The sequence below is a fragment of the Microcebus murinus genome, chromosome 6, assembly GCF_040939455.1.
Source record: "Microcebus murinus isolate Inina chromosome 6, M.murinus_Inina_mat1.0, whole genome shotgun sequence".
Lineage (NCBI taxonomy): Eukaryota > Metazoa > Chordata > Mammalia > Primates > Cheirogaleidae > Microcebus > Microcebus murinus.
Window position 1 is genome coordinate 72,425,464 of NC_134109.1, and position 72,089 is coordinate 72,497,552.

The 72,089-nt window shown below is 35.4% G+C and overlaps 5 protein-coding genes across 5 annotated transcripts; all 5 read left to right on the forward strand.

Moving 5' to 3' along the window:
* The first annotated feature begins 8,647 nt into the window (after nucleotides 1–8,647).
* On the forward strand, nucleotides 8,648–9,598 carry LOC105864755 (olfactory receptor 4K2). Its single transcript, XM_012752848.1, has one exon. The coding sequence runs from the start codon at nucleotides 8,648–8,650 to the stop codon at nucleotides 9,596–9,598; it is 951 nt and encodes a 316-aa protein (XP_012608302.1).
* A 10,676-nt stretch (nucleotides 9,599–20,274) lies between these two features.
* LOC105864593 (olfactory receptor 4K15-like) lies at nucleotides 20,275–21,246 on the forward strand. The gene has a single exon (XM_012752568.2). The coding sequence runs from the start codon at nucleotides 20,275–20,277 to the stop codon at nucleotides 21,244–21,246; it is 972 nt and encodes a 323-aa protein (XP_012608022.1).
* A 10,439-nt stretch (nucleotides 21,247–31,685) lies between these two features.
* Nucleotides 31,686–32,650, forward strand: LOC105864774 (olfactory receptor 4K5). The gene has a single exon (XM_012752881.2). It carries the CDS (start codon nucleotides 31,686–31,688, stop codon nucleotides 32,631–32,633), a length of 948 nt encoding a protein of 315 aa, XP_012608335.1. The 3' UTR covers nucleotides 32,634–32,650.
* Nucleotides 32,651–37,630: 4,980 nt separating this feature from the next.
* OR4K1 (olfactory receptor family 4 subfamily K member 1) lies at nucleotides 37,631–38,566 on the forward strand. The gene has a single exon (XM_012752882.2). It carries the CDS (start codon nucleotides 37,631–37,633, stop codon nucleotides 38,564–38,566), a length of 936 nt encoding a protein of 311 aa, XP_012608336.1.
* A 19,952-nt stretch (nucleotides 38,567–58,518) lies between these two features.
* OR4K15 (olfactory receptor family 4 subfamily K member 15) lies at nucleotides 58,519–59,565 on the forward strand. The gene has a single exon (XM_012752591.2). The coding sequence runs from the start codon at nucleotides 58,519–58,521 to the stop codon at nucleotides 59,563–59,565; it is 1,047 nt and encodes a 348-aa protein (XP_012608045.2).
* The last annotated feature ends 12,524 nt before the right edge of the window (nucleotides 59,566–72,089 follow it).

Below are 72,089 nucleotides of genomic sequence, written 5' to 3' on the forward strand. Positions count from 1 at the left end.
TTCTTAGTTTTTCCGTATGGTCATGCGGATATTATGAATGGCCTTTGTTTTGTGTCACCATATGCCATACAGTTTTCAAAGGCTGATGAACATGTCCTGGTTAGAGCCTGTAGGACCCGTATATTGCCAAGTGAATTTTAAATAGAAAGACATAAATACCATGCTGCCAGAAGCCAGGTATTTTGTAACTGTTGAAATTTATCAGTTTTCAACAAACCTGTTTGAAACAGAAAACTCTTCCTGTTTCCAGAATTCACAGGGAACATAAGCAAGACAGGTTTATGTAAAAAAGGAAGACGCTAATGAACTTAAAAGAAGTTACATAACATAATGTGCTTCAAAAGTTGGAACTAAACTGATTAGGGAATTCCCTCTCACTGAGATCTGAGAAGATTTTACAAAGCGCACTGAAAGCCAATTGAAAGGATGTGTACCTAAAATTCATAATAAAAACCTTTTCATCTTGCCACTAAACCAACTGTTTTTTTTCTCTTTTCTTTCTCAAAACTCTGTTGTAACTATACATTCTACACAGATTGTTCTAAGACTAACCCAATTTACTCATGCAACTAACTACTGCCCTTGGCTTTCTGTTCTGAAGTTTGGTGCCCTTTTTTCTATCTCCATATTGTTCTTCTGGTTTTACCCATTCCAGAAACTTTTAGATTTCTTTTGCTCCCCCCTACCTGACATTAAAATAACTATCTAGGCCAGGTGTGGTGGCTCACGCCTGTAATCCTAGCACTCTTCGAGGCTGAGGCAGGAGGATTGCTTGAGCTCAGGAGTTCGAGACCAGCCTGAACAAGAACAAGACCCCATCTCTACTAAAATTATTAATAAAAAAATATTAGCTGGGCATGGTGGAAGATGCCATGTAGTCCCAGCTACTCGAGACTCTGTTTCGACACAACAACAAAAATCACTGTCTCCAGCACAGCTGTCACTTAAATTGGTGTACCAGAAATAGCAGTGATCTGGGACCTCAGAAATTGTGGATTCAAATCTTGTCCTAGGAGTGTGCAATTGGGTAATTTACTAAGTCAATTAGTGCCTCCAATTCTTCATATGTAAAATAAGTGGATTGATCTAGATGATTTTAAGGTCCTTTCCACAAACATAATAATACTCTAATACTCAACTAGCTCCTGAAAGCAGTGACAATTGCTCCAGAGTGAATTTAGATGAATCCCATACCTAATTTCTGGGGAAAGGAGACTCGCAATCTTTGAGACCTTTATATTTATAATGCCTGAATTGATATGAATTGATTTTATGAATCATATGGCAAGAAAAAGACCAGCTGCTTCTTGGGGAAGAAGCAAATGTTCAAGTTGCAGTGGGAGTTATTAAAACATTCAAGTTGGTTTGGCCATAGTTAAAGACAGATTACAGAATGTGTGATTGCTCATCAGTGCTTTATATACAGGGCATGGGTATGATGGGATGGGGAAGAGTCAAGAAATTACCTTTATCTTGGACTACAGCAAAGATAAGATAAATAAGATTTATTGGTTGACTTTTGGGGCTGCAAGTGTTATCTTTCTTTAAGTTACTCTATAAATAAATGAGGATAAGGCCTGTGCCTCCCTATTTGTATAAAAATCAATGCAGTAAATAATAAAATGAATATTTGAGACTTTACATTTTATAGCGTTCACTTGAATTATTATGGACTAATGGAAGAAAAGAGAAATAAAAAGTGAAAAAAAATCTGGTTTATAAATTCTAACTCTATAATGGATATTAAGTGATGATCAAATTTTTAATAACACTTCAAAATCAGAATATCAACCAATACAATTTAGATAGCAGCCCTATTTAAATATTTCTCTATTAACAAAAGTTTTGTACACTTATATTGTGCTCAGTTTGTATTCATAAGGTAAAAAGAAATAATTTGCTAAACCTACATCATGTGCCTCTGGTGTAATATAAAGAACACTTGATCTCAGATTTGGAAGCCTGAGTTTACCTCACTGTGCAAGACTTTATTATATTACACTGAGTGCATTACCACACTATCATTTTGAGTCTCAATTTCCTCATTTGCAATGAGAGATACAAAACAAAGCTTTGGTATGTTAATACATAAAGAGCTGCTAAATTAGAGAAAAAATAGACCAACCATCTTGAAAAAATAGAAAAAGATGTGCACATGGCTATTAACTATATAAAATATGCTCAAACTCTTTCTGATAAGAAAATATGTTAACATTTCATTGAGATCCCACTTATCACCTATAATGTCATAAAATCATTTCTATCAGACAGAAAAATTGTAACAGTTTGAAAACCTACTGGAGAAGATGCTATATGTAGGTAATGCCAGAAGAAATGTAAAATGATCTAACTCTCATGGAGGGGCATTTAAATGTGTGTGTGTGTATTCATAATTTATATCTAAGGAAAGGGAAATAAGAAGGGATAATATAATTAAATGCTGAAGTGTCAGGTATAAAATCAAAACTTCTTTGAATATATCTTCATTGTTAGTTTTTTTTTTTTTTTAATTTCAGCAATATGTATACCATGGAGTTCTACCCAGCCACAAGAAACAATGGTGATCTAGCACTTCTCGTATTACCCTGGATAGAGCATTGCTAGTTTTGACTTAGGTTTGGAAATAGAGTTCAACTTGGGAAGGAAGAGCTACTATGCACTATGGGATAAGGCATTTACCATAGATATTAGGCCTTGAACAATTGTGCAGGGATTTGGCAAAGCGAAGATATGAAAAAGAGAGCCATAGGATCAGAGACAGCACTAACCAGTTAATCTGAGAAACCAAACCCATCTAGCCAACAAAGTAGAGGTCATGAAAGGGGAGCTGTTAGAAAAATTTATGTGAAGCTGTTACTTTTATGTATCTGCAGCCTGAGGCTACTGTTGATCCTCAAATTCAGCAGCGAGGAAAAAGTTGGATACAGAATGGAGCGGCAGAGAGCAAAACAAAGCTGGAAGCTGTTGGTAGCTCTGCATCCGTGTAACAATGATCAGAGAGTAATGGCTGCTGCTTTCTGCTGCCTCTCGAATTCCAAACAAATTTATTTTTAGACAACTCCAATACAAAATCATGCAGGGTAGGACATTCTGAAAACTGAAATTCTGAGTTTAACCACTTTGACAATAGAAAGATGCAGCTTACTCCACTCCAGAGTCTACAGGAGAGAATCATGAAGCTGCATATTTTGGGAGCTTGGCTGGTGCTGAAACTTCCAGGATGGTTTCCCTAACATATCTGGTACTTCACCTGGAGTGGATAAAATGGCTGGGGACTGGCCTGTACTCCCTATTTGGACCTGGTATCTCATCATTCAGTAGTTTAGCCTGAGTTCTTTGATTAAGGGCCGTGTCTCAAGAGTGTGGAAGTAAAAGCTACAGGTCTCTTAAGGGCTCAGCTCTGTAACTCTCCCAGTATTTTAGCCATATTCTATTGGTCAAAACAATAAAAAGTGTTATAAGGCAACAAAGATTCAAAGATTTGAAGGAGATGCAAAATATTCTGGTTATTATTTCCAATCCATCATAATCTGTGCTTGGACTCAATTACTAATATTTATATTCTACCCACATAGACAGCCCCTGCCTGTTCTTCTCAACTAGAAGTGACATAGCCTCCGAGGGAACATTTGGCAATTTCTGGAAATATTTTTGATTGTCATGACTTAGACAGGGTAAGAGGTGTTACAGGCATCTATTGGGTAGATGCCAAGGATGCTGCATAACATTTTACAATGCACAGGACCATCCTCTACAACAAGCAATTGTCTGCTCCAAAATGGCAATAGTGCTGAGAATAAGAAACCTTCATTAGTATAAAGTTGAGATTCATTCATATTTTTGTAGTGTCAGTAAGTTTTTCTTTTTAATAGATGAGTAGTATTTCATTATATGAGTATACAACAATTTATCCACCAGCCGATACATATGTGTTTTTGTTTTTTTCTACTTTTAGACTATTATGAACAAAGTTGCTATGAACATTCACATTTAGGTTTTCGTGGACCTAAGCTTGCATTTCCTTTGCATAAATATCTAAGAGAATTTTTACTTGGTTGTATGGTAATTGTATATTTTACTTTATGTAAATTGTCAAGCTGTTTTCCAAAATGGTTGTACCATGTTGTGTTTCTGACAAAAATATGAGAGCTTTCATTGCATTCTTGATACAAATATTTTCTTCTAGTCAGTAACATTGTTTTTCATTTACTGAACAGTATCATTTAAAGAGCAGAAGTTTTAAATTTTGATTTAGCCCAAGTTATCAAATTTTTAATTGTTTTCTTTTCTTTTTGTCTCTTAGAAATTTTTACCTAACTTTAGGCCACAAAGACTTTCCTCTATAGTTTATTCTAGGACTTTTATAGTTTATGTCTTAAATTTAGGTCCATATTCATTTGAAATTAATTTTTATATAAGGTATAGGATAAGAATTGTCCTTATTTATATAAGTATTGAGATTACATATATATTTATGTTTGCATATAAATATCTAATAATTCTAACACCATTTGTTGAAAAGGCAATTCTTTCCCGCTGAGTTATTTTGACAACATATATATATTTTTTGGACCCTTCATTCTATTCCATTCATCTACTTGTATACACTTAGGCAAATATAACACTATGTTGATTACTACTGCTTTATGTTAAGGGCTGAAAACAGCATAAGTCTAACAAATTTTTTCTTCTAACAAATTTCTTTGGTGATTTTATTCTCTTTGCAATTCCTTATAAATTTTGGATTTAAAAAATTTGTTTATTTCTACAAAAATCTTGCTGAGATATTGATTAGCATGATGTTTAATGCATAGAACAACTAGGAGGTAATTGCCATTGTAACAATATTGTATCTTTCTATCCATGAACATAGTCTCTCTTTCTCTCTCTCTTTCTGTATCACTGTCTCTGTCTCTTAATGTCTTTTTGTATTTATTCTATTTATTCTGGGACCCAGGAGATGGAAAATAACAATGCTGGAGCATATGATACTTCTGTTTATATTACAATGAACAAAGTAAGTCATGCATCCAAGTCTCTGGCAAATGAAGTGAGAGTTATACTCCTCCACAGCACAGGAAGGTCCCTGAAGGGGTGGACCATTTAAAAAAAGTAGCCAATTTTGATTTTTAAAAATGCAGTGCACAACACAGATTTCTACCAGATAATAGTCATATTGATAGTATTCAATAAATAAAAATATTCATAATGGGCCGGGCGCGGTGGCTCAAGCCTGTAATCCTAGCACTCTGGGAGGCCGAGGCGGGCGGATTGCTCGAGGTCAGGAGTTCGAAACCAGCCTGAGCAAGAGCAAGACCCCGTCTCTACTATAAATAGAAAGAAATTAATTGGCCAACTAATATATATATATATATATAAAATTAGCCGGACATGGTGGCGCATGCCTGTAGTCCCAGCTACTCGGGAGGCTGAGGCAGAAGGATTGCTTGAGCCCAGGAGTTTGAGGTTGCTGTGAGCTAGGCTGACGCCACGGCACTCACTCTAGCCTGTGCAACAAAGTGAGACTCTGTCTCAAAAAAAAAAAAATATTCATAATGAAAGTTACTTAGAAATATCATTTTATTAATCATAATCACATTCACATTGCTGGTATCTTAGTCAAAGTTATCACCTTATGTCTATTAGATTTAATAATACCCTGCCTTAAATTTCCCTCTTCTCTGAACTGGCTAAATAAATCCTTATGTTACTGAAAGTTTAGTACTTGTCCCCAAGGCTGAATGAAGAATGAGGACAAGGTGTGAAAAAAGAAAAGAAAAGTTTATTAATTTGCCATCAAATGAGGAGGATGGCAGACTCTCATCTTAAAGAACCATCATCTCCCCTTTAAGCAGAAATACAGGTCTCAGGGGGGTTTTTGGCTTTAGGCTATTGCTGTTTAACTATAGTTGGTGGTTTTCGTCCACCTTGTTGCCAGTAAAGATGATCTTATGATCTTTGTCCAGATAATGCTATTGAGCTATCTCCTGTGGTTTAAGATACTAGAAAACAAAGAACAAAGAACATTTTTCTGCTTCTTTGATTATTGGCCTTGGGCAAGAATGCAGGTTTTAATTCCCAAAAATGGTGAGGAGTTTTAAAGAGACAATTTGTAAAACATTTTGCTCTTTTTCATACCTTTGCCTCTATTACACTTAAAAAGTACTATTGTCAAATCATCACAACTCTGACTACAATCTTACAATGGCCGCTTGTCATCTTTTATATTAAGTTAACTGTTCTAGAGTGGCATTCTTTTCTTCCAAACTGCTAAGTATCTTGCTCCACTGCAAATAAGTTGCACTGTTTGTGTCCCACAAGCATTCTTTTTCTTCTGTCAATCAAAATTTTAATTTTCATTATAGGCTAATTTCATGATGTATCTCTTGCAAGAACATGTTCTTGATTGGTTCAGCACATGATAATTTGTCTTTTAACTAAAGTCCAGTTCACCCATGATCTCTGAAAATCAGTCAAACTCTAGATTTATTTGTTTGCATTTTCACCAATTGCTTTATTTATAGGTGTTCAATATCTCCAAAGAACTTGCAACTTTGAAGCAGAGGTTGTCATTGAACCAAACTGGATTCCACTCACCCAGTGACATAAGGCCAGGCACTGGAGGCTACAGCTGCAGCAGCAGAAAGAAGCATTTTTATTTTCAGGGTGCCATGCAAGGAGAACAAGCAGCAAATACTTAAAACTTGAACTCCCCCATGTCTTACAAGTTTGGTTTCTTTAAAGGCAGGGATGCACTTCAGGCAGGCCCCTCCCCAAAAGGCAGGATATCCTGAAGTAGGTGTGGCACAGGTGAATTCAGAGCAGAAAGGAATGTTAAGATGGATGTGACAGGCCCCACATGGGGACATTTAGAACAAAGAATGTCAATAAGAGTTCAAGTTCTCAATTTCCCCTTAGCTGCATTTTCCATCCATGGGGGTTTCTAAAAAACAACCCAGGAACATGTTAAGATGCCATCTATCAGCTTCCATAGGGAAGAAAAACACCTCCTATGTCTGGCTTGGAGTGCCATTGTTCTCATTAGTTTGCCCATTCACTTTTAAAGGCAAGACAGGTGTCCTGAAACTCCCCCTGAAGGAACTCATAATTTTCCTTTATTTTCATGCTTGGGGGTCTGGGAGGCCCCTCAGAGGGGGTCTCTGCTTGGTCTACAGTTGAGTGTTTTGGATTTTGTTCTCTACTGCCTCTAGTACAGGGTTAGAGAACCAAGGGTGCTTATTAAAATTAGTTGACAAGACTATTTCCTGTTGCCTTTTGAAATGATTACTTTCTCAACTTCTATTCCCTGAATCTCTCAGGTCCATGTGAAAACAATCATTGTGGGTTCTCATAAGATTTTTGAAATATCTTTCCTTTGTGAACTCAATAATACCATCTTTGTTGTTTAATAAATCCCATTGCAAGATGATTTCTTGGTCAATTCCCAAGTGCCTACAACCATGTTATCTACAGCTGCTAAACAACTAATGATTTAACTAGATCATTTATTTATATTTAAATTGACCTATACTTTCTGTCAGAAAACTACTTAGCACTCTTAATAATCCAAAGCTCAAATTCTTCCATAGATCTGGTAAGTAAAGATGTTTTACAAATGATTCCTACAGAAAGATTTGAAATGTTTTCCCTCCCTACTCCCACTCCCATTTCCTAACCCCTATTCCATGGATCCAAGAGCAGTACAATAGTTTGCCTATGTTAACAATGAAAAAGATGTTAGGATGAAAGAGATTGATGTTTGAGTGCCTTCCCATAAAAGTGATGTGATTTGTTATTTAGGATATAGGGTAAAATTTTAAATTGTAGAATTACAAATAGTTGTAGGAGAAACCGACTCATATTTTAATGAAACAAATTATGACCAAAAAAAGTTAAATGGCTTTCCTTTGGCTATATGACTATATTGTAGTAAATTTAATAATAAACCAGCCTTCTTCACTGTATGAATATATGCAAAACTAATTTCCTATGTGTTTCTTCTGGGTCTCAGATAGAAAACTTTTATCTGTGAATATGCTAACAGTTCTCTGGAAATTTACAAGAGTTCTACAACTCTTCATTTTAACATCACTATAATGTTGTTTAAGAGCCTTAAATGTGATATAAGAGCTTTATATATAATATAATTTATATATGTTTTTTCAGTAAGGATATATTTATGGGTGAATTATAAATAACTAAACAGGTGTGTGTGTGTGTGTGTGTGTGTGTGTGTACGTGTGTGTATATATGTGTGTTTAACACATTGTCAACATAAAGTGCTTACTAAATATTAACTATTATCTTTATGATTATATAGATGAATGGATGGACAAATAGGTAGGTAGGGAGGTCTCTTCAGAATAATATTATCTCAGTTAGATTCCCATATAAAACCAGCAAAGAAAGTGTTATTTTTCAATACCTGTGATTTAAGAGGTATTTTGTCATAATCTCTAATATTCTATAATTTCCTTTATATACCAAATGAGAAGAATGAAAAGAATAGTTAATTTTCATAGAGAAAAAAGTCTATGAAAGTAGATTCTTGGAAATAAAGCCCTTGCTTCAACTGAATCATACTTTCCCCCCTTAATGATTCTTCTTATCATTTTTTGATACAGGCTTCTACCTTGGAATCAAGACAATGGATGTGGCCAATAAGTCTACTGTATCTGAATTTGTTTTGCTGGGGCTTTCTAATTCCTGGGAACTACAGATATTTTTCTTTATGGTGTTTTCATTGTTTTATGTGGCAACAATGGTGGGTAATAGCCTCATAGTAATCACAGTTATAGTTGACTCTCACCTACATTCTCCTATGTATTTTCTGCTCACCAACCTTTCCATCATTGATATGTCTCTTGCTTCCTTTGCCACCCCCAAGATGATTACAGACTACCTAACTGGTCACAAAACCATCTCTTTCAATGGCTGCATTACCCAGATATTCTTTCTGCACCTTTTCACTGGCACTGAGATTATCTTACTCATGGCTATGTCTTTTGATAGGTATATTGCAATATGCAAGCCCCTACGCTATGCTTCAATCATTAGTCCACGGGTGTGTGTTGCACTTGTGGTGGCTTCCTGGATTGTGGGAATTATGCATTCAATGAGCCAGGTCATATTTGCCCTCACGTTGCCATTCTGTGGTCCCAATAAAGTGGACAGCTTTTTCTGTGACCTTCCTGTGGTGTTCCAGCTGGCTTGTGTGGACACTTACGTTCTGGGCCTCTTTATGATCTCAACAAGTGGCATAATTGCTTTGTCCTGCTTTATTCTTTTATTCAATTCTTATGTTATTGTCCTGGTGACTATCAAGCATCATTCCAGAGGATCATCAAAGGCCCTTTCTACATGTACAGCTCACTTCATTGTTGTCTTCCTGTTCTTTGGACCATGCATCTTCATCTACATGTGGCCACTAAGCAGCTTTCTAGTCGACAAGATACTGTCTGTGTTTTATACCATCTTCACTCCCATTCTGAACCCAGCAATCTATACCTTGAGGAATCAAGAAGTAAAGACAGCCATGAAGAAACTGAAGAATAGGTTTCTAAATGTTAACAAGGCAACCCCTTCTCATCATTTTTAGTTTTAACTTCTAGTTCTAGTTAGCTTCTAGTTTTAACTTCCTAGGCATTAAGTATCACAGTTTTTGTGATGCAGCATTGATCACAGTGCTGTGCTAAGCTCTGATTTGTGGAGTTCTTATCAAATTGTGATTTCCAAAAATTGGTGAGAACATGGGTAGGTGCATTTTAATATTATTCTCATGAATGTGCTCAAAATATATTAATATTTGAAATTTCAGAAAAGCAATTTAATGGAAATGATTTTTTCCAGAAACAAAGACTATCTATACAAATATAAGGAGTGATTGTTAAGACATTTAATAATAGCAATCAATTCATTGGAAAATAGGAACAAAGAATAATAGAAAATATAGATTAAAGGAGAACTAGGAGATGATGACAATTAGTTAGCAACTGAGTTACTCAGTGAGTTGCGTCTAAAATACGACAAATTAGTAAGATCTCCATAATACTTAGGAATTTTTATACTGCTGTAGGAGTTTAGCCTCTGACAGAAAAGCAATGATTTTCTATTAATACATACTTCCCAGAGCCACTCCTACTTAACATTTAAACCAATTCATGGTCTCTTCTAGTAAAGAAAATCCTGGATATATTTTATTAAAAATTTGAACGAGGTCCAAGAAAATCCTATAAGTGTCAGAATCTCCACAAATCAGTTTTAGCTCATTAGTAGAGCAATACAGCCATGATACTGCTTTTGATAAAGCAGAATAAGTACAGAGGCTGGAGAATTTTGCACATCAGAAAATATTATGAAATGAGTTGCAAAACAGTATACTTTGTTTCATGCAGACACCACGGTAGCTTAATTCCTGGGAGGTTAAGACTAGAATTAAGAGATACATCTTATGATAAATGAATTTATGGAGTTGATTAAATTTACTTTTTTCTTTAAATATTTAGGTGAAAAATAAGAAATTTGTGCTTAGCAATACACTCTCAATGAAGTAAGCATGTTTTTGTACACAAATAGGTTTTGTTACTGTTATAAATAAGAATTCTAAGTTCAGTATTAGCTTTAATGTCCTTAAAGTATCACTACCACCTGCTGATAGACACTGGAATTGTAAGTATTAAAAGTCATGAGAAATAATTCTTTTGGGTACCTTGTTTGCAAATCATCTTGTTTAAATATTGGCATACATTAATGAATTAACTGTTATTTAGAATTTACTAAATGATATTGATGAAATATCTTCTCTCCCAAAGGAAAAGATATGTTGTAATGACAGTATTTAATAAATATCAAACTGTTATCTTCTGGCATGATTGGGTAAATGGAGAAAACAAAGAATTATATATGTATTAATTATCATTCATGAGAGATAATTAAGAAAAGAAAATTCCTAACTTTTTATTTTAAGTCAGACTATAAGAGGAATGTATTTTTTCTTCATCAGTGTGTTTTTTCTTCATTAATGTATTAAAAAATAAGAAAACAAAATTTACAAGTATAAAGGTATGTAATATTGTCTTTAAAACTTGTGTTGTTTTAAAATTATTGAATAAAAATATCTATAGTATTAATGTGAAAATAATACATGTTTATATCAACAAAATGATAGCATAATTCTATTTTAAATAGTTATACAAATTGGGCCAATTTAGATTGCGTGTGTGAACTTTCTCTTGATTGCAGTTATATGTGCAAATATGTTTGGATTCAAGGACCTTATTTATATAAAACATTTTAGTTAGTATTTTAGAAATATCCCAAATAATTCTTTTACTTAACGTATTTATTTGTCTGGGGAATATTTTCAAAATTAAGCCTGTTTTGCAGTATAATACTGTGAAGTATTCTGGAAGGGATGCTGTCCATCTTCAGTGCTATTGTGGAGAATTCTAGAATTCAATAACATTTGCCAAAAAACCCTCAATGATGTAACTCATTTGCAGACAACTCTTTAAGGCTAGTCAACAATGAGATTGAATAGTTGGATTGATAGGAAATCTCTGTAGCTGAGAATGAAAGGGACTACAGAATGCCTTTAGAGTACTTCCATGTATAAAGGGAATAACCTACCAATTCCTCTTGTAGCTCATCATGAGGAGTCAACATTCAAGATATCTCTGCGTGTCATAGAAACACTTAAAAATCTCAGGACTTACGATGAATGGTTTTATCACCATATTTCCTCCACAGCTGCTGACACTCTTTGACCAAGGGTGAGTGTGTGACATGGCCACAGACTCATTCATAAGCAGCAGTCAGGATGGTACCATTTGCCACCACGGTAGGCAGAGTCAGAAATGACATTTTGCAAAGCATGCTACATTAGCAGAAACCAGTTAATATAACCATAACAGGTCGAGGGTAGTTTTAAATGTTCTGCACTATTCTAATAACAGAATTGAAGGAGTGTGGAGATAGGGAAGATTTATAAGAAGAGCACGTTGATAAGCAACTTCATCTTTCTTTGGGTGTTTGGGGAACCATGAAGCTTGGCAATACCAAACCTATGAGTTTTTCAAATTATAAAAAGCCAATTGTAGAAAGTCATGTAAAATTAAGCAGAATAATTGAATGCGGGCAAAGAAAAGCTATTTAAAAATCAGGTATATATAAAATGTAAATTTTAATATGCGAAGGAATTGGATATATGTAATGGCCATAAAAACTGTAAATTATGTTTGCTTCTAAAAATGTTTAAGGAAAATTTCAGAATACTATAATATATAGTTTAACGGTGGATTTATCACAAAGCTAGGAAAGCTTTAGGCTTAGAACTCCTCCCTTGCATGGGTTTCCTCCAAGATCTTGTAATGGGCCTAAACAAACTTTTATTAATAATTTGTGTTTTGTTTTTGTTCTTAAAGAGGTCCCATCAGATTGAGTCTTAGGCTCCACAGAACCTAGGCCCACCTTGAGTGTAGGGATAAAAGTCTTAGATTGTGGTATCTTTTTATCTGTGTTTGATGTCAGTTCTACTGTTAGTGGTGTAAACTTGGGCAAGATACTTAACATCTGTTAGCCTTAGTTTCTACATCTGAGATTATAATGCTACATACATCATGGAGTTGTTTGAGGGATAGAGGATGTAAATCATATAAAGCATATAGTTGTCATCAATAAATATTAATCATTATATCATTCTAGGTGATCAACTCTGAATATCTTTGTTTAAGAGCTTGATATGCTCTTGAGCTAAGAGTTGCATTGTTTAATTTGAAGGTACATTTTTATTTTATATGTTTTAAATATCCATGTCTAGATATGTGTGTATAAAATTAATGTGTATCAGGATTAATTTGGAAAATTAACAGTGGCTTCTGCTAGAAAAATTACATGGGTTTTTACATTAATTCAAACTTCTAGAAACATGTTTTCCTCTCTGCTTGCAACTTTTATTAATGAAGAGAAAATTTAAATTTTGTTTAATCATTATGCTATTGCTTTATTACAAGGAATAAGTATTAAATTCATTAATTGATTTTAGGATGGATTTTCAGTACAGTTTGTGTCAGAATAAGCATGGTCATGTTGGACCCTCATATCAATAAGGTGAAGAGATAGATAGATGGGACAGATTAGTAGATGGACAGACAAAGTTTTGTATGATATGAACTCTTATGTGAAGTATTTTTCTACATTAAGAAGGGCTAAGGATGATGTGATCCCTGGAATCTGTTGCCAAATGGAAGAAGTTCTTGATAAGATGCTACTATTTGATCATATTCAGACTCTTTTTTTCCCCAAATTTCTTCTTCATTTATTCTATCAAAGTATAGTTTTCTTTTTTTGTTTCTAATACTCAACTAATTTGGATTTGTGAGATATACCTACCTTGGCAATAGGTATCTCTCTTTTTTTTTTCATTTAAAAAAATTTAGGAGGTAAAAGTGTTTTTGGTTACGTGGGTGAATTGTATCATGTTGAAGTCATGGCTTTCAGTGTATCCATTACCAGAATAGTGTACATTGTACATGATAGGTAGATCTTTATCCCTCACCTCTTTCCCACTCTCTCTCCTTCTTAGTTTCAAGTGTCCATTAGAAGTCTTTATGGCTATATATATCCTTCATTTAGATACCATTTATGAGTGAGAGCATGTGGTATCTGTTTTTCCATTTCTGAGATACTTCACTTAGGATAATGGCCTCCAGTTCCACTCAAGTTGCTGCTCAAGACATTATTTCACTGCTTTTTATGGCTTAGTAATACTCCATGGTGTATTACTATATCTGTATTTATGTCTAAACACCACATTTTCTTTATGCATTTATCAGTCAACTTAGGTTGCTTTTATATCTTTGCAATTGTCAATTGTGCTGTGATAAACATTCGGGTGTTTCTTGTTTTCTTTTGTTTTGTTTTTTTAATAAAATAGCTTCTTTTCCTTTGGGTGGATACCCAGTAGTGGGATTGCTTGGTAGAATGGTAAGTCTACTTGCAGTTCTTTGAGAACTCCATACTCCATACTGCAGAACTCCATACTGCTTTCCATAGTGGTTGTACAAGTTCACATTTCCACCAACAGTGTGTAAACATTCCCTTTTCATTGCAGCCATGCCAACATTTATTGCTTTTGCCTTTTAAATCATGATGATTCTGACAATGGTATTTCATTGTGGTTTTAATTTGCATTTCCCTGAGATTAGTGATGTTGAACATTTTTTCATATGTTTATTGGCCATTTGTCTATCTTATACAAGTTTTTCAAACTCTAAAAAAAAAAAAAAATACTAGTGACTCCCTTTCAGTTAAAGCAAAGTTGATGAGAGAGACAGCTGGAGTAACCCTTTTCTCTCCCTATTTCTTCCCTGACACTATGTTGCATGATGATTTTTGGATGTATGTACTCAGATTGAAAAACAGAGAGATGAAAACAGCTATGGAAATCTGATTCATGTGAACAGCTTACATGTATTCTCAGGCTTCAGTGAAACCCATGATGCAATATGATGGTCCTTCAGTTTATACACTTCTTTTATGAAGATTACTTTTCTAATGAACATAGTAGTTTTTGGTTGTGAACTATTTTTAATGTTCTTGATTACAACTGTGAGTTAAATATGCACAAGTTACACCAGAGTTAGTAGGACCAACACCCAAACAAGACTGGAAATGTGACTTGGATCATGGGTTAATGTATTCTATCTGTATTGTTGCCAGTATAACTCAATTAAAATTTTATTTTTTCTCTCTGATTTCTGTAAAATAAATAAATAAATTCCAACATGTAGTATGTACTACAATATGTGTATTTTTGTTTTTTTCTCTGGTAATTTATAATGCTAATATTGGGAGAAGATATATACTCATTCACATTTGTAACTATCTCTTAAGAATGAATTTTTTCATAAAAGAAATTGTTTTAGAATTGGAAGCTTCAGATTTTTTCACCACCTATTAGTCTTTTTATAGCTACTAATTGCAAGCCTGTTGTTAATTGGCCTATCTTCACTCTTTACCTTGTAACTCTACTAGGAATGGAAAGCCATAAATGAAAGCTAGATTTTCTCCATTTTCTCACTCACCACCCATCAAAGGAAATTTAAAGGAGGGAAAATGCTTTTTAGATTGAGACTGGAAATAGTACTTCAATTAGAAACTTGTTTTCACATAATTATATATCTATATCTATTTTTTTCTTTATGTCAAAGTATAAGTATATTGGTTGGCCTTCAGTGAAGAAAATAGAAATCACTGGGTATATGAAGCAGACTTAATACAGTGCGTGAAATGCATACAAATTATTAGAAGACTTACAGGAACAGGTGTTGGGGGAAACTATTGGAGCCTTTGTGTTCCAGACTAGATCCCAGTAATGTGCTCCAGTGGACAAAAGCCTCGCTGCCACGGCCACTGTCTCATTGCCCTTAGCACTTTTGAAGCTGGTGATCTCATGGGACTCAGGTCTGGCTGCCACAGTTACTTTCCCTCACATCACATCATCTTGCTCACCATCAGGGTTACTTAAGTAGATGCCCTCTGCCTCACCTGTGCCTTTTAAAACTCATGTTGGTTGAAAACATAGGGAAAAGGATCCATGACATTAGTCTGGGAAAATTATTTTTTTGACATAATCCCCAAAACACAGGCAAAAATAGATAAATGGGATTATACCAAACTAAGAAGCTTCTGTACAGCCAATAACATAATCAAAAAATGAAAAACCAACCTACAGAATAGAAGAAAACATTTGCAAACTATACATCTGATAAGGGACTAATATACAAACAACTAAAAAACAAGAAAACAACTGACCAGTTAAAAAAAAAAATAGGCAAAGGACCTGAATAGACATTTCTCAAAAGAAGATATACAAATGGCTAAAAGATATTCAAAAAAATGCTCAACATTATGAATCATCCGGTAAATGCAAAATAACCACAATGAGATAGCAACTAACACCTGTTAGAATGGCTACTATGCCCAAAGGCAATCACAGTAACAACGAAAATAAACAAATGGGACCTGATCAAATTAAAAAGCCAAGGAAACTATCATGAGAGCAAACAGATAACCTACGGAATGGGAGAAAATATTCACATGTTACACATCCAATAAAGGGCTGATAACTAGAATCTATATAGATCTCAGGAAAATCAGCAAGAAAAAAAATCAAACAACCCTTTCAAAAAGTGGGCAAAGTATATGAACAGAAACTTTTCAAAAAGTAGACTAATGGCCAAGAAACGTGAAAAAATGCTCAACAACTCTAATCATCAGGGAAATGCAAATCAAAACCACAGTGAGATATCACTTACCTCCAGTGAGAATGACCTTTATCAAAATGTCCCAAAACAATAAATGTTGGCAGAGCCAGAAACACTCACACACTGCTGGTGGGACTTCAAACTAGTACAACCTCTATGGAAAGTAATATGGAGATACCTCAAAGAGCTTAAAGTAGAACTATCATTTGATCCAGCAATCCCATTACTGGGCATCTACCCAAAAGAACAAAAGACATTCTATAGAAAACACATCTGCTCCCGAATGTTTATAGCGCACGATTTACAATTGCAAAGATGTAGAAACAACCCAAGTGCCCATCACTACATAGGTGGATTAATGAAATGTGGTATATGTATACCATGGAGTTCTACTCAGCAACAAAAAACAATCATAATATAGCACCTCTTGTATTATCCTGAATAAAGCCTGAGCCCATTCTACTAAGTGAAGTATCACAAGAATGGAAAAACCAGCACCACATGAACTCACCATCAAATTGGTATTAACTGATCAACACTTAAGTGCATGTATAGTAATAACATTCTTTGGATGTGGGGCAGATGGGAGCGGGGAGGTGGGGATGGGTATATTCACACCTGAGGGGTGTGGTGCACACTGTCTGAGGGATGGACACGCTTGAAGCTCTGACTCGGGTGGGGCAAGGGCAATTTATGTAACCTAAACATTTGTACCCTCGTAATATGCTGAAATAAAAAAAATAATAAACATAGGAAAATACAGTAAAAAAAAAATACTACAGGTCAATTTCACTGGTAAACCTACATGCAAAGTTCTAAATGAAAAATTAGCACATCAACCCAAATTATGATATCCTCATATAACACATTATAATTAAGTAGAGTTTATGCTAAGAATTCATATATGTTTGCATTGGATGTTCTATCAATAATACTTAATATTTAAGATTAAAGAAGGAATTCATTAAACATTCCAATTGTTGGGGATCAGATGTTCTTTGCTGAGTTTTTTCATTTTTCCCACCAATGTGGAGAATATCACCAAAGATTCAATTCAAGTCTTCATGTAGGATTTCAAAAATCTTTACATGTAAAAATTTCCCTAAATCTATTGGAACATAGCACATATAATTGGTGTGGGTAAGACAAGGGGAAGAGCTTTGGGAGTTGAAAGGAAGATGAAAGTTTGGCTGTTTGGACTTGAGCCATTTTCCTTATTCAACAAACCAGCAAATGTGTAATAACAAAGAATCTCCCTGGGACACATCTATCTTCCCATGGTCCCCGTTCAATCCTTAGTTCTAAATAAAATGGAGAAATGGGAAAAGGGGAAAAGGGTGGAAAAGAGTGCTGAAAAGAGGAGGTTTTCTTAAGTCAATATTTATTATGTTGTGATAGCTCAGCTCAAAAGCATGTATACATCTGATGCAATGCTCTTATAAGAGTATTTGATCTGAAAGAAGTGAAAACTTGTTTCAACTTTCTCAAAATCTGTACATAACTGAATTAGGTATGTTTTCTATATTTTATGTCAACCACTTGCATGATCTGTTTGCTTGGGTTCTCTCTTTGGAAAATGATAATAAGACCTTTAACTAGAGAATGAAGCTTAGAGCAATGGCTTATGATATTTGGACTTTTGTTCAAATTCCTTTGCTTTGACCACATAATATTTATATCCATTTTGGTGTGGAGCATAAAATTGGATGTTTGGTGTGATAGGAAAATGTTTTAAGGATCAATTTCTGTAAAATTTGAGGTGTTTTCTTCTGATTCTAAGGGTTTTCTTCTGAAGTAGTGAATAGGAGAGACTCTGCAAAAACATCCTGACATCATTTTACATTTATCTTAGTTCACCCCAGCCCAGTCCATCACCTAGACAAAATGACATTCAGTAGAGGGATACAGTGTCACTCTCTATGATGATTGCTAGCATTCTTCTTTCTCTCCTGACCACATCTCATTAATTTTTCATTCATTTTCAGCAAAAGACAGTTGCCATTTCATAGGTGATTGACCAAATTAAAAGATGTGGTCAAGAACAATTTCATTCCCAATTTTTAAAATAATACATGCTACTTTTGGACAAAAATTTCCTTCCCCACAAGAGAATGCCCTAGGAGGGATGCCTCCACTCACCCAACTGATAACTATTGATCTAAAAATCCTTTGTAGCAGTTTCATTTTAGGTATTTTGTGACAGTATACACTGTCACTCATTTGATTATTATTATTATTTTTTATGCTCAGGTGTTCGGAAGAAACTTTGTAAAAGGTAATATAGCAACAAACCATGTAGCAAATATTATCAGGCAATAAAGCTTTCCAGACTAATATATTATAAAACAAAATTTATCATTTTAAACAAAAAACATTAACCATTTTGGAAAACAAATTATATGTCACCTCCCACCTTTTTGTCTAGAAAGGGCTACTATTATTAAGTTCATTTATAATACAACTAGTAATATTCAATGATATTGAATAAACCAAACCTCTCATTTTCTAATCTGGATGATTCCATTCATTGTATACTCTTAAGCCATGTCTTTTGAATTGCATTAGAGAATCTACGGTCAAGGGTTGTGGAAAGAGCTCTGAGGACTTGGGATGAAGTGTTGGATTTGTTGTTTGCTTTTTAGATAATATTGAACATATCAGTTAAATTTTTTGAGTTTCAATTTTCTTATGTAGAAAAATGAGGACAACTATCTCTTTCTTACCTCAGTTTAAGGCTCACATATTGCATGTAAAAATGCTTTCAAACTAAATAGTTTTGCAAACTGATACCACTCCCTTTTTAAATAATATTTTATAGAGTCTGACACTTAATCACTTCTAATTATAACACAGAAAATAAAAAGGCAGAAACTTCTTTCTTAAAAAACAAAAACAAAAATAGACAAAAAACTCTCCTTGTCAGCTAAAAGATTTGCATTTCTAAGCACAATTCTAAAAAATAAATTATCAGATAATTTTCTACCTTCTTGGAAGCTTTTTCTGCATCCTTCCAAAGAAGCTGAAGTGAAAACAGGCAAAATGGATTATTTTACAACCTATTTGCAAATTATTTATTATCTCTAGTGTTTATTATCATAATTTTTTGTTCATAATACCATTTTTCCTGAATGAGACAGCATTATTTTTTGTTAGATATTTTTCAAACAATTTACCTTATGAGGTTAGAGAAGTTCTAATGAAAGCCTACAAATTCTATATCCTGAATACAATTACTTCTTTTGGAAGGCTGCTGCACTGGTGAGTGAAATACCACAGTTGATCTTCACATAATCGACTTTTTAATGACCTAAACTAAATCAGATCTTCGTATTTCATGGGTATTATCACCTTATCTATTGATATTTTGTACTGGCCTATGGGCCATCTCAGTTTGCTTATTCTCATATGGTGCAATATTAGCTGCAAGGGACTTTAGTTCAAACCAAAACAGTTATCATAATCTCAGAGACAATATGGATTAAACAGTTTTAATGATGTGGTTGCAGGTGTTATGTAATAGAGAAAAGACAAAGGCAAGAGTAGAAAGAACCATAGTAAAAATATAGGGAAAAATATAGTTACTTTCCTTGTAAATGTTGCCTCTTAAAAATCTCTAAGAAATGCTGTACAAGCATCAAGATATCTTAGCATCTCAGGAGTTAGCATTAGCATTAATAGGAGTTATCTTAGCATTAACAGGAGTTAATTGGTCTTTGCAATGTATTAATACATGTTATTTGTTTAGAATCAGATTTAACCTATACATTTATAAAATGGAATTGTTGACATACATGGTTGAGCCGCATAGCTATCCTTCATTAATAAGGAAAGTTGAGAGAAGAATATATATGTCAAAATTACAGGTAAGACATTTCCTAATAAGATAACTCTAGAGCATTTAAAATTAATGTTGAAAACAACACTTTAGGATTGTGGTCTACTTTTCTTGCTCTTGATAATAATCCATTAGTGTTTATCTTTGTAGGTACTTCTTTTGTAGCTTGAGACCATGGACCAGGGAAATTATTCTAGAGTGGATGAATTCGTATTGCTGGGACTCTGCAGTTCCTGGGAGCTCCGGTATTTCTTCTTTGTGTTTTTTAGCTTCTTATACATTGCCATTGTGTTGGGCAACCTGCTCATTGTCTTTACAGTGATTTCTGAACCTGCCCTGCATACACCCATGTATATTATGCTCAGTAATCTTTCTGTTCTTGATGTTTTTCTGGCCACTTATGCAACCCCTAAGATGATCCATGATTTTCTTCATGAGCCCAAGACCATCTCCTTTGAGGGCTGCATGGCCCAGATATTCTTGCTCCATGTGTTTGCTGGTGGTGAGATGGTGCTTCTTGTAGCCATGGCATATGATAGGTATGTAGCCATCTGTAAACCTCTCCATTATGCAACCATTATGAACTCGTGCAAGTGTACAGGTTTGGTGGTGAGCTCTTGGGTCATTGGGGTTATGCACTCCTTGAGCCAGTTAGCTTTCACTGTAAATTTGCCCTTCTGTGGCCCAAACATAGTAGACAGTTATTATTGTGACCTTACTTTGGTCATCAAACTTGCCTGTACAGATACTTATGTTCCTGAAGTGTTGATGCTTTTGGACAGTGGCCTCATGGGGATGACTTCATTTTTGCTCTTGCTGATCTCCTATACGGTCATCCTGATTACTGTGCGGCGTCATTCCTCAGCAGGCATGGCCAAGGCCCGCAGCACTCTGACTGCTCACATCACTGTGGTGACACTCTTTTTTGGGCCCTGTATCTTCATCTACGCCTGGCCTTTCAGTAACTTACCAGTGGACAAAGTCTTTTCTGTGTTTTCTACAGTTTTCACACCTATATTAAACCCCCTTATCTATACATTGAGAAACAAAGAGGTGAAATCAGCAATTCATAAACTGAAGACCCAGTATGTAAGTTCCAGACTGTCTTCCCAGTTTTCCCTCATACGACTAGATTTGTTGAATTGAGTAGACAAGTGGAAACTTGTGGATACACAGATTTTACTGTTTTCTTGTGACCATCATTGTCTTTAAAAATTATTTGTTTAAAATAATAAATGCAATGCATGCTTTTTGTTAAATATTTATAAAGAAGCTTATATATAATTATGCTTTTTCTAATCATATTTGATATAATTTTATAGTTCATAGTTAATTGCTTATATTTGCTACATAAAATCTATGACAGGATTTTTCATAAAACATTGTACAATTTAATATATGAAATTAATTTTATAAAAATTTGGGTGCATATTCTTATATGCTAAACTAAAATGATATGTTTCTTTTATGGTCTAAAATACTCCAAGTAATTTGTAAGATTTGGCTTTAGCACTAAAAACCAAACCCATTAATATTCTTTTTTCATAGATTTTACATCAAAGAAGTTTGTTTGATTATTCATAGATTAATTCAGCATGTAAAATAATTTTACAGAAGTTTAAGGTAATACTTTTTAAATCCACCTTTATTGTTTTCCTTCTCACAATACTTGAGGGACTTCACACATTACATTTTTGAAGCTTTATAAAATCACTTGATGTTCGATAACATTTATTCTCTTATTGTTTTGTCTCCACAATGGTGTTGATATCAAAACATGACAGCCAGTTTAAAGTCCATAAAATAATTATGTAACACTGCACATAAAGGTTTGGACACTTGCCAATAAACCTACATAAAAATAGAACAAGACAAAAAGGCAGTTACTTCAGAACAATGAACATTATCATCTGGAAGCAAATTACGATGGCACCCCGACCCCAGTACTATGGACTGAATGTTTATGTCCTCTTCCCCCTCTCAGTGCTATGGTCCGAATATTTCATGTCCCATTCATATATTGAAACCCTTACTACTAAGTTGATGATATCAGAAGGTAGAACCTTTAGGAGGTGATTAGTTCATGAAGATGAAGCTTTCATAAATGTGGTTAGTGCGCTTATAAAAGCAACCCTAGAGTGTTCCTTCTCTTTTGCCATGTGAGGTTGCAGCAGAAAGACTGCTGTCTATAAACCAGGAAGTGGATAGTTATTGGCCACCAAATCTACTGGCCCCTTGATTTTGGACTTCCCAGGCTCCAAAACTGTGAGAAGTGAATTCCTATTGTTTATAAGCCACCCAGTTTATGGCATTTTGTTATAGCGGCAAGAATGGACTAAGATCCTGAGTGTTATATACCACCCTGACTTCCTCCAAGGTGATCTCACCCTAGAATGAGTGATATATAGGTGATATATAGGCCCAGCTGATATAAAATAAAGATAGGCAACACATTATTCTGTGGAGGTATCTTACTCACATTATGCGTTCACTGTGCTTTTAAACATAACTCATCTGGCAAACTTATCATCATCATCCTGGTTTTTGGGTTGGGTGATTCATCAATCCTGCATTGTACTGTTGCTTCTTTCCTGGTATCAGCATTGTGATCAACAATTAACTGGACAGCAACAACAGCTATAGATACCCCATGTGTAGTTTTTTTCTATAATATGTTAAATATTTTAAGTCTACGACCCATTGTAAGAAGTTAGATTTGTCTGGTCTTCTTCCTTTAAAACTCTCTATCCTTGATTTTTCTTGAACATTCAACCTAATTACTTTGCCAATTTTCACAGGAATACAGAGTTTTTGGTTTTGGAAAACAAAAATCAGGATCATCCATACCACTACATATTTCAAATAAGGTAGAAGAAATACATTATTAACTAGGCCCTTCTGTTCAAAAAGTACTCCATTAGGATGGACTGTGAAATTCTTGTGTTCATCAAATATGACTTTGGAAAATAACTAATGTCTGCAATGTACCTATTTATAGGAACTTTAACCAGACATACTAAATGTATATTTTAATGTAGTTACTGCTTTTGGAAAAACCTTATGCCAGGGGTGGAAAAACGTTTCATGTTGGAAGGCCAGATTAATTTAGCTATAATCAAATAAGGCTGCATTCAAAAATTTTCAATTAAATATACTTAAAAATGTACATTATTTTGTAAAAATCTAACTACTATGTACTTAATCTCAAAAATAAAAACTATTTGTTAATTTTCAAGTTAACTAACATTTTAATGACTTTGTGGTGTCTGCTGTTGGTTGCAAAACATTTGAATATTTGGTTGCAGCATGGAGGTCCACAGTCTCAGTTGATCCTCTAGATGGGTATCAGTCATTTGTGACCTTAAGGGCATCTTGGTTTCGGTTAGGTAGGAGAACATATATTCACAGCAATAAGTGGTTGAAAAGCAAGAAAGCATTTTTCAGGCATGTTGCCAAAGGCATGGGTTTTCTACTGCATTTTTCCATATTTCGATTGGATTTTTCTTAGCATCAAACAATGACTTTAAAATGTCAACAAGCACTACATGTATTTACCATCAAATTGATACTAATTGACCAACACATATGTGTACATATGGTGGTAACATTCATTGAGTATTTGGCAGGTGGGAGGGAGTAGAGGGGATGGGTATATTCACACCTAATGGGTGCAGTGTGCACTGTCTGGGGAATGGACACACTTGTAGCTCTGACTCAGGCAGGACAAAGGCAATATATGTAACCTAAACCTTTGTACCCTCATAATATTCTGAAATAAAAATTTAAAAAATGTCATCTATTGAGAGCTCAATCAATTCTATCTGTAGTTCTTTAGGTGCCTTGGTGATATCAACTAGGTGAGGCTAAAATGCTAATTTGAGTATGATGTCATGATTCTCAAAGTCAGAGAGCCTTTCATTGTATTCTCCAATTAATAATTCTATAACAGCTGCATATTCTTCAGGTGGTTTGCATGTGTCATCCTGCTCATCAATGACCTTTGCTAACTGGGAAAATTGGAAACAACCCAGATGTTTACTTATCGAAAAAAAAATGGACAAATATGCAATGTGCTATATTCATACAACGGGAAAACCTATAACATTAAAATGAATGAACTAAAACTATGTGTATCACTATTGATAACTGTTAAAAACAAATTATTAGGTGAAAAAATAGTAAATTATAAAATAATACATAGAAGATGCTACTACTTGTATAAAATTAGATAAGTATGCAAATTAGGCTGTCTATTTCATTGTGGATACATCCCTATGTAATACAACTATAAAAAATCAGAGGAATATTAAATACCAAACTCACATTATAGGTTAACTTTGAAAAATTGATTTAGGGTGTTATATGATATGCTTCCACTAACAATGTTTTATTCCTAATAAAAATAAAGGGAATATGGTAAAATGTTAAGATTTGGCAAAGTTTAACATTGTATAAAAAGATAGTCATTTAATAGTTGCCTATTTTCAGGGTCCTTGAAATATTAAAAATCATTTTTACAAGGGTAAAGTGAGGTTCAGAGAGTTAAAGTGATTTGTCTAATAGCTTATTCCCCGTTATTGGTAGAATTGAGAATAAGAACCCATGTCCTCTAAGTTCTAATTAATTATCCTTTCTTCCATATCAGCACATGCTCAGGTTGCAAGGACACAGTATGTCCTTCCATTTCCATGTGAAAATATTTCTCATTTAGGGAAAAGAAAGTACTTTTCTACACCTTTTCCCTGGAGTAGCAGGTCCAGTTGTACAGAATTCACAGAAGATATTTTACTCCATATACTTCCCAAGGGCTGGATGGCTCTCACTTTTTCTCCTATAGCACTATGGTCCTCACCGTAGTTGTCAACAATGTAGGATGTTATTTGCTTTGTTCCAATGGGAATATCTAGTGAAAGGTATTAATAATTCCCATGGGAATGTGGACGTTGGCTATTTATTGTTAAAAGCTTCAACTGGTCACTTAGATAAATCTATGGTACTCTTCCAATTTGACAAAAGAAAAAGGCACCTATAAATATTGCTACTCAGAAGAGATCGATTCCATAACAGAAAAACTGAAGAATTCAATTTACATCTCTGATATGCATTATAAAAGGTAGTATATGCCTAAAAAATATATGTATTAAAATAGATTATATACAGTTACATATTCTATTCATCCTTTTGCTGTGACTTAGAGAAGATCCATAAATGGGAGAAACATGTATTAGAAGTACAAGAAAGTGAATCAAGATGAGGATGTTTATGTGTGTGTGTCTAAGCATGCTTGGGAGAATTTGTGAGAAATTATGCAAGAAGGTAAAGTAGCAGAAAAACTGGGAATCCATTCTACTAGATGGGTATTTTGGAGGAGATTATGAAAAATCAGATTATACTCTTAACTATCACCTAAGAAATTAAATAAAGATGCAAATTAAGGCTATATATTTCTTTGTAGAGTAAGACTATTAAAAAATTATGGAAATGTTAAATACCAAACTCAGGTTTGTAGTTATGGTGTAGTCAGTAATTTATTTTACTTTGTGCTTAAAGTAAATAAAGTTAAGATTTATTTAACCCTATAGAAATAGAGTGAAAATTTCTTCTTTTTAAAGCATTTCTAACACTTTTTAAAAATGTGGTAATTAAAATATGGTTTACTTTCAATACAACAAATAAACTATTTTCTCTATGTTGCAATTCAAATGGATTATTTTATCCCCTTTGCATTTGTTAGGTGATTATGGGTGCTGGTTTTAATGAATTAAGTATGACTTTGTATTACCAATGAGATGAAATATTTTTGTTCTATGTAAAGACGGAGATTATTGTAGGTGGTTAATGGTTTGCTGAGTTCAAGGCCATTCATAGAGAAGGACTGTGCACAGGAAGATAAGAAGGTAGAAATATAGAGTGAATGTAGAGTGAATGACAAATATGAGATTAAATATATCTCAATTAACACTAAAAAGCACATTTATGAAGAATTTACTCCATGCACATCTCTATACAAATCCTGTGAGCGATACATAAGAAGCATGAGAATTCAAGAAGCTTCAATATGGCAGGAAAATGATATGTACACAAAGAATCTTACTTTGTGTTTTGAAAGCCCCCAGCTAAATTTCGGTTCCAGTACCAGAATGGCTAGCAGGTCTGCCCTAATGGGAAATGAAGGGGAGCTGGACTTGGGTTTTTCCAATGTGCCCTTCAGGGGATACTACTTTTATCGGAAAGGCCTAATGCCTTACACGGGAAATTTTATACTGGCAGGTGCCCTTGTGGCTCTTGTCTGACCTGTGCCTAGTTTATGCCTGCCTGATCATCGCTCTGGCCCTGAGAGCCCGACCTTGGGTTCTCCCCAGCATTCCAGGGAAAAACCCAACCAGGAGAAGCCCGTGGCTCTTCAGATGGAAGGGCACAAACTTAATGCAGCACTGCAATAGGAAACATGCTCAAAAATTGTTACTTACATATCCTGGGCAGGAGAGTACGATGAGTTGAAAAGGCAGTCCTTCGTCCCTCGGTCACGTGGGGCCGGAATGAAGAGTCAGGCAGAGAGAGCGCAAGAAAACATGGCAACCAGCAGTATAAGTAAGGGAGCAGCGTGTGGGTCTCTTAAGTTTGCTGCCAAATGCCCGAACGATCCATTTACAGAAAGTGTCAGGAAAGCTGGGAGCCCAGCCTGCTAGGTGGGAGAGGGGCCTCTGAGGCCTTACCTCTGGCCACCAGCTTGAACGGTTTGGGTGTAGTATAGAAATGGAAACTGTTTTAAGGGAGACTGAGTCTTGCTTCTGGTATGAGAAAGTTGAATTTATATTCAAAGTGTATGCCAAGCCAATGTAAAATTATAGGAATTCACTTCACCTTGGGAGAGTATAGAGCACACATGCAAGAAAAGTGCTACAGCAACATTAGGAAATAGAAATTTCAACAGAAGCTTCTGGGAAGGATTTTGGAGGAGATGACATTTGCATTGAAATAAATAAATTATCTCTGAAGGACATGAAAAAATAAATAGGAAGTGTTTACCAGCTTAATAAATGTTGAATAATCTAGTTTTTGCCACAGAGTAGTGTATGATATAGTAAAAACAGATCATATATTCTTAGCTGTCATGCCGAGGACTTTAAATTTTATTTAATTTTGCTAAGAAATGATGAGATTCTACAAGTAGGAGGGTGAGATCCAGGAAAAAGAAAGGTTTTCCTTACAATTGCATGACACATAAAAGTTTAAAGAAAAAAGAGCTGAGTTGAGGAGAGAAATTGTGAGCTGAGGTTTGAGACGGCTATGTAATATTCACATCTGCAAAACTGTCAGGAGCAGTTTAGGATGCTGGAGTGTAGTGAGAAGCTATGCTGCAGAATTAGAGTCTATCACACAGAGGTGCCAGTTGATGCCATAGAGGCAAATGGAATGTCCGAGGGAAAGGAGGAGAGAGAGAAAGAGAGAGAGATTAACAATGATACAAAGTAAGAGATAAAGAAGAGTACAAGAAGTGCAGAAGGTGAAAGGAAAAGAATTGGGAACCTATAGGCCAGAACCTCAGTGGGAATCTGCTTCTAAGGAGCTGTAGCATGGATGAAGGAAGCTAATGCTAAAAATTCTGAGAGGAAAACCAGGAGGTGTTTCACTTAAGAGTATATCAAAATTAGCTATTATTACCAGGTCTTTGAGGACATTTGATAAAGTAGTTTTCCTGACTGTGGCAGCAAAATGCATGGTTAAGCATGTTAAAAGTCCAAGTAGCAGAAGAGAATTGGAAGGGAAATATGTAGACACTCCTACAAGAAATGTAGGAGTCTTTTTATTTTCCTTTTATTTTATCATATTATGGGGGTACAAATATTGTTAGGGTTACATATATTGCCCCTGCCATTCCTCCCCCTGTCCCCCACCTTACCAAAACATCAAGCGTGTCCTATACCCAGGTGGTGTGCATCGCACCTATTTTGTAAGTATATATCCTTTCCCTCCTTCCCCCTCCCATCTGCCCACCACCCAATAAAAGTTTTTTTTTTTTCCTTTTTTTTTGACCTTTGGGTTACATTGTATATGAACAGGAAAAATTAAGTGGAAAAAAACCCAACTAAGACAACTAAAGATGGTAGAAGAGTTTAGGAGAGTTCTTTTTTCTTATTTCTCTGATATGTCAATCTGAGAAGTTGTTAGTAGATGAAAAGTTTAAATGAAGGTGGAGAGATTAAAAATGCAAGCTAAAGACGGCTTAACTCTATGGTCTCAGCTGGGAATGATTTTGCATCCTCTTCAACTAGAAATTTAGTAATGTCTGCAGACAATTTTGGTTGTCATGATGTGACAGGGGGAAAGTGTAACTTGCATCTAGTGGATAATGTCAAGGATGTTCCAAACACCTTACAGGCACAGGACAGTCCTCCTTACCAAAGAATTATTCAACCTCAAATATCAGTAGTTTCTGCAACTGTAAAACCCTGGCTTAACTGAAGAACCAATGCCTCATAGCAGGTGGAAAGATTAAAACCAAGAGCATATATTGAGGGACTTTCCAATTATAGCATAGTGTAAATGGTATGGGTTTCATATAATTCAGATCTAAATCAATATAGTGTTAGTGAAAGCTAGCCCTGGATTGAAGACCAGGGATCAAATTCTATTAATAACTCAATGACATCCCAGCTGGGTAAATTTAGGCAAGTTACTTATCATCTCTGTAACTCTGATGTCTTATTTTAAGATAGAATTAATAACTATATTTACCATGCAGTGTTATGAGAAGATTCAATTAATATATGTGACACACTTAGAAGAGTGCTTGGCACTTTGTTGGTACTTCATAAACATTAAATATTATTTTTATTATCTGATTTCAAATCCCCACTAAGATTTTGCAACTCTTACTAAATGTATGACTAGAAATGACTAAACCTGTTTAATCCTTGATTTTCTTCTCTGCAGTTTAGGAATAATAATGCCTTCTGCACAGATTTTCAGAAAGACTACTTGATATAACATATCCATAGTAGATGATGCTACCTAGCAGGATTTTACCAAATCCTAGCTTTCTTTCCCTTCTTTTGCAGATTTTAAAATTATTATTTATTATTCACTAGAAATCTACCTCATTTTTAGTTTATATACATTACATTCATGCAATAAACATTTTCATTAGATAGAATTTATTAGTTCACATAATAAGTCCATGAACTTGAGCAAGAACCCCTTTGTTATAAGAATGAAAAAACAAAATGAATCACACATGAGATAAGGTGATAAAAATAATTTATATTCTATTTTATAATCCTTTAAATTATTGTTCTCTTATATATTATAAATACTGATTCATTGTTGCCAATGTTTCATACAATTATTATGGGTCATCTTAATTTTTTGTTTTAGTTCTAGAGTTCATAATAACATTTATAATGTATACTCAAAATGTGGACCAGTGAAATGCTTCTCTAAACATTCTTCCAAGAAGGGTGTGTAAAATGATTCTTTACTGGAGAACTTTCCAGTGTAGATTGCATCCATCTAAATGAGAGGCTATGTCTGTATGCTAGAAACAGGAAAGACTTTGACTTCTTGTATAAAATAAACGAGCAGTGAAAGATGCTTGTGCTCTTACGTGGGGCTAGAATCATATCACTCTCGTGGGTCACTTACTATGGTCAATAATTAATTGTCAGAACTAATGCAGTTTCCTAAAATAGGGCTTATTGAATTTTTTTTCAGCTCAACTGGATTAGATTTATATAGCAGAGGTGTATCTTTTCAGGGAAAAAAAACATGAGATGCAAATTTAAACTAATTATTTAGAATTATTCTGATTCCAAACAAAAGCTATTTTTAAGAGCATGAGAAGTTTATAATCTAATCATTTACCTCTCTATGCCAAAAAAAAAAAAAGTCCTAAAACAACTTCTCTATTCCTCCATTAATTATAAAGATGTTTTAAGAAGGTCATGGAGAACATTAAGCAGGGGGAATATAAGTGGGCCAAATCTAATTTTGATAGGTAAAGAAAATGGAAAATTTAGATACTGCTCTTGGATAATCAAGTAAAAATAATAATTCAGGTAAGCTATAATATATGTTTCAAGAAATTATTTGTATTAATAATTGACAAGCTGGGTTGGAACTGTAGACCTGTATAATATGTATCTAACAGTAGTATTTCCTTGATAGAAATTGTCTAATTTGTATATGATTCCGCAGTAGGTTAAATTTTTGTCAATATGAGAGTATTTGTTAAGAACATCCATTGTAATACAATAACTTTGATAGTAGAATGTCATGAGTTATCCTGCTTAAACTTTAAAACCTTCTGTAAAATAGGTATTTTTATACTTCCCAACATTTTTAAGATGTGGAAATAAAACGCAGAAAAAAATATTTAGCCTAAAGTCGAACAATCAGTGTGATTCTACATCACACAATAAATAACAAGCCATGAATATCTCTTAGAGTTAAGGAGGATGTTGTACTTAATATTTAATGTAATTATTGATAGAAAATGACCATGAGACCAACCAACGTAAATTGGTTTGGGCAACCTATGAAGCCTGTGGATCTGGGCTTTCCATCACTCCTCTAGTCTTGTTATCATGAGTCATTTCATGGGTGAGCTCGTATACTACTGTGTAACAGATAGAGACTACCCCCAAACTCAAGGGATTCTAATAGTATTGATGAAATTATTAAGCAATATTTTAGACATTCTCATAAGCTGCTTCCTACTATCTACCTATCCAGATATATTATCATGGTCTCTTAAAATTTTTTGTATTCAGCAAACACACTTTATTTTTTTATTTTTTTTTAATTTTTAATTTTTTATTTTTTCATATTACAGGGGTACAAATATTGTTAGGGTTACATATATTGCCCCTGTCATTTCTCCCCATGCTACCCCCCCAGCCTTATCAAAACATCAAGCATGTCATACTCTCAGGTGGTACGCATGCACCCGAATGTTTATGGCAGCACAATTCACTATTGCAAGATCATGGAAACAACCCAAGTGTCCGTCAATTCACAAGTGGATAACTAAAATTTGGTATGTGCTTACAATGGAATACTATTTAATTCTAAGAAATGACAGTGAATTAGCACCATTTATGCTATTCTGCATTAAGCTTAAACCCATTATCCAAAGTGGGGTGACACAAGATCAAGAAAACGGGCTCCACATCTACTTGCCATCAAATTGGTACTGACTGATTAAAACTATGATGCTCAAATGGGGATAGTGCCCATTAGGGTTTGGGGGAGGGGAAGATACACATTTTAGGGTTGTGGTGAGCATAGTGGGGGGGGGAGGGAATACATCTAAACCTTCCAAGGGAAAGGCTAAGATATACAATGTAACCCAAAGGTCAAAAAAAGGGAAAAAACAAACAAACAAACTAACTAACTAACAAACATTTATCAGGTGGTGGGTAAATGGGAGGGGGGAGGAGGGGAAGAATTTACACTAGCAAACACACTTTATATCTGAGATTTCAGAATCATTCATGTTAAGAGGCTTCTTAGTTCATAATTCTGATCCCTTCCTAATTCTTCTCCTTTAGGGTTGTTTCAGAACAAGTCTGCAGCCTGGACCCATGGATAAGGTCAATTCTTCAGTGGTGTCGGAGTTTATACTGCTGGGACTCTCTAGTTCTCAGAAACTCCAGATTTTCTTTTTTGTTTTCTTCTCTGTGTTGTATGTGGTCATTATCCTGGGAAATCTTCTCATTATCATCACGGTGATTTCTGATACCAGCCTGCACTCCTCCATGTACTTTCTCCTGGGAAACCTTTCCTTTGTTGACATCTGTCAGGCTTCTTTTGCTACCCCTAAGATGATTGCAGATTTTCTGAGTGAACCCAAGACCATATCCTTCAGTGGCTGCATAGCCCAAATTTTCTTTATTCACCTTTTCACTGGAGGAGAGATGGTGCTACTTGTCTCCATGGCCTATGACAGATATGTGGCCATATGCAAGCCCTTGCACTATATGAGGATCATGAGCCAAAGGACCTGCACTATCTTGGTCATAATCTCCTGGGTTGTGGGCTTGGTACACACATTAAGCCAGTTATCATTTACTGTGAACCTGCCTTTTTGTGGACCTAATGTAGTAGACAGCTTTTTTTGTGACCTTCCTCGAGTGACCAAACTTGCCTGCCTGGACTCCTATATCATTGAAATACTAATTGTTGTCAATAGCGGAATTCTTTCTCTAAGCACTTTTTCTGTCTTGGTCAGCTCTTACATCATTATTCTTGCCACAGTCTGGTTCAAATCTTCAGCTGCGATGTCCAAGGCATTTTCTACACTGGCTGCTCATATCATGGTAGTAATATTATTCTTTGGACCTTGCATCTTCATCTATGTATGGCCTTTTACCACCTACCCTGTGGATAAAGTTCTTGCCATATTTTACACCATTTTCACCCCCATCCTAAATCCCATTATTTACACACTAAGGAACAGGGATATGAAGGCAGCCATGAAGAAAATTGTGACCTATTATCTGAGGCCAAAGAAAATTTCTGACATTCACTAGTGGCAAGGAATTCCTTTTATTAAGATGAAATTCCTTCAAATTTCTCAAATTAATATTTTCAATGTACTGTGTTGGTGTATCTCAACTGTGGGGAAAGTAATGAAGATGATATAGAGAGTATTTAATGAATAGTAGCAAGTCTTTTCCCAGATATCACTTAAGCAAAACTTAAATATCAAAATATATCTTAAAATCATGTATATGATTACTGGTTCTAGAAATAAAATATGGGTACTACATGGATAGTATATATGCATTCACTGCTTTGGTTACAAGAGAACATGAATACAATGAAAGAAAGCAATGAACTCAATTCTTTGGTGGGCATCAATTTAGATGTTTTTCTGGTCTTAGTTTCCCTATTAGCATGCCTAAAAGATCAATATAGATGACTAGTATTTAAGAATTTGAAACTAAATTTTCTCAACTTCAGGGGATAGCCAATCTACTGATTTAAGATAAGTACATAAGCTTATGTGGAGATTCTTGGGTTATTAGCTCTCTCTCCCAACATCAATTATGCCTATCCCACGTGGTTTCCCAATAGTTAACAGTGCTTTAAAATATAGTATGACACCTAATCATGAACTTCCATTCCAAATCTTTCATTTAATGACTTTCTGATTGGTTGGATTAATTATGATTTCTTTTAAAATTATGAGTTGTAGAAAAGAGAGGAGAATCTAGAAAGCTGAACCATTTCAACACCGAAGACTCTAGTCCGTGCTATGAGTGGCTTTGAAACACTCTTTGCATTTGGACCAAATATGAAATGCTTAGGGAAAAAGAATCAATGTTAAACATACATTCACTTGGTGACCTGGCCCCCACAGCTGGATCTCTAGCCTTGTTTTTGAAACTATTAGGGGATTTATTAAAGTTGATTATAGTTTTTAATGTTTACTCTCCCTAATCCCTCAATTTGATAAGAGTCAAATAGACTAGTGTAAACATTAGTCTCTCCTTTATGCCAAAAATGAAAACACTACTTTTACATTTTGATTTTTCCCCTCTAATCTTCCCAACTCCAGCTAACCTAGGACTCTACCCCTGACAGGACCATCATTCAATACAATATTGAAGAAACCTTGGGTGTTTCCTCTTCTCCCATCCCACCTACTTTTTGCTCCCTCCATAGCAACCTAGTTCTTCTAAAGTCTGACACTTTTTGCCCTTTTCTGTTCTCAACATGTAGTTTTGAGTAAGGGTAGCATAACAGTAATTTACACCTTAGTGTAAACTTAAATTCCTAGATTAACTCTCCCAGGAATATATGTGTGTTCATTTATTTCTAATTTTGGAATTCTATCAAAAGAGAGGAGAGTTGGGAGGCTGAGGAGGGAGGAACAACCGAGGCCAGGAGTTTTAGACCAGCTTGGGCAACATGGGATGACCTCATTTCTACAAATAATAATAATAATAATAATAAATTGGCCAGGGCTGGTGACATGCATCTATAGTCCTAGCTATTTGGGGGGCCAAGATAGGAGGATTGCTTGATCCTGGATGTTCAAAGCTGCCATAGACTATGATCATGCCACTGCACTCCAGCCTGACAGAGCAAGACTCTGTCTCTTAAAACAAAAAAAAAAAAAAAGAAAAAAATATATGGTCACTTGAAATTTCTATCAGAACTTTTGGAGATATAGAAAACTTATGTAAAATATATGTGAAGAGACTGTTGATATATTTTGGGAGAGAAATTAAAGATTTGTCTTATGGAATAAATGAGAGCACCTTCAAATATTTGAAGAAATAACATCTTGAAGAGGAAATAGATTTATTCTTTAAACTAACAATGGTAGAACCAGCTGAGCACTCTAACAGCAGAATTAAACTGTTTTGTGAAGTAGGGGGCTCCTCGTGACTGGAGGAATCCACCCTGAGATTAGGTGATCACTTGTAAGATTGTGTGATTGTTTCATTAGCAGAATGTTAGGGGTCAAAAAATTATTTTGACTGAAAGTCAGTTAAAATCAAGTTATCTTTTGCTTTCCTATGTACTCAATAGTTTATAAAACAAAACAAAAAGCTTTTCCATTACTGGAAAAATTATTTTATGAAACATAATTGTTCCCAATGCAGCGTGACCTCAGATCTCTAAAGGATGATGCTTTGCTCCACCAATGAAATCAGTTTCTTGGAATGAGGACAAAGGCTTTATATTGCATTACCTTATGGCGTTATAATTGTGTGGTTGAGAGCCAGAGGAACAGAGCCCTCTACCTCAGGGCAGGACCTGAGAGGCTTGTTTCTGCACAGCACAGTGTAGTGCAGGAAACCAGGTTAAAATGCACCAAGTCAAGATCACATTAAAAATATCTTCAGGGTGAAGACTCATAGCAGAAAGTGCAGAGCTTAGAAACAAAGTGGGAGACACCAGATTTGGAGAAAATAAGGAAGAAGTGAAAGAGAGAAAATTTTTAAAGTGTAAGTATTAAACATGAATTGTGAACATATTGTTGGACTAGAGAAATAATTGGTAAATCCTCTTGTAGATGCAAAATAGTAAGTAGAAGATAGCAAAGGGGAATTTCTTATTATCTTGGCCAAATTGAAAATTCCATCTAGGAATGGCAAATTCCTGTTCTCCACTTCTCTGTCTATATGATTCTCCCACTGCACTGGTTTTAGGCAATCTTATAGGAATAGGAGCAGAATCTGATAAACAGAGGGAAATAAGTTACAACCATTATCTTTCTATGCCCTTTTTCTGCTTTCAAAGAGAATATTTATAATATTTAGCCATTAGTTTAACAAATATTTACTGACTATCAAAATTTGCTTTTAATGAAGAGGGGATTAGCTGTACAAAGTAAAGTAATGGTCAATAGGGTGTCCTTTATTTCTTTTTGCTTCTAGACTTATAGGGAATCAAATATTATATGTTAAAATAAGGACTAGAAAAATTATGCATGTTTATGGGTTCAGAGTTTTAGAGATGGATATTATACATTTTAGAGATGGATATTAATGTAACATCAACTCTTATGTACACAACTTGATCTTATACCAAGAACTGAGAAATTCTCTTATGGTGTATTTTGGGATCTGAAAACACTTCTATCTCTGAGGTACAGTGGCAATAACAAAGTTAAGGATTCTTTAATGGAGAAGCTTCTGGTTTCTATGTTGGTTTTCCAAGGAATTCTAAGTGATTTTTATAAACTCCACATATTGCCATAACATAAATGACTTTGCACTTAGAAGTTTAGAAGCTTTAGAGATAATCCAGTTCCATTTTCTAAACTCAGTCACATCTGGGCTTAATAGCAAAATAAATGATTCTCAGCCTATGAAATTATAATATCATCTTATTAAATTACCATAATGTTTGATAAGCTTTCCACAGTGGATTGAATGCTATAAGCTGTCCCTCATGGTGTCAAATTTTCTCTTTTTAAATTTATAACTGTAGCTCTTTTGGAATTTTTTTAGTCTTAGAAATGAGCATTTTTCCTTTCCAATGTTTGTTTGCCTCCTCCTCTCCTCTTCCCATGTAAAATCATGATTAGATGCACCAGCAATTGCCCTGAATCTTCCACATGGTGATGATACTGCCATGATGAAAGCTTGTACTTAGGTCAGTTCATGCCTCATTGATCTGTTTATATTCTTGAGTAACTTAAGTTTTTGATTCATTCTTAAAACTATAAATCAAAACCAAATGCAAACATGGAAGCACCTGAAAGGACAAGATTTAGTGCTTCAACATCCAGGTTAAAATTACATAGGGAAAGCTTGTAAACAGTGGAAATACTTTTAAAATTGGTTTAGGGTCACCTATATAGTTTTTACTCTTAAAATATTAAATGTTTATTATTTTAGTCATGTCTGCATAACCAGGACCTAACAAACCACTGAAGAATATAGGGTGCAGAGCTTTAATCAGTATAAGGATAAATATCTATTGTGTACTGTTGGATACACAGAGCTAAAGTTAAAAATATTTCCTGAATCACTTCAGGAAGGTCATATAGGGTTTTCTTCTGGGACCAAGTAGCCACATATATTAAGCAAAATGTCAAAAAAAATGTTTAAGAGGCGATTTACACAGTACTTAACTTTTTTCTCTTGAGAATTCATTATGTGTTTGATTATATGTACATGATACATGTAATTACATGAACTATTTTCAAAAGGAACATTTCTGAAAGGTTTTAGAGATTTTGACAAATTAATGTGTGTCAAGCATGTATAATAGAATAAAAGGCAGAGTCTGAAGAAAGAGAGTGAAAACACATCAGTAGTTACTGGCTTATTCATAAGTTATTGGCCTTTGTGTGACAGAAGGTGAACTTTGATTAACTGCTTTTAAGAGGATGAAAAAAGTGTTCTTGACTTCAGAGAAACTTTCAGTGTCAACAATGCCCCTTCATTCCATAATATGGTAAATTAATTCTATTACACTTGAAACACTGCCAAGCACATTATGATGCTCAATTTCAAGAACATCAATCTAGTTCATTTAGCCTTGAATTTAAGTCTAATTGCATCTTCTGTTTGCTGTTGATCTACCATTCCCAACTGAACTTTTATTTCTCCTTTGCATGCCCTCTCCTCTAGCCAGGCCACTCAACTCACAGGTCCCTGAATACAGAATGTCTTTAATATTTTTACCTTTCTATCTTTGTCTCTGTTATTCCTTCTGCCTGAAATAGCCTTTTCCTTCATTTTTGGCTAACAAATTTCAAACCTTTAAAAAGTCATACCAGTTTGGCATAATCTTTCATTTTATTAATATTTATAGTGTTAATGTATCATTCACTTGTAATTATGATAAGATTCATATCTCATCCTCTTTTTAACACTTTTCCAACTTTCATAGGAATTGTGAGTGTTAAATATTAGTTGATTATATATGTATATATTTCATTAAATTAAATTGACTCAATTTAAAGTATATCATATTTTATGTATAAACTAGATATATTGTAATACCAATCATTGTGATATTGTCCTGATTTTTTCAATGTAGGTAACTGCAGATTGGATACATGGCTCACACAAATGAATCAGTGGTGTCTGAGTTCGTACTTTTGGGACTGTCTAATTCTTGGGAACTTCAGCTTTTCTTTTTTGCCATCTTCTCTATAGTCTATGTGACATCAGTGCTAGGCAATGTCATAATTATTGTCATCATTTCTTCTGACTCTCATTTGAACTCTCCTATGTACTTCTTGCTCAGTAACCTTTCTTTCATTGACATCTGCCAGTCTAACTTTGCCACTCCCAAGATGCTTGTTGATTTTTTTTTTGAGCACAAGACTATCTCCTTTGAGGGTTGCATGGCTCAGATATTCCTTCTTCATAGTTTTGTTGGAAGTGAGATGATGTTGCTTGTAGCTATGGCATATGACAGATTTATAGCTATATGTAAGCCCCTGCATTACAGTACAATTATGAACCGGAGGCTATGTATAATTTTTGTGTGTATTTCCTGGGCTGTGGGTATTCTTCATTCTGTGAGCCACTTGGCTTTTACAGTGGATCTGCCATTCTGTGGTCCCAATGAAGTAGATAGCTTCTTCTGTGACCTTCCCCTGGTGATAGAGCTTGCTTGTGTAGATACATATGAAATGGAAATCATGATCCTAACCAACAGTGGCCTGATATCACTGAGCTGTTTTCTGGCTTTGATTATTTCTTACACCATCATTTTGATCACTGTCCGGCGCAGGTCCTCTAGTGGGTCATCCAAGGCACTTTCTACATTAACTGCCCACATCACAGTGGTGATTCTTTTCTTCGGACCTTGCATTTATTTCTACATATGGCCTTTCAGCAGACTGCCTGTGGATAAGTTTCTTTCCGTCTTTTACACTGTTTGTACACCCCTATTGAACCCCATCATCTACTCCCTGAGGAATGAAGATGTTAAATCAGCCATGTGGAAGTTAAGAAGCCGTCATGTGAACTCCTGGAAAAACTAGGAGTCACCACGAGGGAGCCATAATCTTCTTTTTATTTCAGCATATTACGGGGGTACAAATGTTTAGGTTACATAAATTGCCTTTGCCCCACCTGAGTCAGAGCTACAAGCGTGTCCATTCCCAGATGGTGCACGCCACACCCATTAGGTGTGTATATATCCATCCCCTCTTCCCCCCCATCTGCTCGACACCCGATGAATGTTATTACTATATGTGCACTTAAGTGTTGACCAGTTAGTACCAATTTGTTGGTGAGTACATGCGGTGCTTGTTTTTCCGTTCCTGTGATACTTCACTTAGTAGAACTGGGGAGTCATAATCTTGAATCAGTATGAAGACCCTCCATGGATGACATCATGCCAATCATCTTTGCTATTGATCTGGGTTATTGAGTCCAAAACGCAAGGAAATTGCAAAAATTAGTTTCTGGTTCTATTTAAATAGAATTTTAATCATTTTTTCATTGTTTTAATTCTAAAATACAAACTCCTACAGAGGACTTGGAGATCCTAGAGTGCTTGAAATGTTGCTCATGTTAGTACATGTGATTGTCTGCAATTAAATACAAATATTAATTGAATACATATATTAGACCTTGCTATCAAGATGTATAAGCAATTTGAATTTCTGGTATATTCACTCAATTTATTTATAACATTATTTCATATATTGACATAGTAGAAAAATCATCATATTTTATAACATCTCATCTCATTAGTATACATTTGTTATCTTTTCCTTGTGTATTGAATATTTTGGTTATTCGTAATTTGGTTATTATATATTTAGTTATTTAAAGTTTTCCCTATTTTCTAATCTGTTATTTTTTTCTTTTAGATTATTTGATATGAATTTCCACTTATTATAAAACTTTTTCTAGGTATTTAGTGTCATCAGCAGCATATGTATATATATTTTTCCAAGTCTACATGGGAAAAAAATCAACTTTTATTTAAGTAACTGTAGATTGGATATATGTCTCATACAAACAAATCAATGGTGTCTGAGTTCATATTTTTGGGACTTTCTAACTCTTGGAAATTTCAGCTATTCTTTTTTGCCATCTTCTCTATAGTCTATGTGACATTGGTGCTAGGCAATGTCATAATTATTGTCATCTTTTCATCTGACTCCCATTTGAACTCTCCTATGTACTTCTTGCTCAGTAACTCTTCTTTCATTGAGACCTGCCAGTCTAATTTGGTTATAATGAATTGCTTATTATTCACAAAAAATCTTTGCAATTGTTTGTAAATATGACAGATGTTGACTATTTTAGTTCAAAGAAAAAGACAATTCCATATGTATCTAAAGCATAAAAATGCACAGAGTGACATGAATTATTTGCAACTCAGGATCAACCCTGAAATCTATTCTTTTATACTTCTTTGATAACATAAAAGGAAAATACATGTACATTTAATAATAAAGATAAATAGAATCTATTGAGTATTGTTTTATTTTTAGCCAAAAGTTTTCTTATGTACTTTCCCCTGAGATGTTTTTCATTCTGAAAAAGGCCTTGTAACAGTAAGACTAAATGTATTATAACAATGAAAAACAGAACTACTTAACAGAAAATGGAAAACATGAGATTGTCATCATTCTGGATTCAGTATTTTAATTATACCATAAAATTTAAGTTAGTGATTTTGTGCACATATATTAATTCTGCATGCTAAGTCCTAGTGGAAGCAGAATTTTAGATATAGATGCACAGTCTTATTGAACCATCATGCTATTTGTCTTTTTTGGGAAGGGAACTTCAGATTTTTTGTCAGCGTCATATGTACACTGCAAACATGGTAGTGATCTGTTAAACTTGTATACCTGTCATATTTTTTATACAGTGCCAAAACAGTTTGGATGGACAATAAACATAACAGCTGTCATGATATTGTTGGTAGTAGTATTTTTTTCCTCTGACTTGCTAGTGAAAGTGTATAGGCATTGACGTGCACTTAAAAACGAAACTCATTTCACTGCTCTTATACCCAGCATTCTCATGTGTACAATGAAGTTGTTAATATAGATATTTCCAGGAATTATGTGATATAATGGAAACAAAAGCATTTTATGAGGCATAAAAAAGTATACAAATTGTTTTAGTAGTACTACTTTTGAATAGTTAATTTCACAGACAACTGAATGGTTATGAATTCTGTGCTGGCAAGCTTTTGCTTCTTCTGCTTGTAAAGTAAACTAAATTGATAGTGCATGTTCACATTACCCCAAACTGTTTTCCATTTTCAACTTATTAAAATGCACAACTCTGAATTTAGAATTTTGCAGTGATCACTTATTAGCACCAACTTAGAAACCTAATCAAATATATTCAACAACAAATAAATGTGTAATGTGCACAACACGCTCTCTCAGGATTATACAAACATGAGTTGATCTTGTCTGTCAAAATCTTAGAATAAAACATAACAGAAATTAAATAAATGGAAATAATTAAAATATAAGGTAGATTTTGATAAATGTCATAGTGGAGGTAACGTACTATAGAAATGAGAAAGAAAATTATACTTCTCTCTCCTGGAATTAAGAAAGATATATGGAAAGGAGAATAGATTTGGACTTTGATGTTTAGATGATGGCTTAATTTCCTAGGACTGCCATAACAAATTTCTACAAAATGTGTGGCTTAACACAACAGAAATTCATTGTCTCACAATTCTGAAGGCTAGAAGTCCAAAATCAAGGTTTTGGCATAGTTGGTTCCTTTGCAGTCTCTGAGAGAGAGAGACAGTCCTGTGATGGCTAATTTCGTATGTCAACTTGACTCGATTAAGAGATGCCCAGATACCTAGTAAAACATTATGTGAGTGTATCTGTGAGGGTGTTTCCAGAAGAGATTAGTATTTAAATCAGTAGACAGAATAAGAAGATTAATCCTCACCAATATGGGTAGGTATCATCTAATCCTTTGAGGGCCCAAATAGAACAAAAAGTCTAAGGAAGGGTGAATTATCTTGTTCCTTGAGATGGGACAGACATTTTTTCCTGCCCTGGGACATCAGAACTTCTGTTCTTGGGTCTTCATACTCTGCAACACATGCATTAGATTACATGATACTTTTCCATGCTTCATTTCTTTAAACACTTTTTTCCTTATATGCTCCATATTATGAGGTTCATTATAAAAATAAAATATATTTAAAGTTCAGAAAAATGGGAGGGGAGAAATAAAAGTATACTGTTGTAAAGTTCTAACTATATTATATTATATATCATATAGCATATATAATATAATATGATATTATATATCATATAATATAATATAGCATATTGTCTATTATATAAGATAATGAGGGAGAAGCCAAGATGATTGACTAGAAACCAAGGTTGTTGGGCAGTCTCAGCAGAAGAGTTGAGGATTGGACTGAGGAGAGCGGAGAGTGATTACTGCTTAGAAGTGGACCACGGGGACAGATACTAGTGGAGTCTGAGGACACCACCAGGAGGAACTGAGCAGCTGAGAGAGAGGAGGATACAAGTGAGTAATTGGTGTGAACCAATTCCAGGGAGTTCCAGAGTTCGGGGAAAGGGTAAGGTTTTTTGCCCCCTCTTCCACCTGGGTGCCTCAGGCCAGCAACAGGACACAAGGCTCTCATCCCACAGGGAAGGGGTGGGGTGCCACAAGAGACCAGAGAGCCAGCATCCTTGCATCTGGACACCTCCTCCTCTGCACCTCCTCCACTCTTGGCATCCCAGGAAGTAATTTTTGCTCAAGCCACTCATAGCCATGTGGCCACACCCACCCCATAGCAACCACCAAAGCACCTTGCGCTGAGTGACTTGGCTGTCCGCAACTGGAGTGCACTCGCAGCGAAGCATGCCTCGGGAGAAAGGAATGCGCTCCCAAGGCAAATTCCCAGTCCAGCCTGCCTCTGACAGTGTAGCTGCCACAGCGGCTTGCAGACGAGGGTGTATAGGTGTCCTCCACAAACTGGAGAGTGGCGCAGGAAGTCTGTAGCCCCTTCCTCAAACCATAACAACCGCTAGAGTTCTCTGTGATGAGTGACCTGCTTTCAGCACCAGGGGCGCGTTTCCACTTCCAGCTGGCAGGGCAACCTCAGTTTGTGACCTTCCCGCCCACTGGCATTTGGTGTGTTTACCTGCTGACTGTCACAGACAGTGGGGTGGGGAGGCATAGGGGAGAGATCCTGGTTCCAGGGTGGGTGGCAAGGGAGAGCCCGTGCCCATCCAGAAGATGTGGAGGAGCACAAGAGAGCAGGGTTCTGTGGGTGTGCCCCCTTTCCCGACAGAACCACCATATTGGAGTTTGCTGTGCCATTGTGACTCAATTTGAATAAATACTGGTTCCCATAGCAACCGAATGCCTCAGGTGCCCTAGTCTGCATCACAGCAGCTGCCCTCACCACCACTCACTTTAACAGGGAGTTAAGCTTGAGCTGTCGCTATTCCCCTGGTGGGAGCATCCCCCTGGTGGAGACTTCTGGGGATAGAGTAGTCCACCTGCCTTGTGGTGGGATCTAGTGGCAGAAAAGGAGAGCAAAATTGGAGATGCTTCTATCTGCCAGCAATATGCAGAGACGCATGCCAGTGGGCCAGACGCCCAAACTGTGGGGAAGCTCAAGACCCCATCTTGGGTGGAGAAGAAACACAAGTGGACCAATGGGAGGGGAAAGTTCCAGGGCTTGCAGAGAGACAGAAAAAGCCTGGCTAGAGGCTTCAGCAATTGCACAAGTAGACCCCTCCCATCAAGAGCAGCCCTCCAAGCTTGGAGAGATAGCCCTGAACTCCACATCAGCAGCTCCCCCTAGTGGCTGGATAAGCAACTTCTGAGCCCAATAGAGAGGCTCATGCACCCAGGCTCTTGTACCACACCTATGATCTACCTTGCTGCTCCTTCCACCTCATGGGGGAGCAGGGTCCAACCAACCCCTGGGAGCCACAAGTCCCCTCCCAAAGCTTGAGACATTCATATACCCCACCTGGGGGACCAGAGTTACCATGGGCCCAATACATTACCTCAGTAACTGGCTCCACCATGCAAACTACAATCAAATACAGCAGGAACAGCCTCATAGCTAAACATAGTGTCTTCCATTTCAAATTATTAGGGAGCACTGGATTTGTACCCACAAGTACAATCCACCAGCTTGGAGCTTAAATTAGAGGACCAAACTTACTACATTTCATTGAGAAGAGATGAAGAAAATAGGTCAGAGGTAACCCAAGAGGTTCTTCAAACTTACTAAAACACCCCTAAAGCAATTCAGGACCAGAGCTCCTTTTCTGGCATAGTTAGGGAATGAATGATCCTTGGAGACTTGGATACAGAGCCATAAACCATCCCTAGCACCCCAGCTCTTGACCAAGAGGGCCAGATGAGAAAGAATCAGTGAAACAACTCAGGAAACATGAAAAATTAGAGCAAAAAGTCACTCCCAAAAGAAATCCTTAGCTCTTTTGCAATGGATACCAACTTAAATGAAACAGTTAAAATGACAAAGAATTTTGAATATGGATTTAAGAAAGCTCAATGAAATTCAAGAGAAAATAGAAACCCAACACAAAGAAGCCACAAGAACAATTCAGGAAATGAATGAAAAATTCTCTAAAGAAATCAAAGTATTAAGGAAGAACCAAACAGAAATTCTGGAAATGAAAGATGCAATCAAAGAATTATAAAAACAGTGGAAAGCCTTAAGAATAGGCTGGATCACACAGAAGAAAGAATCTCAGAGCTTAGAGATAACACCTATAAGCTAAACAAATCAGTTGAAGGGAAAGAACACAGAAGCAAGAGGCCTGAACAAAGCATACAAAAAATGTAGGATTATGTAAAGAGGACAAACATAAGAATCATAGTAAGCCATGAGGGTGAAAAAGAAAATACACAAGAGTTGGAAAATCTATTTGAAGTAATAATTGAGGAAAATGTCCCCAGCCTAGCCAGAAATCTAGATATCCAGGTACAAGAAGCATATAGGACTCCTGGGGGATCCAATATGAAAAAGCAATCACCACATCACATAGTTATTAGGCTGGCCAAAGTAAACACGAAAAAGGCACTCCTTCATGCAGTAAAGTGAAAACAGCTGATTACCTAAAAAGGAAAACCTATTAGACTAACTGCAGATTTCTCAGCTGAAACTTTACAAGCCAGAAGGGACTGGGGACCTATCCTCAGTGTTCTAAAACAGAAAAATGGCCAGCCTAGAATTCTTCATCCTGAAAAACTAAGCTTCTTATATGAGGAAGAAATAAAGACTTTCACAGGCAAGCAATCACTGATGGAATTTGCAAACACCAGACCTGCCCTGCAGGAAATACTTAGACCTGCATTATACACTGACCAGTGCAATAGACACCCGCTGGTGTAAAATCACCCAAAAGCTAAAGTCTAGAACCCAGATTCAACAATGGATCAAGATGTAAAACAAAGCAATAAGAGTCTACCTAATAGGATGAACAGAAATCCACTCCAAATATCATAAATGTGAATGGCTTGAATTGCCCTGCCCACTGAAAAGGCTGGCTGAATGGATAAAAACATACCAGGCAAATATCTGCTGTCTCCAGAAATGCATCTTGCCCACAAGAACTCATTCAGACTCAGGGTGAAGGGATGAAAAACAACATTCTAGGCAAATGGAAACCAAAAGAAAGCTGGTATAGCCATTCTTCTATCAGATAAGATAAACTTTAAAGCAATAAAAGTAAATAAAGGCAAAGATCATCACTATATAGTAGTGGAGGGAAAACTTAAACAAGAAGACTTAACAATCCTAAATATGTATAAACCCAACACAGGAGCACCCAGATACGTAAAGCAAATCCTGCTTACTCCAAACAAACATGATAAATAGTAATGCCATAATAGCCAGGGACTTCAACACACCCTGGCAGAACTGGATCAATCCTCCAAACATAAAATAAACAAAGAAACAATGGACTTAAACAGAACTCTAGCACAAATGTGCCCAAGGGACATGTACAGAACATTCCACCCAAATAACAACGAATATATGTTCTTTTCATCAGCTGATGGAACTTTTTCTAAAATTGATCAGATGCTAGGCCACAAAACAGATCTCAACAAATTTAAAAAATTATAAATTATACCATGCATACAAAGTCATGAAAATTAAAGAATTTACTGCTGAATGATTGTTGGGGGAAAAGCTCCATGTGGGCTGCTTCTATGGAGTAACACAGCTGTGTGAACTCCAGGCAGCCACCTTGACTGGGCTATATATGCAGACATAGTGTTTTAATTGATACCACAAAAATCTTAATATATAGTCTTAACATTAGAAGTCTTGATATATGGCAGTATATGTCTTTCTTCAAAATTTCCTTGCCTACTCATCTTCCTTTACATTTCCATACAGGTTTTAGAATCAGCCTGTTAATTCGTACAAGTATCTTACTAGAATTTTGATTGAGGTTACATTAAATCAATGGATCAATTTGGAAAAAATTAATCATTATCAAGCAATATTGCTAAATGAATTATATTCATAAGAGATATTGGTCTGTAGTTTACTTGTTTTGTTGTGTCTTTTCCTGGCTTTTGTATCAAGGTCATATTGCCATCAAAGAATGAGTTGGGAAGGATTCCATCCTTCTCAATATTATGGAATAATTTCTGCAGTGTAGGTACCAGTTCTCTTTGTAGGTTTGGAAAAATTCAGATATGAACCCTTCTGGTCTGGGGCTCTTTTTTATTGGAAAATTTTTTATTGCTGCTTCAATTTCAATGCTTGATATTGGTCTGTTCAGGAATTCTATTTCTTGCTGATTGAGCTTAGGAAGGTTGTGTGTTTCTAAGAATTTGTCCATTTCTTTTACATTTTCAAGTTTTGGGGGATAGAAATTCAATATAGAGATAGCTACTATTATAAAAACTAAACAAAGAGAAGTTTTGAAAACTGAAGACTTCAATGAGTAAAATAAAATTACATTTGAAAGCTCCAATAGCAAAGTAGATCAAGTAGAAGAAAAAATTTCTGAACTTGAAGACAGGTCTTTTGAAATAACCCAGTCAGAGAAAAGGCAAAAACAAAACAAAACAAAACAAAAACACCCAAAACAAAAACAAAAAATAAACAAAAAAATCAAAAAGAGCTAAGGAATCCTACAAGACCTATGGGACACATTAAATGACAAATATTTTCATTATAGCTACCCATAAGGAGAAGAGATGGAGAAAGTCAAAGAAAGCATATTTAATGAGATATTAGCTGAAAACACCTCAAGCTTTAATAAAAGCTAGATTTTGCTCAAAGAAATAATAGCACAAGAGTATTTTGCATTGAGGCTGCCCTTTCTTGTCACTATTGGAATCTGGGGCCATATGTGATTGAGCCTAAGTTAGTCTGCTGGCAGATAAGAAGCAATGAGGTTCTGGTAAATGTTTAAAAGATGGTTTTTGGTGTCTATCTTAGGGGGAGGCAGAAAAGGCCCTGATATTTAGTGTATTCCAATATTTGTGGTATAACTACTCCCACCATAGCAGATTTCAAGCTAACTAGAGTTTAACAAACACCTCACTAACTGACTACTACTTCTTCCAGGCTTTGGACCACTTCTTGCAAGGAAAAATATTAAATTCTCAACAAGCTTTGGGAAACGTATTTCACAATTTCATTGCCACTTGCTTTCTAGGCTTCTTGGCTGTTGGCATAAACAAACTACCATTAAGATAGCACAACTATGTCTATAGTTTAGGCACATACTTTGATTAATTGTACTGCTTCTTATTTGAGATATAATAAACTACACTTTTGATTCAAAAAATATATATGTAAATATATACAGTCATAGCAATAAATGGTCTAAGGATTCTATAGATTCTAAGGCAGATATTGCCAGGATGAACAAAACAAGCAAGACTCAACTATTTGCTGCCTATAAGGAATCCACTTTAAATATAAAGACACAGATTTTTGAAATGTAAAAGGCTTGAAAAAGATCTACAATGGACACAGTAACAATAGGGAGCTGAAGCAGTCATATTGATATCTGACTCTGTAGAATTCGCAACAAGGAATATTATCATGGGTAAAGAGAGACATGTCATTTTAGTCAGGGGCTTAATCTATCATCAAGAAGACATGTTAATTCTAATCTGTTTGCAGCTAATTTTAGAGCTTTAAAATATATAGAACTAAACATTTATTCTTATCAAATCATTTTTTCTAAGTAATTTGAGAAGTTATATAAACATAAAAACCTGCACAAAAATATTTATAGTAGCTTTGTTCATAATCACCACAACATGGAAGCAAAAAAGATGTTCTTTAAAATGTAAATGGATAAACAAACTGTGGTATATAATTCAATGGAATACTATTATGAAATAATGAAATAAAAAAGTAAAGAATGAGCTCTTAGTTCACACAGCAACAATACGAGTGAATCTTGAACATATATTGCTAAATGAAAGGAGACCATTTAAAATAATACATATTGGCATGGCGGAAAATTTTTAATTTGATCAGATCCCATTTGTTTATTTTTGATGTGGTGGTGATTGCCTTGGGGGTCTTCCCCATAAATTCTTTGCCTAGACCAATATCTGATAGAGTTTTCCCAACATCTTCTTCTAGGATTCTTAAAGTTCCATGCCTTAGGTTTAGGTCTATTATCCATCTTGAGTGAATTTTTGTGACAGGTGAGAGGTAGGGATCCTGATTCACTCTTCTGCATATTGCTAACCAGTTTTCCCAGCACCATTTATTGAAGAGAGAATATTTCCCCCATAGTATATTTTTGTCTGCTTTATCAAAGATTAGGTTACCTTATACAGATGGTTTCATCTCTGGAATCTCAGATGTATTCCATATATCGATGTTTCTGTTCTGTGCCAGTACCATGCAGATTTAACTATTATTGCTTTATAGTACAACTTGAAGTCAGGAAGACTGATGCCTCCCAGTTTGTTCTTTTTACTTAAGATTTCTTTGGCTATACGTGGTTTTCTCTGGTTCCATACAAAGCGAAGAATTATTTTTTCTAGATTTGTAAAGAATGCTGGTGGTATTTTGATAGGGATTGCATTGATTCTGTAGATCACCTTAGGTAATATTGTTATCATATAGACAACCCACAGAGTGGGAGAAAATATTCACTCTCTACACTTCTGATAAAGGTCTAATAACAAGAATCTATCTAGAACTTAAAAGAATAAACAAGGAAAAATCAAACAACCCCATCAAGAAATGGGCAATGGAAATGAACAGAAACTTCTCCAAAGACAGAATAATGGCCTGCAAACATATAAAAAAATGTTCAACATCTCTAACCATTGGAGAAATGCAAATCAAAACCACAATGAGATACCACCTAACCCCAGTGAGAATGGCCTGTATCAAGAAATCCCAAAACAACAAATACTGGCGAGGATGTAGAGAGACAGGAACACTTTTACACTGCTGGTGGGACTGCAAATTAGTGCAACCTTTGTGGAAAAGAATTTAGAGATACCTCAAACAGCTAGAAATAGAAATACCATTTGATCTAGCAATAGCATTGTTGGACATCTACCCAAAAGGACATAGACATTCTATTATAAAGACATCTGCACCTGAATGTTTATGGCAGCACAATTCACTATTGCATGATCATGGAAACTACCCAAGTGCCCTTCAATTCTTGAGTGGAAAACTAAGATGTGGTATATACTCACAATGGAATATTACTCAATCCTAAGAAACGACACACCGTTTATGCTATCTTGGATTAAGCTTAAGCTTAGCTTAAGCTTGTAATACAAAATGAGACGACACAAGATCTGAAAAATGGGCTACACATCTACTCGCCATCAAATTGGTACTGACTGACTAAAACTATGGTGCTCAAAAAGCAGCAGTGCTCAACAGGGAAGGGGCAGGGGGGAGGAGACCCACATCTTAGGGATGTGGCGAGTATTGTGGGAGGGAAGGGATTACCTCTATCCTTTTTTAGGGAGAGGCAAAGATATACACTGTAACCAAAATGTCTAAAAAAAAAAAACTGTTATGGGAGGTGGGCCAGTGGAGGGGGAGGGGGAAAGGTATGTACTTACATGGTGGGTGCCGTACGCACCACCTGGAGGCTGGATATGCTTGAACCTCTGGCATAGCGGGGTGGGGGATGGGAAGCAGGGCAAGATATGTAACCCTAACAATATTTGTACCCCCATAATATGAGGTAATAAAAAAGAAAAAAGAAAAAAATACTACATATTGTACAATTCCATTCATATTATGTTCTGGAAAAGAAAAATCTGTAGACACAGAAAGCACATCAGTGGTTGCCAGGTATTAGCAGGGAGAACTGGTCAACTGCAAAGTGAGTGCACAGCAGATTATTTATCATAATACAACTAGACTGTATGGTACTAGAGTCTGGAGTTTTGTGTTATAAATCCAGATATCCATTAATGTTCAAATTCTTGATTCCAGCACTTACACTTTTTTTTAATTTTGGTTTTACAATGTTTCATTTTTAATAGTTGAAGGGATGTCTAAAGTGAGCATTACCATTCATGATTCCTTTATCCTTATTTTTTTTTAAATTGATTTTTAATTATTATGGGTACAACATAGTTCTATATTTTTCAGGGTACATGTAATATTTTGATACTGGCATACAATGTGAATTAATCAAATCAGGGTAATTGGGTTATCCATCACCATCACCTCAAGCATTTATCATTTCTTTGCATTAGGAACATTGCAGTTCCACTCTTTTAGTTATTTTAAAGTATACCCTAACTTATTGTTGATTTAGTCACTTTGTTGTGCTATCGAATATTGGTCATTCTATCTATCTAACTACATTTTAATTTTATTTTTATTTTTTTTATTTCAGGATATTATGAGGGTACAAACATTTTGGTTACATGTTATGACTTTGTCACATCCAAACCACGATTTGAGGCATGCCGTTTCTCCCCCCACCCCACCACCCGCCACAATGCTCACCACATTCATTAGTTGTGACTTTACTCACCCCCGACCTACCTACCCCCAAATGATATTACTACTGTGTGAGCACCTTAGTGTTGATCAGTCAGTGCCAGTTTGATGACGAGTACACGTGGTGCCTGTTTTTCCATTCTTGTGATATCTCACTTCAGTGGATGGGCTCAAGCTCTATCCAGGAAAATATAAGAGGTGCTAGGTTACCGTAGTTTTTTATAATTGAGTAGTATTCTATTGTATACATACACCATATTTTATTAATCCATTCGTGGATTGATGGCACTTGGGTTGTTTCCACATCCTTGCTATAGTGAATTGTGCTGCCATAAACATTCGAGTGCAAATGTCTGTATCATAGAATGACTTTTGTTCCTTTGGGTAGATGCCTAATAGTGCTATTGCTGGATCAAATGGTAGTTCTACTTGTAGCTCTTTGAGGTATCTTCAAATTCTTTTTCACAGAGGTTGCACTAATTTGCAGTCCCACCAGCAGTGTAAATGTGTTCCTATCTCTCCACATCTTTGCCAGCATTTGTTGCTTTGTGATTTTTTGATAAAGGCCAATCTTACTGGACTTACGTGATATCTCAATGTGGGAGAAAAGTGGCTCTCTCTGTGTGACTGGGATGAATCTGTGGGATCTTGGAACTAAGTAACAGAGGATAGAAAATCTAATTGGACCAGTGGGTTGGTCTTGATCATCTGATAAGATCATAATAACACTAGGGCTCGTGCTTGGCTGCTTGGCCACCCAGGCCACTGCCAGCACTCACGCTTTTAAGAACACACCATGAGAAAGCAATTGCAAATTTAAAAGATATTTTTTACATGTTATTTTAAATCACACTTGTTTTCGATTAGGAAAAAAATAATTTGTACTTTTTACAATGTGGGGATAATTATTTTGTTATATTTAATTGAAATGTAATGTAGCTATACAACCCAATCTTACAAGTTATTAATATATGTAACAATCAGGAAAATGCTTATGATTTGTATTCAGAGAAAATACAAATTTAAACAACTACATAAACAATATTATCCCATCTGCTAATTTACAATTTAACAAGAATTAAATATAGAGATACTAGAGAAGTACACATCATCTATCATATTGATGATTTGAGACTGGATGTTTCAGAGGTTGTTAACAATGACATTAGTAAATTTGCTATTTAGTAAAAAGGAAAATTCAGAGAAAATTAGTTAATTTTGTAAATACTAAATTTGTGGTGCAGTGGGGGTGTTGCAATACATTTTGAGACCTTAGAATTAGAGATGTGGACTTAAGACCCTTATAAGGATGTAAAGTTATTTGAATGTATGAAACAGTCAGCAGGAGATCCTAAGGAGAAAATAAATTTCAAATAGCAGATTTTTAAAGATTAATTGCATGAAGGGGAGGAGAATGAAGAGAGATCAAGCCAGGGTACCAGGAAATACTGGTCTAAGAGGTAGTTAAGAGTGCACTCGTCAAATGTATCTGGGAAAAAGTGAAGAAAAAGCTTAGTTCTAATCATAAATTCAAAATGTTCCACTCTGTGGAAGGGCCATCATAGTTGAGTAGGAAGGACATTAGACGAGGGGTTAGAAGATGTGGCTCTAAACTGGATAGTACAATCTGGGTCAAACAATAAACCCCCGAAGAGCCTATTCACCCTATCTATATTTGCAGGATGTTGGACTGGTTGATTTCTAGTATCCATGCTAGCATCAAAATTCTATAAGAGAAGAAGAAATCTTTTCCTTTGCCCTTTGTTTATTTTGTCTTTGAATGAAAAATAACCTTAGAGGAGAAAATCTGAGCTTCACTCAACAGCATTTTTTTTCTTAGAATTTAAACAAAGAATTTCAAATTTGTGCATAATTATTTGGAGTCCCTTTATTAGACTCTACTCTGCAGGATGCAAAGTTTCTATTGCAAAACAGCTTTCACTGCCCTACCCTAGAATCCTTGCCTTAGAAACCAATCATGTAGCTCATCTGAAGCTGTTAAAATAGTAAGGTGTTTACCTTGCTGTGCAGTATGGAGAGTCATATAATGACTCCCTATCAATTTTTGACACTCCAAATGGTGTTTTTTGTTTTTTTGTTTTGTTTTGTTTTGTTTTTTTTAAAAAAAGCTCTTCTGAAGCAGAAAGGATTAGTCAACAAAGTTACTCATTGTGTTTCCTTTCTATCATGCTACATCTTCTCTCACAGGACATAGCATTTGTCAATTGCTGCTTGGTCTATTTGTGAAATCCTCAAGGTCTATTTGTGAAATCCTCACCATAATTCTTGTGAGCAAACAAATTCTCTCATGTAATTATCCTTGATGAAGGTGATTTCTGCTATCATAACTCTCCTCTGGGTCTCTTGGTCACTACGGTCCAGTGACATCAAATTCCTAATTAGCTTCTAATCATTGAGATGGCTTTCCTTATATCTCTAGGCTGAGTATATTGACACTCTACAGTGTAAAGGCGAAGACTGAAATCTGGAAAGATATGAGATCCTTACCTTTGTCCCCCATCTAATGGCTCCTGAAGAATTTTGTTTCCCCTGGTAGGTACTGATATTATAAGGCCAAGGACAGGAATTGTATTGTTTTCCCTAGACTCTTAACTCAGAACAGAGAATAGAGAGAGAGGCAGTTATTCTCTACCCTTTTGATTAATCTTTAAATATTCTGTGCTCATTTTGCCTACTAATTGTACAAATATCTAACTCTGAAAAGAGATTGATTGCTGTATTACCTTGCTAAAATTAGGAAAGTTTTACCCTTCTGATTGAATATAGTTTTATTTCAATGTAACCTTTTATAATTACTTTTATCATTGACTTGCTATTTTTAGATCATGCTTTCAAAAGCCAGAGTATTAAAAAATATTAGCATATGGAAGGAGAATTCTTCCTTTTTTTGAAAAGAAATGGAGTATCTGGGAGAGTATGAATTGGAAGAGCTAGAACAGATGTTTTCTACATCTCAGTCTAATACTTCTTTTATAGTCCATGATATCTTTGGATATCATCCATTGATTAGAACTTCAGGCTATTTTAAAGCTTATAATTTAGAATCATTCTTATTAACTCATGACTAGAAAATGGTAACCAAAATAACTCATAAAAGTCAAAATATTCTGTTAGATATATATCCTATTTGTGAAAAAAAGTGTATCTCATATGTGATTCCTACCTTTCAGAATCTTATTAATAGTATGATATATTCATTGTATTACTGCATAAGATGTTTGACTTGATTATATAAAAATCATAATAATATATCTCTGAGAAGCAAGTAAAAAGTTCACTACAGTTTGAATCAAGGGAAAGTGAGATAAAGGGAAGAAAAAGCTCAAATAGTCCCTCAAAATGATGAAATTTTAATAAAATGATGCAATATTCTTAAAGTCTCTATAGATCCCAAATCTCATAACAATCACTATCATCAATGATACTTCTTAAAAATATTCTTGTTAATTTTAAAAAGAAATCTTATATGAAATTGTTTTAGATGAATTTGCTGAGGTTTCTCTTTGAAAACAGTGTATGAACTCCCTGAAGAATTCCATCCATATTTCTGGATGGGTTAAATTGATTAGATTAGGTTAAGTTGGAAGATAGCATTTTCTTGGGATATATGAGTAAATATTCTGAACTTAAATCTTCAATAGAGACCAGGAAATAGTCCTTTTCATGTGATTCTTAGTATGATTGTTTTTAATTTCTAGAGGTCTCTGAAAGTTATTTGTGATCATCTATTACAGTTTACTACTATTGTAAACAGAAGCAATATAGCTACAGTCAGGCTAAATCTTTTGTGAAATTGTAAAATAGAAGATTTTGTTTTCAGTGTTACTTCTTTTTAGTCTATTTTTTCCCTCTTTCAGATCCGTGACTGCTCCAAGTTCTCCCCTAGCTACCTAGGACTTAGAGTAGGATACAGCATCCAGCCCTACTTTATCCCTTTGAAGACAAGACAGCTCATCTTAGCTACAGACACCCTGAATCCATTTCCTTTGTATTTAGAAGTAAACTTCTTTATGACTTATCTCCTCAGGGCTTTGTCTGTTTTCTTAGGAGATGTGGAAGTAACAACTAAATTCTTCTCAAGCATTAATGACTATAGATTATAGGATACATCTCCATACTTTTCATTTCATTGTAGGTAAGTGAAAATGTTTTTTCAGCATCCTTCTGAAAACTGTGCACCAGCATTTGTCTCTAGTACGGTCCATAACAGTGATTGTTACATCACTGATCTGGATTTGGAGTGGGAGGGCGACGGGAGTGGGAATGCTGGAAAGTTTGTGAAAGATGTATCGTTGAACTGGTAGATTTTCGTGGCCCCCATAAACTATACTTTTATTTACTTTACTTCTTCTGCCTGTCATAATATCTGAAATAGAAATATTGAAGAAAGGTTCATTTGATAGAATTACAAATAGAAGGGACCCAAGGGTCACGTAGCACAAGTCTGTATCCATATATTAATCCATCTTCAACTATTAAAAGAAATGAAACATTGATCTTTACATGAATACATCTATGAATTGGAGACTCATTCTTGTTTGAGTCAGACCTCATCATGTAAAATTATCAAAAAATAAATTACTTATTCTGATCTGAAATAATATGTTATTAAGAATGTTTACATATACTTAGCTGCTATAATAGATTAAAAGAGTTTTTACCTATATAATCTTTCAAAGAAACATTTTCAGGCTGGGCGTGGTGGCTCACGCCTGTAATCCTAGCACTCTGGGAGGCTGAGGCGGGCAGATTGCTCGAGGTCAGGAGTTCGAAACCAGCCTGACCAAGAGCGAGACCCTGTCTCTACTATAAATAGAAAGAAATTAATTGGCCAACTAAATATATATAGAAAAATTAGCCGGGCATGGTGGTGCATGCCTGTAGTCCCAGCTACTTGGGAGGCTGAGTCAGGAGGATCGTTTGAGCCTAGGAGTTTGAGGTTGCTGTGAGCTAGGCTGATGCCACAGCACTCACTCTATCCTGGGCAACAAAGTGAGACCCTGTCTCAAAAAAAAAAAGGAGGAAAAATTTTCAGTGTCTCTTTGAGCTTAATATTCTCAGTGTTTAATATTTGATCTTAATGCGCCCTGAAAGGCTAAAGGAACTGCTCAGTGTCATATAGTTACCCAATGACACAACTGCAATTTTAAATATAGATTCTTTTTTTATTCTAACAGCTTTGTTTTCACTATAGTACGGTAATTTTATTGGGCACAAAAAGATGGCCCATTTCTTCCAACAAGGAATGTGTTAGAGAGTGAAGGGAAATGAATTCATCAGCTTCTCTAAATGAATAAGGGATTGTTAATATTAGTAAATGTTCTTTAAAGAGGCAAGTTATAAATCTGACTGCTTTATCACCAGTGCATAGCACAGTGCCCTGAGAAAAGCAGACATTTAAATACATATAAAGTCAATGAACTAAAAAGAATGGATTTATATAAAAAATAAATTTAGAGTTTGTGTTGTGTAACACTTTGATCTTATATTCTAAAACACACAGTTCTCAGTTGAATCAATTTGCCCTATGTTTTTCTTCAGGGGAAACAGGGTCTTGTCTTTTTCTGAGTACCCCAAGAACCCACTAAAAAGGGAAGAATGGAAGAACACAGCTTTGTAGAAGACTCAGAAAAGTTATTGGGAGGATGATTCATATGGTCATTTTTCACACAGTTGGAGTATGTGTTTTAGCTTAAAGGCACCAGAAAGTCTTCTTTGCTCCCAAGTGCCTCCTGCCGCCCCTTTCTGCAGTAACACCAGAAGGTCTCCCTAGGAGATGCATTCCCTGTGCTTATGGGCTTTGCTGTTTCTAATGGGGTATATATGAACCCCTCTTAGCTGAAGGATTTTATTTCCTTTCCTATCTTTAGGGATTCAGTGTAGTATTTTAGGGGGTCTAAGAGTCAGGGATCCTGAGAAGTGAGACAGAGGACAGAAAGGAAGAAAATGGAGTGGCTCCTCAAGGGCAAACTTGTTCCATTGTACAATTTTTCTTGTAGCCTGCTCTGCTGTCAAACTCCATTTGTTAAACTCTTTGCAAAATCTTAGAGTCATAGTTTTGATATATGTGATAACATAGTTCCCCTTATTTGTGGCTTCACTTTCCTTAGTTTCAGTTTCCTGAGGTTAACCACAGTCTGAAAATATTAAGATATTTTGAAAGAAAGAGAGAGAGGGGGAAGAGAGGGTGGAAGAGAAAGAGATACCATATTCACATAAATTTTATTGCAGTACATTGATATAATTGTTTTATTTTATTATTAATTAATATATTATTTTATTCTTATTCTTATTTTATTATTATTGTTATGTTAGTGCTGTTCATTTCTCACTGTGTCTAATTTGTAAATTAAAGTTTATTATAAGTTTGTATGTATAAGAAAAATATAGTTTATAATAGTTTATATAGGGTTTGGTAACATCCATGCTTTCAGGTATCAACTGGGGATCTTGGGACATATCCTCTGCAAATAAGGGGGAATTACTGTATATAAATTGTTCTTTGATGGGCCTTTTCTTTTTTGAGAATTGGAGAATTGATATTTAGGGGTGAGTCTCTGAAATTCAGTTTCTGGGAGTTAAAATTATTTATCACATGCCCGGCCTTATACATAAACCCTCCAGTCTAACTTAAAGAAAGAATAGGCAATCTGTAGTTATGATCTAAGGAAACATTAATATCAAAAATTGCAAGTGGTTAGAAATCAGTAAAATAAAAGATGTCTTCTCCCAAAGACCTGATTTAGATATGAGGACAGATTCTTCAGATAATCTAATGCTTTTTTACAATTCACTTTTTGTTTTTCTTATTTGCCATACAACTTTACTAAGTTCTACATAGCTTATATAGGTAAAAATAACATGTTAGGGAGAAAGTTCTGATAAAAAACAGAATAATAGCAGAAAAGAAAAATCATTTTTCTCATAATTTGAATACCTTACTATAAATACTCTCATCCTATATAACTACAATTTTAAGAGCCTCACCAAATCAGATAAAATATCAATCATAGCTCAATAAAATGTCTATGGTTAATAACACTAATGGCCAAATTTTAAAAAGCTTAATACCTTCAAGGAATAATTAAAAGGAAGTAATGTAGATTTCATCATAAAGTAAGACTCCATGAAGCAAAAAGAGCTGAGTCATAGAAGAGTTCCAGTAAGCTCTGGTCCTTTCAGTTTTGCCTGGGTTTTGTATTAATATTTTGGTTTATGTAACTTGCAACTGGAGAGAGGAAATAAGATCTAATCACTCAAGGCAATGATTCCTTCTGTGAACTCTCTTACACAAATCTAATGCTGTCTCTCTCGTTGGTTTTAATTTTTATAAATATATGCTGTATATACACAAACGTTTAAAAAGACATGCTTATCTTAAAAAGTTTTTATATAGTAAATGCTCCCATATAAATGAATCAACCACATTAAGAAACAGAATATGATCAGCACTTCAGAAGCCCTTCCTACGGCAGCTTTTTGTCCCTGTTCCCCCTTCCAGGACAACCACCGTCAAGCTTTTTTACACCTAAGGTTAGTTTTGCCTATTTTGAACTTTACTTAAATAGATTGATACTGTATGTATTCTTTCATGTCTAACTTTTTAAGTTAATATTAAGTTTGTAAAATCATCTTTCTCTGTGGGAGCTGTTAAAATTTTTTTTATATCATTTACTTTAGGAAATATAGTTTAGATTTTGTCTTTGTAATATAGATTCTTAGAATGGATTTCTGTGATATCAAAAAAACCTTTTCAGATGTTCAGTTTCAATTTTTAAATTGCTGATTTTCTTTCTTAAATTTATGTAACTGGGTGTACCAATTGGTTGAACATCTCCTTGACAACTCTCCCCTCTAACCCAATCTTCCATTATTTGCAAAGAAATTACTGTCTATGTAACTTCTAATGATTCATGAAAACCCAGGCACATAAATATGAATAGGAACTGGAATCCTGAAAACTGGAAGTGTAATTGGGAAATTAAATTCATGCTTACTTCATTGATTGATGTCTATTTCTCTCCTATTCAGCTAACTGAAGATAAGTCCCTTCCAAAATCAATGAATGAGACAAATTATTCTCGGGTGACAGAATTTGTGTTGCTGGGACTCTCTAGTTCAAAGGAGCTCCAACCTTTCTTGTTTCTCATATTTTCAGTACTTTATCTAGCAATTCTGCTGGGAAACTTTCTCATCATCCTCACTGTGACCTCAGATTCCCGCCTTCATACACCCATGTACTTTCTGCTTGCAAACCTCTCATTTATAGATGTATGTGTTGCCTCTTTCGCTACTCCCAAAATGATCGCAGACTTTCTGGTTGAACGCAAGACTATTTCTTTCGATGCCTGCCTGGCCCAGATTTTCTTTGTTCACCTCTTCACTGGCAGTGAAATGGTGATCTTAGTATCCATGGCCTATGACCGTTATGTTGCTATATGCAAACCTCTCCACTACATGACCATCATGAGCCGCCGGGTGTGTATCATTCTCGTCCTCATCTCCTGGTTTGTGGGCTTCATCCATACGACTAGCCAGTTGGCATTTACTGTTAACTTGCCTTTTTGTGGACCTAATCAAGTAGATAGTTTTTTCTGTGACCTTCCTCTAGTGACCAAGTTAGCCTGCTTAGACACTTACGTTGTCAGCCTACTAATAGTTGCAGACAGTGGCTTTCTCTCCCTGAGCTCCTTCCTCCTCTTGGTTGTTTCCTACACGGTGATACTTATTACGGTTAGGAATCGCTCCTCTGCCAGCATGGCCAAGGCCCGCTCCACATTGACTGCTCACATCACTGTGGTTACACTGTTCTTTGGACCATGCATTTTCATCTACGTGTGGCCCTTCAGTAGCTATTCAGTTGACAAAGTCCTTGCTGTGTTCTACACCATCTTCACCCCCATTTTAAATCCTGTCATCTACACGTTAAGGAACAAAGAAGTGAAGGCAGCTATGTCAAAACTGAAGAATCGGTATCTGAAGCCTGGCCAAGTTTCTGCAGTCATAAGAACTGTTCTTTTCCTGGAAACAAAGTAAATTTATGAGACTGTTACCACTTTAGCCCTGTCTCTAGACATTTACAAATGGACTTACTGTAATGTTATTTTGGCCAGCGGCAAAAGTTGATCGAATAACTTGAATTAAACAGTAATGATGATAATAAAAACTCATAAAATAAACCTTAGTGATTTTAATATTCTTTCTCCATTGTGTGTTTTTTCCTTTTTTTATTTTGCTATTTTGTACTTTGTATTCTTTATTTTTTAAAAGTTTTTAATATATAGGCTTTGATGGCATTGAGAAAATGCCATTTACTTATAAATGGTAACTAAACTGTTTCTCTCTCTCTCTGAAAACATTGATCAGATGCCAATTTTAAAATAAAAATAGGTGTTTATCTCTATGCCATAGAGCCAATATTAATAGATCTATTTACATGTATAATATGTGATAGATGATATATAATATACCAGATAAGACTGAGCTTCTCACTTTACAATGTAACTGACAGCACCTGAAGACAATTCTGTGACTAGCATTAATGGTATAGTAAAATGTAAAATGACATGACTATCCAGCAGAAGGCAATTATATCCAACACTTTCACAAATCCTTCTTCAAAGTGGCTACTTAATATATCTTGTTCATCAAAAATAGTTATCTGAATAAAGTTATTCACCAGTGTGTTTTGTATTTGGTTATTTTAATTTCTGTTTAATACTGATAAAATAACCTGGGGAATCCGAGATGAGTTAAAATTCTCCACCACTTATCTTAGTATAAAACATTCTCCCTAGGTTTTCATAATATTATTATATTATTTTCTCAGATAGAGTATTTTTTATATCAATACTTGGTAGAAATTATAATTTTTTGATGTGGATTTTTAATTAGGTTAACATTTTATTTTTAAATTGCCTAAGATGGGCTCATAAAATGACAGAACCCTTCTATAAGACCTTAGGGATAATCATAAAGTTGTCCTTCCATGGTCACTCACAAGACCAAGATGTTTTGGAATTCCCCATGAGAGGCTCTTTTAGGCTTTCCCTCTTTTCTTGCATTCAAGGCTGTTCCTACATTTTTCTACTGTGTTCTAGTTTTACAATCTGGTGTGATATTAACTGACTGTTTTCCAGACTCTAATATTTAGAGTCTCCTAAAGGGATTCTATTATTTTTATTAGTGAAAGAAAAAAAAAATGTTTTTAAGTCAAAGGGTACTAAGTTATTCAAGACATAACAAAATGAAAATAAAAAGAAATGTGTATGAGCACCTAAGAATATACATACTCACACTTTTTACAATAATACAGCACTCCTAGATTTCTACATTGTTTTTGCACACTATTCTAATTTTATGCATAACATAATTGATAGCTCATTGTGGTGCTAGTACTAATCACAATGTCATAAACATTGTACAATAATAGTATGAATTTTATATATCTTTTAAGCTTCAAAATATGTCTATGAGATATTAGTTCTACTCATTTTATATATAGTAAAAAAAGAAAAGCCTAAGAAAGGTTAAGGCTATTGTGCAAGATTATCCAGTTAGAAAGTGGTAGAGCTTGAATTTTCTATCCAGGTTTTTGTTGTGTTTTGTTTTTTGGTTTCTTGTTGGCCAAGATGGCACACTTTTTAAGATACTATTGTTAGAGTAGAAGACTAGGAGACAGGGCTAAGACCAGATGCAGGGGCTTGGAAATTGGGTACAGGTGTTAAAATAACTCTTAAGCAGAAGCTAACTTGAGGGGCTGATAATCATAGAAAAGAATCAGCTTCGATTGCCTTGTCAATGCTCTCTGCCACTTTACATGAACTTTGGCTGATTACAATATCATTTGCACTGTGGTTTTAAAATTTCTCCACCCTTGAAATCACCATGACAGTTCCAAAACAACCATATAAAGCAGTGGTCTCCAACCTTTTTGGCACCAGGGATCAGTTTCATGGGAGACAATTTTTCCACAGATGGGGGTTTAAGGTAATGGTTTTGGGATGATTCGAGTGCATTGCATTTATTATCTTTGCAGCTGCTTGCCAGCACTAGCATCACTGCCTTAGCTCCTCAGATTATCAGGCATTAGATTCTCATAAGGATCTCACAACCTAGATCCCTCACATACATAGTTTACAGAAGGCTTCACACTCCTATGAGAATCTAATGCTGCTGCTGATCTGACAGAAGGCAGAACTTAGGCGGTGATGTGAGTGATGGGGATTGGCTATAAATACAAATGAAGCTTTGTTTGTTGCCCACCAACACCTCCTGCTGCAAGGCCCAGTTCCTAATAGGCCACGGACTGGTACCACTCCACTGCCTAGAGGTTGGGAACTATAAAGTAAGAAAATGGGAGGGAACCAATTCTATTACTTACTACTCAAATTCTTAGTAAAAGCCAATGACTTGGCCTCAGCCGTATTCTTTAAAATTGGGTCTCCTTTAAATTAGATAGCATAAAAAGAAAAAAACTCTCATATTCCTATGTAACACTGCTTGGCCCCAACATAAGCTGGCAGACAGGGAGGTATGGGTGGTCAATGAGAGTCTGAACTATACTACTATCCTCTAATTAGATCTCTTTTGCAAATGACAGAAAAAATGGTCTGATTTCCCTTATATTCAGGCATTTATGGCTTTACAGGAAAACCCAGAGACATGAGGAGATTATACCCTAGTGCACTGCCATGTAAAACTAGAGGTTCCTAGGTCCCTTGATCTAAACTTTGTGCCTTCTCTTGACCCCATCACAAAAAACTCCACTGCCCCATTGGAACCTCCCAAACAGGGACTGGGCCCCCTTGAGGCAGTTCCAGCCTCTTTGCCTGAACCTCTGCCCTATTTACCGATATATCTTTCACTACCCAGCCCTAAGCCTGGCCCTGGACTATCGTGTCCTTTATAAGAGGTAATCATGGGCCAATGGGCACCACTAGAGTACATGTTCCTTATTCTATGTCAGAACTTAAACAGTGCCAGACAAGCCGTGGCCAGTTTTCTGAAGACCCAGGAAAGTTTACTGAGAAATTCAGACTCTAACTCTTTCCTTTGATATCACATTGAGAGACCCTAATGTAATTCTGTCTCATTGTTGCACCTCAGAGGAAAAATATCAGCATTTGGGTCCAGGCACAAGCTTTTGCAGATGCCTTAAATACTGCCCAAACTCTCCAATATCCTGTGGGAAGGACAGCTGTCCCCTTTTAGGATCCCAACTAAAACTACCAACAGGGACAGCAGGGAATAAGACTGAGAGACTCCCTGGACATGTGTTTCATGAAAGGAATGAAAAAGTGCATGATGAAGCCTGTAAACTATAATAAGGTGAGAGGTGAGACACAGGGCCCTGATAAAATTGCAGCTCTTTTTGAGGCTCAACTGGTTAATGTCATCCACAAATATACTGTTAGCATAGGTAAGGAAGTGAAACATGAGTAGAGAAAATACAAAACAGACAATGTAAATGAATGGGATGCGGATTAAAAAAATACTGTAACAATAACAAGATAAGGTAACCGCAGTGTCCCAAGAAATATAACAGAAACAACACATGGTGCATTATAGGACATTATGGTTTGCTCGCCCCAGAAGGCTTTGGTGGCAGGACACATCTAGGCCTAACCATATAAGGTGAAAATCTCCCCTGCCCAGTGGCAAGGAGGAGATAACATCTCCATTGGTCAAGGAGAAAGGGGAAGTAACCATGCCAGGAAGGAGGAGAGGCCTGATGGGAGAAAAAGGCATGACACAGAAACTCTGGGGCCATGGTTTGTTTGAAAATGGGCCCACTCATACCTTCTTAGAGTGTACTATTGCTTACTAATAAACTTCTTTACTCCCTGATTTAAACTTTTGTATCCCTTGCTTTCATTCTTTGATCGTGAGGAAACAAGAATCGAGGTATTCATCAACCACTGGTAACAATACCAATGTGGACTCGGAAACCCCTGAAGGAAGTGTAGCATTGGGGACTCATTTCCTTAGTCAATCAGCTCCAGACATTAGATGAAAACTCCAAAAATTGGTTTTGTGGCCCCAGACTCTCCACAAAACTCTCCTAGACATTGCTTTCAGTGTCAGTGTGTTGAACTACCAAGATAAGGCAGAACAGGAGAGGCAGGACTAGTGTGATCAGAGGCGAGACTAGAGGCAAGTCAATCATTTCGCAGCTGTCATAGGCCAGCTCTGACCACCTCAGGGCCACCCAAACCACTCTGGATGACCATCGCCCAATGAGAGGTACTTCTGCTGTGGTAAGAAAGGCTATTGGAACAAGGAACACCCAAACCCTAATCCTGTTCCCACAAGTCCATGTCCCCTGTGTAAAAAGAAGGAAGATAGGAAGAGGGACTGTCCCCTGGTCAGAAAGCAAGGACCATCCCCTTCCCCACTGAAAGCTACAGCTGACTGATGGGGCTGAGGTTCCCAGCAGCTTCCAAAAAGATCATTGCTATCACAGGGGAGGAACCACAGGTGACCCTTGACATGGCAGGTAAGCCTATGACCTTTTCAATAAACACAAAAGCTACTTATCTGTCTTAACTTCTCATGTTGGGCCTGTCTCTCCAAAAAAAAAAATGCTCAGTTGTTGGGATCAATGGAGTTCCTAAATATAGGACCTTTATCCCACCTATCTCTTGCCAATGGGGAAACCATTTAATTACTCACAAATTGTTGATTATACCTAAATGCCCTACTCCTTTATTAGGCAGAGAGTTGCTTTTGGCTTTGGGGGCTTCCATGAGCCTCCTGGAGGCCTGAGGCCTTTTCTTGGCCTCTTTGGGCCATACCAAACCTAACTCTTGTTCCATTATTCCCCAAGAGATACTAGACTGAGTAGATTCCCAAGTGTGAGATAAAGAGATTCCAGGAAAGGCTGAAAGGACAACTCTGGTCAAAGTCACCTTAAAAAAAAACCTTCATTCTATCCTCAGAAAAAAACAGTATCATCTAAAGAAGGAGGTGCAAAGGGAATGGGCTGCTAATGTCTTGCCAATCCCCGTGCAGCATTCCTATCTTACCTGTCCTAAAACCTGATGGAGAATACAACCTAGTTCAAGGCTAGATTATGTACTTGCCACTGAAGGGGGGGGGGGGTTGCACTGTATTAAACTCTTCCTATTGCACTTTGATTAATACTACTGACTAAGTCTCTATAAATTTACAGGAAGTTTATATAGTGGCTGAATGGCTCCACAAGTATAATCAAAAGGGAAATTCAGACAAATTTTTGACATATGGCACAAATCTAGTGGTCCTGCTTTTAGATAAATGCTATGGTCCTGGATAGGACCCTTTATTGTGCCCATTATCATTGTAATTCTTACTCTCCTTTTCTTTCCTTGCATTATTAAACTTTTAAAATCTCCTTTCTCTCAGGTTGTTCAGACTACCACACCATGCATCATGGCACTTCAAGGGTTCCACCTTATCCATCTTCAGAGAGATAAGGAAAGGGTCTATCAAAACCCACTTGATTGAGTGACTTGTTCCCTCTATCAATGGCCACTTGACTGCCCTTCAGCTCTTTAGGCCCTCCCACCATAGTTGGGTACCTTAAAGTCCATGTCCTGACACTGATCCCACTAATAAATAGAAAACAAGATGTAAGAAACTTTGATGTCCACAGGCAGTGTCAACACCTTTACCAGCAGGAAATAGCTTCAGAAGATGAATCTTCTTCCCTTGTCCTCCTTTGTGAGATTCCAAGGGCCCAAAGCTCTTAAAAGGGGGAAATGTTAGAGTAGGAGACAGGGCTGAAACCAGATGCATGAGCTTGAATATTGGATTCAGGTGTTAAAATATAAACAACTCTTAAGGAGAAACTAACTAGAGGGGCTTATAACTACAGGCAAGGACTGGCTTCAACCAGCTTGTCAGGTCTCTCTGCCACCTTATATAAACTTTGGCTAATTACAATATTATTTACATTGTGGTTTTAAAATTTCTCCACCCTTGAAATCACCATGACAGTTCCAAAACAACCATATAAAGTATGAAAATGGGAAGAAACCCAATTCTAGAAATATTATCCAAATTCTTAGCAAAAGCCAACTCCTTGACCTTGGATATCTCTCCTTTCTATTAGTAAAACTACAAAAGATCTAAAATCACTTCCTCCCAGTGCAGCTGCTCTCTTTTGAGACAGCCTGCTCTCTTTCCTGAAAGTGTAATTTCGCTTGCCATAAAAGCTGTTGCTTGCTTGGCTTACATGGTGTGTCCTCAAATTCTTTTCCTCACAATCACCAAGAACTTTAAAAACCTCCACTTGAAGGCTGGTAATACTACTGCCTAGTGTGGACTAGTGTGACCTGTCCAGAAGGCATAATTCTTTGTTTATCCTGTCACACACTGTTTCCTGCTTTTACTATGGAAAAAAAATTCTTAGAATATTAAAATTCACACTCAAAAGGGTACTCAGGCTCCTAGGAAAGTTACTTATATAGGAAAAGACAGGCTAACTGACACAAAGTATTATTATGTATTCAAATAATATAGAAACTAAGAAAAACGGAACTAAGTCACATTAATGAGCATAGATACGAGATAAATCAGGTATTAAGAACATACAAAACAAAGAAGAATTTCATGACTATTGTTAACATTATAAAAATTGGTTAGCCCAACCAGGAATTTTTACCTTTTTAGATGTTTTCATTATGTTGGTAACACTAATATAGCACAAACATGCATCAGGCACTGTTCTATGTCCTGTTCTAAGTCTTTATATATATATCAATTCATTTAATCTTCTCACTATAAGGTAGATATAATTAATTCTATTTTTATGATGGAGGAGATGGAAGCACAGAAAGACGTAACAACTTGCCAAAGGTAGAACAGCTAGTGGTGGCAGAGGCAGAATTTGAACTCAGGAAGTCTGATTACAGTAGATATTCCCTCAACCACTATTCTCCTCTGTCTCTACATCTTGTAGTTTGACTCAGAAAAGGCAAGAAGCTATTTCTGTATAGTCCTAACATTCTCCTTCATGGAAAGAACTTTTATCAGGAGAAGATCGCCGGGAACATGAAAACAATTTTTATTTTTCCAACCCCAATATGTATTTGATTTTTCCTAGAAAGGGACATTGTAGCCTTTGAATGTGTGTGTTCAATGTTTAACTTTTTTATTTTTAAGCAATGCAGTTTCAGAGTAAAGTTTCTCTTATTCTCATTCTCAATCATTATACACACATACACAAATACATTAAAATTTTCACTTAACACCTATTTCATGTCAAGTATTTTTTTCATACATTGTAATTACTCATATTTATGGGGTACACTTAATGTTTTGATACATATCTATGTTGTATAATGGTCCAATCAGGGTAGTTAGTATAACCATCACCTTAAGCATTTATCATTTCTTGGTGGTGATAATATTCAGAAGCCTCTCTTCTATTAATAGCTACCTTGTAATTTACAGGCTACCACGTCTATGCCAATAGAATAGGCAGTTGATCATATAGAGTAAAGATTAGCAAACTTTTTTCTGTAATAGGGGAGATATCAAATATTTAGACTTTGTGAGGCACATGTGGTCTCTGTTGCATATTCTTCCTTCTTTTCCTTTTTTTTTTTTTTTTTTTTTTTTTGCATCCCTTTAAAAATATACAGAAACTGTTCTTAACTTGTGGTCTCACATAAACAGACCATAAGCCAGATTTCAGGACCATAGTTTGCCAACCCCTATCACAAACTATAAATTCTAGTAGGGGATACAGAAAGAAAGGAAACAAGTAAACGAACAATACATAAATGTTAAACAAGAAGATGCCACCACCTATAACATATAAATCATCCCCAAGAGATTCCTTATAATGTTATCATGTCCTTCCTTCCATCCCCTTCCCAGGCAACTATTGATCTATTTTCCGTCACTTTCAATTAGTTTGAATTTTGTAGAATTTTATATAAATAGAATCATCCATAAGTACTATTTATTTTCTGTCTTTTCAGTCTGCCTAATCATTTTTCAATTCATATATGTTGTTTTATCTAATGATAATTCCTTTTTAAATTCCTGAGTGGAATTCCATTGTACACTAAAAGGATTATATACCATGACCAAGTGATATGTATTCCTAGGATGGAAGATGGTTCGATGCACAAAAAAATTAATGTTATACACCATATTAACAGAATGTGGGGAAGTGATTGATGCAGAAATAGCATTTGATAAAATTTATCTTTTCATGGTAAAAGCACTTACAGTAGGAATAGAAAGAAACTACCTCAACATGATAAAGGCCATATATGAAAAACTTACAACAAACATACTCAGTGGTGAAAGACTGAAAGCTTTTCTCTAAGATCAGGAACAAGGCAAGAATGCTCACTTTTGCCATTCTGTTCAACAAAGAGCTGGAAGTTCTAACCAGAGAAATTAAGCAAGAAAAAGAAATAAAATCATCTAAATTGGAAAGAAAGAAGTAAAACTGTTTCTGTATACAGATGTTATGATCTTAAATACAGAAAATTCTAAAGATTACACACACACACACACACACACACACACACACCTGTTTGAACTAATAGAATTTGGCAAAGTAACAGGATACAAAGTCAACATATGAAATTGTATTTCTATACACTAACAGTGAACAGTCTAAAAAAGAAATTAAGAAAATAATTTTATTTACAAGGACATCAAAAAGAAAAAAAAATTAGAAATAAATCTAGCCAATGAGAAGAAAGATTTTTTTTCAATGAAAACCAGAAAACATTGCTGAAAGAAATTAAAGAAGAAAGAAATAAATGGGAATACATATCATGTTTATGATGGAAGACAATATTATTAAGATATTGATACTACCTATAGTGATCTATAGGTTTAACACAATACCTATGGTAAGTGAGTTTAGCAAGGATTTGACAACAATCTAGAAAATGAAATTAAAGAGAAAGAAAAAATTATAATAGTTCAAAAATGTCATATTTTTAGCTTAAAAATATTATAAAATTTATATAAGACTTTAACACTGAAAACTAAAAAACATAATGGAGAAATTGACATGACATTCATATGTTGTGAGATTCAATGTGTATGGCAATTGTTTCTAAATTGATCTAGTGACATATTAAAATTACAATCAGTATTCTTACGAGTGCATTTAAAGAAATTGAGAAGCTAATTCTAAAATATATGTAGAAATGCAAAGGACCTAGAAATATACGAAACAATATTACAGAACAATAGGGGAAGATTTATACTTCTAGATATCAAGATTTAATATAAAAAGCCTAGAGTAATTAAGACAGTATTGTATTAGAAAGAGGATAGAAAAGTAGACCAGTGTATTGAAAGAGAAGACCACACATGTATAGTTCTTTTATTTATCACACACAGCCTCCATTGCAATCCTGTGGAAAAGCAATGGTCTTTTCAATACCTGTAAATATTTTTAGGTGAATTGAATATCCATGTGGAAGAAAATAAACCTAGTGCTCTATTTCACACCATACACACATAAATAATTCAAAATGGATCATATACCTAAATGTGAATGTCAAATTATTTCAGCATTCATTTTTAAAAAGGAACATATTTTCATGACTTTAAGGGAGACAAAGATTTCTTAGGCAGAAATATATTTAACCAAAAATTATTAAAAAACTTGACAAACTAGTTGTTTTAGGGTTCTGTAGAAAGACAGAACCAATTCTGTCTCTCTCAGAGAGACAGAGAGAGAGAGAGAGAGACAGAGAGAGAGAGGTAAGAAGGGAGTTAGTAGGGGAATTGGCTCACTTGATTATGAAGGCTGAGAATTCTTCTACCTTTTTGCTCTATTTGGGCCTCAGCTGATTGGAAGGTGCCCACCTACACTGAGGTCAGATCTTTCCCACTAAGCCCACACTGACTCTCACACCAAGCTCCTATGTAAATTCTCCCACAGGCATACCTAGGGCAGCCTGATTATTCTAATCAAATGCCAAACCACCTGAGTTTTCTTTTCAGCAGAAGAGGGACAGGCTCAGTGCCAACTGAAGCATTAAAAATAATTAATTCAATGACTGAAAATAAACAGTGTTTTACTAGATATCTGGGCATCCCTAATTCAGTCAAGTTGACACCCAAAGTCAATCATCACACTGGGCTTTATTAAAATTAAGAATATCTACTTACTAAAAGATGTCACTAAGGAAGTGAAAAGGTAAGTCACGGATAATATTAGATAATTGCAACACATATATCCAAAAAAGAGTTGTTTATACAATATATAAAGAATTCCTCTGAGTCAATAAAAATGCAAATGACCCAATTAACAATTGAGCAAACAACTTGAATGGGCATTTCATGAAAAAGGGTACCAAATAGACAATAAACATATGAAAAAGTGTTCAGCATCATTTCTTAACAAGGATACCACCTCATACTCAAGAGAATGACTAAAATTAGTTTTTTTAAAAAAACATACATGTTGAAAAGGATGTGGAGCAATATAAACTCTGTTATAATAACCAGTGGGACTGTAAATTATTATAGCACAACTAACATCTAAAGAATGTTTGGCAGTTTATTATCAAATTAAATATACATCTACCTTAGGATCAAAAAGTTTCCCTCTTAATATACATCCATCAGAAATGAGTGTTATGTCATCAAAAAAAAAAAAAAAAGACTCTACAGGAATATTCACAGAAGCTTTATTTGTATTAGGCCAAAATGAGAGACCATACAAGTGTTTAACAACAGTATAATGTATAAACAAATTATGCTTGTAAAATGGAAGAAATAATCATGATTGTTAGCGTTAAAAATGTACAAACAATGAAGCACAATAACTAGAATAAATTTCACAATAATAATGTCAAATCAAAGTAATCAAACACTCATAGAAAGCATATATTTTATAACCCCATTTATATAAAGTTCAAACACAGGCAAAATTAATCAAAGGTGCTAGAAGTTACAAAAGAGTGTAGCTTTAGGGATTACCAATGGGAGAGAGAGTAAGGCAGTCATCTGAGGTACTGTTAATGTTCTGTGTCTCCATCTGGTTGAAGGTTTCCATAAGTGAAAATTTAATCAATTTTAAATTTAGGTTCAGAGTAGCGATTTCAAACATTTATTATGTAATATCCTTGAGTCTAGATAACAACATCTCTAATCATCAGGGAAATGCAAATCAAAACTACAATGACATATCATTTATTTCCAGTAAGAAAGGCCTTTATCAAAACGTCCCAAAACAATAGATGTTGGCATGGATGTGGAGATATAGGAACACTCCTACACTGCTGGTGGGGCTGCAAACTAGTTCAACCTCTGTGGAAAGCAATATGGAGATACCTTAAAGTGATACAAGTGGATCTACCATTTAATCCAGCAATCCCATTACTGGGCATCTACCCAAAAGATCCAATGACACTCTACAAAAAAGACACCTGCACTCGAATGTTTATAGCAGCACAATTCACAATTGCAAAGTAGTGGAAACAATCCAAATGCCCATCAATTCATAAGTGGATTAATAAAATTTGGTATATGTATACCATGGAGTACTATTCAGCTCTAAGAAACAATGGTGTTATCGCACATCTTGTATTTTCTTGGATAGAGCTGGAACCCGTACTTCTAAGCGAGGTATCCCAAGAATGGAAAAACAAGCACCACATATACTCACCAGCAAACTGGTATTAGCTGAACAACACCTAAGTGGACACATAGGAACTACATTAATTGGGTATTGGGCGGGTGGGAGAGGGGAGGGGGCGGGTATGTGCATACGTAATGAGTGAGATGTGCGCTGTCTGGGGGATGGTCACGCTTGAAGCTCAGACTTGTGGGGGGAGGGGGAATAGGGCATTACTTGAAATCTTAAAATATGTACCCCCATAATATACTGAAATAAAAAAAATTTAAAAAAAGAAAATATGATAAACAACTAGTAAGTAAAGTGACAAGAACATTTAATATTTAGAAGAAAAAAGTGTGTGACCAATAAAAACCTGAAAAGATGTTTATTCACACTGCTGCTGAGGCAAATGCAAACTAAAATAACAAGCTATCATCTTTACTCATCATAACTGCAAAATAAAATCAAAGAATAATATTATCTAGTGTTGGAAAGAGTATGGAAAATAGTGTCCCATACATGGTTCATAGGAATGTAAATTAGGACAATATGCAGGGAGAAAAATCTATCAACACTTGTCTCAGAAATTTCACTTTTTGATTCTATCACTTACAAGTACTTAATAATAATCTAAGGAACTATAAACAAATTGTTCATTGTAGTACCCTTTGTAATGGTGATAAAATAATAGATGACCTAAATGCCCATGAGTAGAGTATTTCTTTATAGTATACCCATATTGAATGGTTTTTAAAAATAAATATAAGTTAAAATGATTAGAACTGGACACAGTACATGAAAGAATATCTAAAATATATTACTGCATTGAGAAAAAGATTTATTTTTTTTCTCTCTCTCTTTCCCTTCTTCTCCTTTCTCTCTCTCTTCCTCCCAGTGATATAGATGTGGAAGTGGAAGAAACGGGAAATTTTATTTTTAGTATACATATTTCTGTAATATTTTAAAAAAA

Excerpts from the sequence above, each read along its gene's own strand:
- OR4K1 (XM_012752882.2), top strand. The coding sequence starts at position 37,631 with ATGGCTCACACAAATGAATCAGTGGTGTCTGAGTTCGTACTTTTGGGA.
- LOC105864593 (XM_012752568.2), top strand. The coding sequence starts at position 20,275 with ATGGACCAGGGAAATTATTCTAGAGTGGATGAATTCGTATTGCTGGGA.
- LOC105864755 (XM_012752848.1), top strand. The coding sequence starts at position 8,648 with ATGGATGTGGCCAATAAGTCTACTGTATCTGAATTTGTTTTGCTGGGG.
- LOC105864774 (XM_012752881.2), top strand. The coding sequence starts at position 31,686 with ATGGATAAGGTCAATTCTTCAGTGGTGTCGGAGTTTATACTGCTGGGA.
- OR4K15 (XM_012752591.2), top strand. The coding sequence starts at position 58,519 with ATGCTTACTTCATTGATTGATGTCTATTTCTCTCCTATTCAGCTAACT.